The 72,089-nt window shown below is 46.6% G+C and overlaps 1 protein-coding gene and 1 non-coding gene across 2 annotated transcripts; one reads left to right on the top strand and one right to left on the bottom strand.

Annotated features, from left to right (window-relative positions):
* The first annotated feature begins 37,934 nt into the window (after nucleotides 1–37,934).
* On the top strand, nucleotides 37,935–41,797 carry RBL14 (RHOMBOID-like protein 14). The gene is made up of 2 exons (XM_048682246.2): nucleotides 37,935–38,333; nucleotides 40,447–41,797. Exons 1-2 carry the CDS (start codon nucleotides 38,082–38,084, stop codon nucleotides 41,221–41,223), a joined length of 1,029 nt encoding a protein of 342 aa, XP_048538203.2. The 5' UTR covers nucleotides 37,935–38,081; the 3' UTR covers nucleotides 41,224–41,797.
* Nucleotides 41,798–42,243: 446 nt separating this feature from the next.
* TRNAM-CAU (transfer RNA methionine (anticodon CAU)) lies at nucleotides 42,244–42,331 on the bottom strand. Its single transcript is given in 2 exon segments — nucleotides 42,244–42,279; nucleotides 42,294–42,331. It is a non-coding gene; the product is annotated as a tRNA-Met (tRNA).
* Between the last annotated feature and the right edge of the window lie 29,758 nt (nucleotides 42,332–72,089).

Genomic DNA, 72,089 nt, shown 5'->3' with positions numbered 1-72,089 from the left:
GTTGCATCTTGTATTTCCATGTCATCCATAATATCTGAGCTTGTGCAGTTCCTTAGCAATTTTTTTGTGATCTTCCTTGATGGAATATTCATACATAATGATCACATTGCCTACCATCAACTGCATGACAACATACACATATTAAGCATCCATTGCCATATTCATGCTCTTGATAAACCATCACACTATGACATCATTTTGCACCATGGTTGCATTGATCATATTCACAATACATTTGTGTGCACAATGAATGCTTTGCATATCATTCTATATCATCTTGTTAAGATTCATGCGCTTTGTCACGAAGAATCTTGCCGAACGGACTCATTCTTACATGATGGACACTTTGTGTGCGCTAACCATTGTATTTCCAAGTGTACTTTGTGTTTGCTCATTTTGCATGTGCCACATACCGGAGACACCTTGGAGTACTTGCATTGCGCCATCCCTTCAGCTACGTCCAACTACAAGTCCGTCCACGACAATCGTTTCCATGGTGATGAGGATCACGATCCGAGGTCGGATCTATCCCAAGGGGGAAGATGATGCGGAGCATCCTACGTTCGTCCCCATGTACACTCCAACTACTCTCCAAGCCCCAAGGATACATAAGATGAGACCTCGACTATACACCATTGGACACAAGGTGAACTCGCTCCTCTTCAAACCATCACTTTCCATATATAAGACATGGCTACTACCTCAAATATATGTGCTATGCATGACCAGGAACAAAGAGGAGGACCATGGACAAGACGGCGAGGACACCAAGTACAAGGAGCTGCCAAAGAAGCTCCAGCGAGCGGACGTCCGGCCTCCACCGGACGACCGGCCAGGGAGCGGACATTTGGCCTCCACCGGACGGCCGGCGCCTGAAGCGCAGCCAACGCCAGCTACGGCACCTCATAGCGAGCGAACGTTCAGCCCCCACTAGACGGTCGGTAATATTAACGAAAGTCCGAAGACATCGGACATGTGGTGCCTCTTCACAAAACGTCTTCAGCGGACGTCCGGCGACTAGCGGATGACCGGTCCCTCCTGAGCCACCGTACGACCAGTACCCACCGGACGACCGGTACCTGCCTGTGTGCAGCCGGGCCTTTGGCCTTGTATCCCTCTCCCACTTACCCCTTCGTGGCTCTAGACTATATATACTCGTCCACCCCCACCATTTGAGGGTTAGCGTTGTGATAGCTCATATTAGAGATAGAGCCTCGCTCATCCACATCGGATCTACTCCATGAGAGAGACCGTGGCCCCTCTATGGAGAAGATCCCCTTGGATTCAAGACCCCCTTTTGGGTGGCCCCATCAAGACCTCCTTTGGAGAAGAACCGGTTACCGTGTATCGTCCCTTGTTGATCGTGGATCATGTATCTCCTTTTGTGTTCATGGATCTACCACATGTGTGATCATACTTGTTGGTTTGAGTGTTTCTCTTGTGTTCCCCTTCGTGATTTCCCCTCGTGTTTCCCCTCGTGTTCTTCGTGTTCATCGCGGGATCCGCTCCTTTCGTGAAAGATCGTCCATCTAGGGTTCCACCCTACATCAACACGTCAATGCATTATGTTTAAAGTAAATAACCAATGGCACTAAATTATCTATTTACACGAGAAATACATAGCCTGAACGTTTGATCCCTTTTTTGTGAACGCGCCTCTATACCCGTACGATTAGCCGCGCCCATGTGAACGTCCAAGTTATCGGCGCATCATCCCGAGTTATTGTCTTTTTTCCTGGGGTGGACTTCACACCAGTTATTAACTGCTGACGCGTGCCCCGTGTACACAGTCTCGCATGACCTTCCCGCTAGCATGGTCCAAAATTAGTTGAAACTAGATACGAACGATCCCGCGGGCGGCAAAATCTCCTGCCTCCTTCTAAAATTTCCGCCAGCTAATCTTTAGCATGCAAAATTCCCCTTTTGTCCTTGGTGCACGGAGAACAACATTAACAATACCTCCCTCATCTACATAATAGGTCGGGGCTTCTTTGGTAACTTCCGGTTCCCCCACCACACGGCACCCCCATTTCCTCTCCCCCTCCCGCAAAAACGACTAACTCCACAGCACCAGAGCATCTTACATCACACCGTTCGTACTTCATCGGCCTTTCTAACCCTCCCCTCTCGAAACCCTAGACTTCTCATCCACCGTCATACCAGAGCCCATTCACTGTCAATGACGTCCACCTCGCCGGATATGCTTCTACGGCCGCATCAACCCCTCCCACCTCCACTAGAAACAAGTAGACTACTCATCCACCACTGTACCACAACCCATTCAGTGTCGGCCTTGTCCACGACGCCGGATCTGCTTCGCCGGTACTCTCGTCAACCGCAGCGCATCTGCAGCAGCTCATTCGTACTCCCCCTCGGAGACGCTTCGTCCACAGCCCCCACTCCCCCGGAGCCGCCCCACCGACGGCCTATGATCCTCTTCGCTGACACCTTCCTCAACCCTACCGGAGCCACTTCGCTGACATCATCGTCAACCCTACCGGAGTAGCTTCGCCTATACCATTCTCAACCCTACCGGGGCCACTTCGCCAACTCACAAGTCCACGGCCACAGATCCGCTTCGTCGCATCCTCATCCAACCTACCGAAGCAGCTTCTGACGCCCCGTCCACGGCCGCAGATCCGCATCGTCGACACCATCCTTAACCCAACCACCGGAGCAGCTTCACCGACGCCCGCTGTCAGTGTCAAAATCGGCGGATCTCGGGTACGGGGTCCCGAACTGTGCGTCTAGGCAGATGGTAACAGGAGGCAGGGGACACGAAGTTTTACCCAGGTTCGGGCCCTCTTGATGGAGGTAAAACCCTACGTCCTGCTTGATTAATATTGATGATATGGGTAGTACAAGAGTAGATCTACCACGAGATCAGAGAGGCTAAACCCTAGAAGCTAGCCTATGGTATGATTGTATGTTTTTTTGTTGTGGCCTACGGACTAAAACGCTCCGGTTTATATAGACACCGGAGAGGGTTAGGGTTACACAAGGTCGGTTACAAAGGAAGAGATATCCATATCCGTACTGCCTAGCTTGCCTTCCACGCCAAGTAGAGTCCCATCCGGACACGAGACGAAGTCTTCAATCTTGTATCTTCATAGTCCAACAGTCCGGCCAAAGGATATAGTCCGGCTATCCGAAGATCCCCTAATCCAGGACTCCCTCAGTAGCCCCTGAACCAGGCCTCAATGACGATGAGTCCGGCGTGCAGTATTGTCTTCGGCATTGCAAGGCGGGTTCCTCCTCCGAATACATCACGGAAGAATTTGAATACAAGGATAGTGTCCGACCCTGCAAAATAAGTTCCACATACCACCGTAGAGAGAATAATACTTCCACAAATCTAATCTGTTGACACGTCTCGGCAACACGACATTATGTCATGGCCCGGTGATTATTTGAACCATTTCCTTTAACTAGCCCCGCACATAACGCGAGGCAGTTTTTTGACACATCTTGTCAATGCAGAGACCGTGCTCCCCTTATTACGGGATTCTCATCAATACGGGCATGGGTAACCCAACCGCGCCATCGATTACGGCGCTTTGGGGACAAGCGAGTTTTACCAGGCTAATGGGGGCGCATAGTTTCGTCCGCCCATATAAAGGGATAAGGATTCACCTTTCATCCACGCCTTCTTCCTCCTTTGCTCATCCATTTTCGCACACTCGAGCTCCAGCGCCCAAGTCCGCATTTCCCACCTCGACCTTCTCCAATCATGTCCGGAGCGGGAGGCAGGTGGATGGTCTCCTCTGTCACGGAGGGACACATCAAGAAGCTAAGGAGAGCTGGATACCTGCCCGACGACATCGCGCACCGGCTCCCAGATGAGGGGCAGCTCATCCCCACCCCCAGGCCCCATGAGAGGGTAGTGTTCCTTACCCATTTCCTCCGCGGACTGGGATTCCCTCTTCAGCCATTCGTCCGGGGGCTCATGTTCTACTACGGCCTGGATTTCCACGACCTGGCCCCAAACTTCATCCTCAACATCTTAGCGTTTATCGTCGTGTGCAAGGCCTTCCTCCGCATCAATCCCCACTTTGGCTTATGGTTGAAGACCTTCAATGTCAAGCCGAAGGTAGTGGGCGGCCGCCAGGCGGAGTGTGGAGGCGCCATGGTGGGCAAGATGTCCAACGTTACATGGCTCGAGGGCTCCTTCGTGGAGACCATAAAGGGGTGGCAATCGGGGTGGTTCTACATCACCGAGCCGCGTGACCCTGCATGGGTAGCGGCCCCCGAGTTCCGATCTGGCGTCCCCACGCGGCTCACCTCCTGGAAAGAGAAGGGCCTATCCTGGGGTAGTTCGGGAGAGCTGACTGGACTCCAAACATGTATTCAAAACATGGTGAACAAGAAGCTCAAACTTGTCATCGTAGTCCAGGTCATGCTCATCCGCCGGATCCTCCCGTGTCAACAACGGGCCTTCAACTTGTGGGAGTTCGACCCGGCCCAGCACCAAACTCTGAATAGGCTCTTCGATACAACACACGAGGATGCCTGGAAGGTGCTATTCAAGGGCGCCGAGGTTCCTCCTCCTACTACCGAGGATCGCGGATTCTGCGCGAAGCGCCAAGCTAGCGCGGTAAGCTGTTTTACCTCTTACAGGATACTTGTTTTTCATAGTTTGACTCTATGCGGGATCTAAGCTCCCGTTCCTTTGACAGGACTGGCAGGAAACGGTCGGATATATCGACTATCCGGCTCCCTTGCCCGAAGGCCCAGCAAACGCTCTCCTGACGGAGATGCTGACTCCGGCTCCTTACAAGGTGCCGGAGAAGACCAAGAAGGCCAAGGGAACCCGAAAGAGTTCCCGACGCCAGGCGTCATCGGACTCACCGTCTGATGACTCTACGGCACACTCCTCCCCTGAAGACGAGGAGGAGGAAGAAGACGCTCCCCCTCTAGGCGGGGGAGACAAGAAAAGGAAGGCCGCCCCAACTGGGGGCGAAGGGTCCAAGAAGGGAAGGACTCTCCTTCTGGACAGTTCCACTGCCGCCGACGAAGGTGGAGATGAGTGGTTGCCCAGGGCCAAGCCCCTGGGGAGATCGTAAGTATTCGGATACTAGAGTAACTCATAGCATTCCTTTGTTGCACTGCTTTCCCTAACGCCGAACATGATTATGCAGGCCGCCATGAGCCAGTATCGATGTATCGTCGGACGGCTCCCTAGGCTCGTCGGATATGGATAGCGATCCACTTCCGACCGCCACCTCCCCTTGCCCCACGGACGACGCCGAGGTATTGTATCAAGAGGCACCGGGTCGAGGGGAGACAGTCCCGGAGGCGCCTCAAGGCGAACTTCCGGACTCCGGGAGCAGAGGGGACAAGGCCCCTGAAGGCTCCAAGTTCGGCCCTCAGCCGAACACCCCGCCAGATCCTCCAGTGGTTCCGGACTCAGGCAGGCGGCCTCCTTCCAAGAGGGGCAAGACGCCTGTGCCGATGACCTCTGTCCATCCAGAGGCGCCGAACAATCTGCTGGAAGCGCTTCGCAGCGCTTCCATCGACGAGGAGCACCGTACTATTATGAGTGCGGTGGTCCAGAAGGTTCAGTCCGCCAAGAGCAGACTGACTGAAGCCTGTGCCAGCCTTCTAACAGGCTTTGAGGTAAGTTTTTAAAATATAGGAAAAATATTACCGCATAGACAGTAGCCCCTGATGTTGTGTTCGGTGTTCACAAAGAAAAGCAGAACAGAGGATCAAATAATATCGCAGGAGTCTAATATAAGTATGTCAATATGCGTATGCAGGCTTCACTGCTGGCCTCAGCCGCACTGACTGTGGAGGTCGCCACACTGAAGCAGGACCTCGAGGGGTCCAAGAAAGAGCTCGGCCTTGCCAAGAGGCAGCTCGAGGAGAACAAGGGTAAGTAATACCCTGTCTATAGATATGTATATATAAAATAAGACGCGATTGCAAAATGACAGGATCATCGTATATTTGCCAGGGGCCACGACCGAGGTGGCAACCCTGAAGCAAGCGCTATCCAAGGCCAAAGACAAAGCGGCCAAGGAGCGCACCGAGCGGGAAAGGCAAGAGGCTCAGGTGGGCGAGGTGCAGCAAGAGCTCCAGGCTCTCGTGACGAAGCACGAGGCGTTGGAGCATGACTCGAAGACGTGAGAGTCTGAGCTTGTCGCGGGCCTCGAGAGCGCAAAGAGTGCCTAGGCCGAAGCCCAAAAGGCCCTTCAAGAGATTGACGCGATGAAGAAAATAGCGGCGGGTAAGGCATTCTATATGCAAAGCAAGCATGTGAAAGTAAATTACCTATTACTTACCCGAATCCGGAGCTCTCCAGGAGCATTCGCAGATTTGCCCCGCAGCGTGTCGGATGCCGCACAGTTTTACCAGGCCGAGGAGGGAAGCTGAACAGAGAAGCTGTTCTGGTCTCAGTATACTGGGACCGAACACCCGGTGCCTATCAGCGACCAGCTGAAGCAGCTGGTCGAGCTACACAAGGCGGCCGAACAGGCCATGAAGGGCTTTATAGTCTGGCTTTGGCCTGGTGACGCCCTTCCGAACAGCTACTTCAGCCTAGTGAGGCGGCTTGTAGATGCCTGCCCACGGCTAGAAGTCGTCAAGCGGTCCGTCTGCATCGAAGGTGCACGCCGGGCTTTCGCCCGTGAGAAGGTGCAGTGGGCCAAGCTAGACGCCGTGAAGCTGATCAGGGAAGGACCGCCGCAGGGCAAGGAGCATCGCACCCCCGAAATATATTATGAGGGTGTCCTGAAGGGTGTCCGTCTTGTAGCGGATGAATGTTCAAAGGATGTAATATTTGAGTAAACATGCTCGTGTGATCCTGTATGATGAAAACTTGTTTCATATGCGCTATGCAACGCTTGTTTGAGTTTAAAATATTACCTTCTGTTTGGCTGTTTATTCAATCTGAGAGATGGCTAGTCCTCGGCTTTTGCCCCCATGCCGCGAGTGCTGGGGTGTTCGGGATAAACCTGAGCACTCTTGTTCCCATTGTTGGGTCCTTCGAGGGAGGTGCTCAGCACAGTGAACAAGGCAACCGGACTAATAATGCTTTATCACTCTCACTTAGCCATAGAATTCTATAATTTTAAATTTCGGCGAAGCCCGTGGTATTCAGAAGGCCGAATTCAGGGCGCGATACACGCCTTTAAGCTGGACAGGATCGGCTCCTCGCTCTAAGCGGCATAAGTATTTAGGGACTCGAAACCTCGCCGAACAGCGACCAGTCTCTCACCTTATCATGACAGTCAGTTTTCGCTTTCTCTACTGAGGTTCTTAGCCCAGCAGAACCCGGGCACAATCGCAGTAGTTCTCCTAGTGCTACCTTAGCCGATAGAGCGGAACGTAAGGTACCAAAACATAGGAGCCGGGCAAACCCAACATTTGACCAAAGACATGATTCAGAGCTGATGCATATAATGCTATAAGTTCGGGGTGCCACACTTGTGAAAGTGTTCGGACTTCTCACACCGTATTGTGGGGTACTTAAGCCCCTGGTGTATTGGCCGTACCAAAGTGTATGGTTGCAAGGCGTCATTAATGAACACGTATATATAAAAAGGGAAGAATGCAATAATAGTCTTAATGCTATGCATTGTTTATTCAAAAAGGTGCGTTAAAGCAGAATGATACAGATAGCGCGATAAGCAAAAAGTGGGACTATGTCCCTTCCAAGGGCAAGCTGAGGAATAGTATTAAAGCAAATATTTCACTCGTTATCGTAATCCACCTGGGAGTTTCGTGGTGTGACGTAGATTTCTGCCTCCTTGGTTGCTACATAATGTGTTCGGCAATCATGCTGCCGGACAGGGTTTCCAGAGATTAAAGTCCTGAAAGAGAAACATAATAAAGAGGGAAGCCCCTAGTGCGGTTTAAGCCGTGTATTAGGGCGTGCCGTAGTTGTGCCCCCCTCCCCGCCTGTGCCCATGGTATTTTTAATACGTAGTTATGTACGTGTGGCACGAGTTTCGCCGTTTGGCTTGGGCCGGGGTGGGGGCCGCATTGCTACGCGAGCTCTGACCGTGCCAGGCGGTCTAGTTGCCGATTACTCTAAGCGCGTTTGAAGGAGTCCGGGTCTTGAAACGCCGAACTGGTGGATTGCCTTGAGAGGCTTCTTTGCGCTTCTGCTGCGAGGGCCGCAGTGTGCTCCTCCGTGCGGAGAGAGCGCTCTGTGTTTCCGTTAACTGTGATGACCCCCCGGGGTCCTGACATCTTGAGCTTGAGGTATGCATAATGTGGTACCGCATTGAATCTCGCAAATGCGGTTCGCCCGAGCAGTGCATGATAGCCACTGCGGAACGGGACTATATCGAAGATTAATTCTTCGCTTCGGAAGTTATCCGGGGATCCGAATACCACTTCCAGTGTAATTGAGCCTGTGCAATGGGCCTCTACACCTTGAATGATGCCTTTAAAGGTCGTTTTTGTGGGTTTGATCCTTGAGGGGTCTATACCCATCTTGCGCACTGTGTCCTGGTAAAGCAGGTTCGGGCTGCTGCCGCCATCCATAAGGACTCGAGTGAGGTGAAATCCGTTAATGATTGGGTCTAAGGCCAATGCGGCGAACCCACCGTGACGGATACTAGTGGGGTGGTCCCTGCGATCGAAGGTGATCGGGCAGGAGGACCATGGGTTGAACTTTGGGGCGACTGGCTCCAACGCATATACGTCCCTGAGCGCACGCTTCTGCTCCCTCTTGGGGATGTGGGTTGCGTATATCATGTTCACCGTCCGCGCTTGTGGGAGGAACCTCTTCTGTCCTCCGGTGTTCGGCTGCCGGGGCTCCTCTTCGTCATCGCTGTGTGACCCTTTATCTTTATCTTTGGCAATTAACTCGCCGGCCTGCTTGAACACCCAGCATTCCCTGTTGGTGTGGTTGGCTGGCTTGTCAGGGGTACCGTGTATTTGACACGAGCGATCGAGTATGCGGTCCAAACTGGACGGTCCCGGAGTGCTTCTTTTAAATGGCTTTTTCCACTGACCGGGTTTAGAGCCTTTGAATCCGGCATTGACTGCCGTATCCTCAGTATTATCGTTGTTAATGCGGCGCTTATGTTTGTTGCGATGTGACCTGCTATTGCCGTCCTTGGTATCCGAAGTACCATGGTTTTTTGATATGTTGTTACTGCGACCAGCCAGTTGTCTTCTCCCGCACAAAAGCGGGTCATGAGTGTCGTGAGGGCTGCCATAGATTTCGGCTTTTCCTGTCCAAGGTGTCGGGCAAGCCACTCGTCGCGGATGTTATGCTTGAAGGCTGCTAGGGCCTCTGCATCCGGACAGTCGACGATTTGATTTTTCTTTGTTAGGAACTGTGTCCAGAATTGCCTGGCCGATTCTTCTGGCTGCTGAATTATGTGGCTCAAGTCATCGGCGTCTGGTGGTCGCACATAAGTGCCCTGAAAGTTGTCGAGGAATGCGGCCTCCAGATCTTCCCAACAGCTAATGGACTCTGTTGGCAAGCTGTTAAGACAATGCCGCACTGGTCCTTTGAGCTTTAGTGGAAGGTATTTGATGGCATGTAAGTCATCGCCGCGGGCCATGTGGATGTGGAGGAGGAAATCCTCGATCCATACCGCAGGATCTGTTGTGTCGTCGTATGATTCAATATTTACGGGTTTGAAACCCTCTGGGATTTGATGATCCATTACTTCGTCTTTGAAGCATAGGGGGTGTGCGGTGCCCCCGTATTGGGCTATATCGCGACGCAGCTTGAATGGGTGTTGCCCGCTGTGTTCGGCCTGGCCGGATAGACTTTTACTGTATCCGGCGTGACGTTTATCGTCTCGCATAGTGGCACGCCCTCGTGATCTGTAGATCGATCTTGCATGTTTTGCTTTGTCCTCCAATACGACTCGCAGGTCTGGCGTATTTCCCCATGCCTTTTCATTTGAATGGCGTCGGGGTGCAGGCTGAGTATTTGGCTGGAGTGCCTCTCTATCGCGGCCACGAGGTGGCCGATCAGCTGCGTCATACGCTTCTTCCTCCAGTTGGGGTAGCAACATGCATTTTTGGTAACTCTTGGAGGGGCGCTCGGGTTTATATTCCTCGGCTGCGAGGACTTCAGCCCATCTGTCAGCTAGCAGATCTTGATCAGCTTGGAGCTGTTGCTGCTTTTTCTTAAGGCTATTTGTCGTGGCTATAAGCCGGCACTTGAAGCGCTCTTGGTCGACGGGATCCTCTGGCACGACAAATTCGTCATCGTAGAGGCTTGCCTCGTCTTCGGAGGGGGGCATGTAATTATCATCCTCCGCCTCTCCATCTGCCGCTCTCTCTGGAGGGCTGGCTCCTCCATCCTCCTGCTCTAAATCTTGCTGGAGGGGATTGTTGCCATCTTCGGCACTATCCGGAGTGTTACTATCTCCTATGCCGGTATCAATACTTTTGCTTTGGCGGGACTTAGAGCGGCGCTGCTGACGTCGGCGCTTGGGTTGCTTCTTGGAGGGGTCATCCTCTGCTGTCTCATCGCCATTACCTTCTTTGGGTGTATCCACCATGTATATATCGTATGATGAGGTGGCTGTCCAGTGCCCTGTGGGCAGTGGTTCATCTTCGTCTCCCGCATCGTCGTCCATACCGTCGATGTCTTCGGAGTCAAAGTCGAGCATGTCGGTTAAGTCATCGACATTGACTACTAAGTGGGTGGTGGGCAGGCCGCGAATTTCTTCGTCGTCCACATCCCAATCCCACCGGACGTAGTTCGGCCAGGATCCTCCTGACAAGGAGAGAGACCTTAACGAGTTCAGTATGTCGCCAAAGGGAGAGTGCTGAAAAATATCCGCGGAGGTAAACTCCATGATCGGAGCCCAATCGGATTCGCTAGGAATGGGCGCCGGCGATTCAGAGTCTGTGGCCGGAGAGAGATCCGGCAGTTTGTCAACACGGCTCTCGTGTAGAGTAAGGTCGATGTTCGGCTCAATCGCCGATGAGGGTAAGGCCCCCGTGGCGGGGTCCATCCACCCATCCATGGACGGCGCAACTGGCCCCGAATTGAGGGTCGGAGCGGCTGCCGATGCGATCTCCTGAACACTGTCGGATGGTAGAGCTAAATCGTACTCATCATGACCGCGCGACGCACAAGGCAGAGGCTCGAATCCGTCGAAGATCAAGTCTCCGCGGATATCGGCCGTGTAGTTTAAGCTTCCAAACCTGACCTGATGGCCAAGGGCGTAGCTTTCAATCTGCTCCAGATGGCCAAGCGAATTGGCCCGCAGTGCAAAGCCGCCGAATACAAAAATCTGTTCGAGGAGAAAAGTCTCACCCTGGACTGCATTGCTAACGATGACAGAAGGAGCCATCAAGCCTAACGGCGACGACACAGAGGAACTCTCAATGAAAGCACCAATGTCGGTGTCAAAATCGGCGGATCTCGGGTAGGGGGTCCCGAACTATGCGTCTAGGTGGATGGTAACAGGAGGCAGGGACACGAAGGTTTACCCAGGTTCGGGCCCTCTTGATGGAGGTAAGACCCTACGTCCTGCTTGATTAATATTGATGATATGGATAGTACAGGAGTAGATCTACCACGAGATCAGAGAGGCTAAACCCTAGAAGCTAGCCTATGGTATGATTGTATGTTTTTTGTTGTGGCCTACGGACTAAAACGCTCCGGTTTATATAGACACCGGAGAGGGTTAGGGTTACACAAGGTCGGTTACAAAGGAAGAGATATCCATATCCGTACTGCCTAGCTTGCCTTCCACGCCAAGTAGAGTCCCATCCGGACACGAGACGAAGTCTTCAATCTTGTATCTTCATAGTCCAACAGTCCGGCCAAAGGATATAGTCCGGATGTCCGGAGACCCCCTAATCCAGGATTCCCTCACCTGCCTCCACGGCCACAGATCCGCTTCGCCCACACCGTAGTCCACCCTACCGGAGCCGCTCCACAAACACCCTACTCGATGGTTCTAGATCTCCTTAGCGGACCCCGACAGCTAGCGCAGCGTCATCACCCTTGACGTTTCTAACCTGATTCCCACCGTCTAGCAAGATGCCAACCAGGCGCCACGGCCTAGGTACTTGTCACCTTTAAACCCGTCCAGCATCACCTGCCCGATGTACTTCAAATATACTAATAGGTCGTTGTTACCTTTATGCAGCTGGCAAAAACTACAAGGATGATGTTTCTTCTGGATCTAACATCTTGACCAACCAAGATCCTGGACTGAGGTATTGCTATGATCTTGTAAGTGCGTCTCTCTCTCTCTTGTATTGTTGTGTGCCTGCCAGCATGCTTTGCTAGGATTTTCGACCAGTAATCCCTTTGTGCAGACAATGATTTCTACTACTGGCTGCTAAATTAGATATGTAGATGTCATACATGATACTACCTCGTACCTCTGTTCCTAAATATAAATCTTTCTAGAGATTCCACTATAGGCTACATACGGAGCAAAATGAGTGAATCTACACTCGAAAATGCATCTATATACATCTGTATGTGGTCCATACTGGAATCTCTACAAAGACATATATTTAGGAACAGAGGCAGTACATTACACAAAATCGTAGGTGGTGTTGGGGATATTACTACTGGGCGTAAACCGTCCAGGAAAGGCCGGGTTAACTTCATCCGTAGTTGATTATGCTTGAAGCCCATGTAGACAGAAGAGGAAAGGTCCAGGGCCCAGAACCAGTTTAAGGCCCGTAGCCGTGAACCGGCATTTGTATGAAACTTGTATTGTAAGATAGAAAGAGTGGAGACCGAACCGGACACGTTTATGAGCCGGTCTCGGGACTGTATAAACCGACGGGCGCCGCCCATGTATATAAGGGGACGACCCGGCAGCGGTTCAGGACAACAAACAACAACTCGAGAGCCAGACAAAGCGGTTTCGCTCCCTGGCCTTCGAAACCCTAGCAATATCAATCACAACTAGACGTAGGCTTTTACCTTCCTCGAAGGGGCCGAACTAGTATAAAATTCCCTGTGTCCCTTTGTCCGGTTTAACCCCTTAAAGCTAACCCGTAGCGATGGCTCCACGACTAAGTCCTTTCACAAGGACATCTGCCGTGACAAACCCACGACAGTTGGCGCCCACCGTAGGGCTATCGCACGATGGTTTTGAGTTCTTGAAAGGAAGCTTTGATGGACTTAAGGGATACGCTATGGGCCGGATGACGAAGAGTTGTCACGACAAGCTCTACATCGACAACGCAGGATGGGGTCCCGGGGCCGATTCAATCGAGTACGGGTACCGGGTCCCCTTTGGTGGGATTCACGTCTTCATCGGCAAGATCGGCGAACCGGCCCCTGAGTCGGACATCTACACCGACATCATCGAAACGGCTCGGTGTGCAAGTTCTTTGCCGGTTCAGCCCGAGGCAAGGCATGTTTTCGTGGGTGTCATCCATGGATCAAGGTACGAGGACGGACCGGTATCCGATAGAGAGACCGTGGTCTGTTCTGATGACGAGTCTTCTGGAGAGACCGAATCACTTTACCAGTTGCAGGACGGCCGGATTGATGGAGGATCCAAGGGCAACAGTATTCTGGATTCCCCCGATCTACCAAACCGGGCCGCCATCTTCATGGCCGGCACACAATCGGTGCCTCATTCATCTACCACCGCAGCAATGCTCTCTGGTTCAACAATGGCCACACCAGCATGGGCAGGAAGCTCGGCGCCGCCTCCGGCCCAAGTCTCGTTTGATTTGTTCAACGCTTTGGCAACGTTGATGGCCGCGGAGGTGGATGCAGCAGCCAGGGATCAGCACAGTGCAGATATTGCAAAGGTAAAAGATCAAATAGCCCAGGCTAAAGTGGACCTGGCAACAGAGAATGCTAGGATGGCTACAGAGCGGGCTGAATTGGAAGCACAGGCCTACCGGATTAGGCTAGATCAGAACGCTTCAGAGGAAGTCATGAGAAGAAGGTATCGATCACGTCTCCCGTCGGTTTATGAGCCGCAGAATCTCTTCAACACACCAGGAGAAAGGAGCTGGTGGACAACCCACACTAAACCGGGCGGGGGCGCCGGGAACAGGAGCGATGGTTCAACCGCACACGACGGACCCGCCTCGCCAGAACAACGTTGTGCCACAGTATGTACCAACACCGCCCGGGCATTATTCCAACCCGTTGGACAACATTGTGGTCGCCGCTTCAAGCCTGGCGGCCCTCCCAACCGACGGCGAGATACCAGTCGCTGTGGAAGCACGTCGGGCCAGGGATCTCCTTCAAACAACACTAAATCAACAGCAGGTGTATTCACACAGTCGTGAGAGGATTCATTCCACTCCCCGTCCAAGCCGGAGCTATAGCAGACATGTGGAGGACGAACCGGCCGTGTCCAGTAGTGCACGTCGCCGAAATTCACCACGAGGGAACAACCCGGCCGGGGGAGGCGCTAATGCGCAAGATGTTGTGGACCATGGCCGCGCAGATCGGGAGGCCGAGTTGGCGGCTCGGCACGAAGCACGACAGCATACTCCGGTTCACCCCACGGCCTCCGTGGAGCCAGGAGTGATGTTCAGTTCCTTAGGGTGCCGTGTCTAACCCCCGCTTTGCGTAATGTGAGACTGCCCAAGGATTTCAAGGGACCTCGTAAGGTACCAAATTACACCGCCGATTTGCAACCAGAAGCGTGGGTGGAGAGCTATGAGATGGCAATGGAGATGTTAGATGTGGATGAGGCAGTGTGTGCTAAATATTTCACCATGATGTTGGAAGGAACAGCTCGCACTTGGTTGAAGAGCTTGCCGACCAACTCTGTTGGATCACGGGCCGAATTGAAACATCGGTTTATCCAGAACTTTAAGGATGCGTGTAAGCAGCCGATGTCAATCGTGGATCTGGCCGCTTGTGTCCAAGAGGAAGGGGAGTCCACGACCCATTGGGTCAAACGGGTCTCAGCAATTTTGCATTCATCAGATCGTATCAATGCAGACACTACAGTGTTAACATTAGAGGGCAATTGTCGTTTCAAACCGCTAAAACAGAAATTGGGAAGGCTCAAACGTCACTGCAATGATATGTCAACACTCATGGCCGCTTTGGTTAAATACGCCGATTCAGATAATACCAAGGATTCGGATTCAGAGGAGGACAAACCGGAGAAAGGTAAGAAGAACGGCAATGCCAAAGGTCAACAGCATAATCCGGCAGGGCATGGAAATGGTGGTAAGCGCAAGGCCGACAGTAGCTTGGACTTTGTTGCAAATACCAATGCGCAGGAGAATGGCCAGCGCCGTAAGGGCAAGCAGCCCCAGAGGGGTGGAGGTTCAGGGCCCAATTTGGAGCGCTTGTTAAATCAGCCCTGTCCAAAGCATGGATCGAAGGAGAAGCCGGCATCACATCTTTGGAAGGACTGTTATATCATGCGGGATTTCAAGAATTCCAATATGTTCCAATATGACAACGGCCCGCCCGGCGGTTCAGGATGAGGTTTCCACGGGCTGGGTTACGGAGGTGGTGGTTCCGGTTTAGGGTTTCAAGGCAACCAAACCGGACACATCAATCAAGGGCACCAATGTAACCAGGGAGGTTACAACCATCAGGGGAATCAGCAGCAGCAACAGCAGCAGTCGGGTTATCAGAGTAATCCCAAACAGCTGAACAGCGGGCAATATCATGTCTTCACTACTAGTTTGTGCAAGCGTGATCAGAAACTTCACAAAAGGCAGTAAACTCTGTTGAGCCGGCAGTACCTCAGTATTTACGCTAGTCTAAGCAACCTATTTTGTGGAGTAGAGATGATCACCCACCCCGGGTTGATAATCCAGGTCACTTGGCCCTGGTGGTAGCCCCTCAAGTTGGGGGATACAAGTTCACTAAAGTGCTCATGGATGGGGGAAGTAGTATCAATATTTTATATTATGATACATTCCGCCGTATGGGGTTGACAGATAAGGACCTTAAACCATCAAATACGGTCTTTCATGGGGTGGTACCTGGTAAGTCTGCATATCCTATTGACAAGATAGCTTTGGAGGTAGCTTTTGGAGATGACTATGATTCAAGGTCAGAAACATTGACATTTGAGGTGGTAAAGATCAAAAGTCCGTACCATGCCTTGTTTGGGCGAACGGCTTATGCTAAGTTTATGGCAAGGCCATGTTATGTTTATCTACAGCTTAAAATGCCAGGTCATAAAGGGACTATCACAGTACATGAAAGTAGAAAGATTGCTTTGGAGTGTGAAGAAGGTGATGCGGCTTATGCTGAGTCGGTTTGTTCCACGGAGGAGTTGAAATTCTATAAGGAGCAAGTTGATCTGGCAGACATGACCTTATGAAAAAGCCAACTACAGAACATGATCCAGCGTTGAAGTTCAAATCGGCTACAGACACTAAGATGGTTGACTTTGTTCCTGGCGATTCATCCAAACAGTTCAGCATCAGCGCTAACCTGGATCCCAAATAGGAAAGCGCGCTCATCGAGTTCATCCGTGAGAATCGGGACATCTTTGCATGGAAACCTTCTGACATGCCATGTGTACCGAGGGAACTCAGTGAGCACACACTCAACATTGATCCTAAGTTTAAACCAGTCTGACAGTTCCTCCGCTGTTTCAATGAAGAGAGACGTAAGGCTATAGGTGAAGAGGTAGCCCGTCTGTTGGCCGCAGTGTTTATTGTCGAAGTTTTTCATCTAGAGTGGTTAGCTAATCCGGTGCTGGTTCTTAAGAAAAACGGCACCTGGCGCATGTGTGTGGACTACACAGATTTAAACAAGGCTTGCCCTGCAGACCCCTTTGCTCTCCCTCGCATTGATTAGATAATTGATGCTACGGCGGGTTGTGACCGTTTGTGTTTTCTGGATGCCTACTCGGGTTATCATCAGATCAAAATGGCGGTTAAGGACCAGGAGAAGACAGCTTTCATAACTCCCTTTGGAGCCTTCTGCTATGTTTCCATGCCTTTTGGACTCAAGAGTGCCCAGGCAACTTACCAGCGATGTGTTCAGAATTGCCTTCATAAACAAATTGGGCGCAATGTTCATGCATATGTGGATGATATTGTGATCAAGTCTAGAAAGGAGGAGACATTGATAGATGATCTACGAGAAACCTTTGACAATCCCCGGGTTTACAAGATGATGCTCAATCTGGAGAAGTGTGTCTTCGGTGTCCCGGCAGGCAAGCTCTTAGGCTTTCTGGTATCAAATAGAGGCATTGAGGCTAATCCGGAAAAGATTGCAGCAATTACATCCTTGGCTAAACCGGCGTGTATTAACGATGTTCAATGTCTGGCCGGCCGGATTACAGCCTTGAGCCGGTTTATCAGTCGCCTTGGAGAGAAGGCCATCCCTTTATATCAGATGCTCAAGAAAACAGATAACTTTATCTGGAGCAAGACAGCTGATAAGGCGTTCGAGGATCTGAAGAGGCAGCTAGCTGAACAGCCCGTGCTTGCAGCGCCGATCGATAAAGAGATGTTATTATTATATGTGGCTGCTAATGCCCGGGCTGTTAGCGTAGCCATTGTGGTAGAGTGCAAGGAGCTTGGCAAGGAATATCCGGTTCAACGGCCGGTTTATTATATCAGCGAGGTGCTCATTGAGTCAAAGTAGAGATATCCGCATTGGCAGAAGCTGGTGTATGGGGTGTTTATGGCGAGCCGGAAGCTTAAACATTATTTTCAGGGCCATCCTATCACAGTGGTCAGTTCAGCTCCTCTGGGCGACATCATTCAAAATAGAGAAGCAACTGGCCAGATTGCCAAGTGGGCTATTGAGCTTGGTCCTCATGGGCTCAAATATATACCCTGCACAGCGATCAAATCCCAGGCACTCGTGGATTTCATTAATGATTGGACGGAGTTACAGGCACCTGAAGAGAAACCAGATAATACATATTGGACTATTCATTTTGATGGATCCAGACAGTTGGAGGGCTCGGGGGCTGGAGTCATACTAACTTCCCCATGAGGTGACAAGTTTTGTTATGTCCTCCGTTTAATGTTCCCTTGCACTAACAATGCAGCTGAATATGAGGCTTTGCTCCACGGTCTTCGGATGGCTAAGGAGATGAATTTGAGCCGGGTTAAGTGCTTCGGCGATTCAGATCTAGTGGCTCAGCAGGTGTCTGGCACTTGGGATTCGAAGGACCCACTCATGGCTGCATATCGGTGAGAGGTGGACGCAGTGGCTGGTCACTTTAAAGGTTATCAGGTGGACCATATAGACCGGCGGAAGAATGAAGCGGCAGACGCTTTAAGTCGTCTTGGTTCCCAACGTAAACCGGTCCCGCCCAATGTCTTTCTTGATGTGTTGCATAATCCGTCAGTTAAAGTACCAACTGAAGAAGATTTGGCTATTCCTGATCCGGAGGCTCAGTTGGTGGCAGCTCTACATGTCATACCGGATTGGACGATCCCATATCTGGCTTACATGAACCCGGGCGAGTTACCAGACGGTGAAACGTTGGCTCAACAGATAATCCGGCGTTCCAAGTCCATGACCATACTCAACGGGGAGTTACATCGTTACAGTGTTTCAGGAGCAATTCAGCGCTGTGTTTCTCCTCAAGAAGGTTGTGAGATTTTGCGAGAAATCCATGAAGGGGATTGCGGTCACCACGCCGGTTCAAAGTCGTTGGTTGCCAAAGCTTTTCGCCACGGTTTTTACTAGTTGACGACACATGCTGATGCGGAGGATTTAGTCAAGAGATGTGATGGATGTCAAAATTTTTGCCCGTCGTGCGCACGTTCCAGCTCAAGAGTTGCAGATGATTCCAGTTACGTGGCTGTTTGCAACTTGGCGGCTTGATATGGTTGGACCCTTCAAGCGTTCTAAGGACAAAAAGACCCACCTGTTAGTAGCAGTTGATAAATTCACTAAATGGGTGGAGGCAGAGCCAGTCAGCAAGTGTGATGCAGCCACGGCGGTTCAATTCATCAAGAAGGTGATATTCCGGTTTGGTTTTCCACACAGCATTATAACAGATAATGGTACTAATCTGTCAAAAGGGGAGATGGAAGAATTCTGTCAACGTGAGCACATTCGGTTTGATCTAGCGTCGGTGGCTCACCCCCAATCTAATGGTCAAGCAGAAAGGGCAAATCAAGAAATTCTACGGGGTATCAAACCAAGGCTTATGGTTCCCTTAAAGCGGACGCCGGGTTGTCGGGTTGAGGAGCTACCTTCTGTGTTATGGAGCATCAACACCACACCCAATAGGTCTACGGGTTACACACCTTTCTTCATGGTTTATGGAGCGGAGGCGGTTCTTCCTAGTGACATCCGTCACGATTCACCCCGTGTGGCAGCTTATGTTGAAGCTGATAATGATAAAGCACGTCAGAATTCACTGGACCTATTGGATGAAGATCGTGATCTTGCAGCAGCTCGATCGGCAATTTATCAACAAGATCTCCGACGTTATCACAGCTGCCGGGTTAAAACCAGAACCTTTCAAGAAGGTGATTTGGTGCTCCGGCTCATCCAGGATCAGACTGATATGCACAAGTTATCCCCACCTTGGGAAGGACCCTTTGTGGTCAGCAAAAATCTGCACAACAGATCTTACTACCTCATTGATGTTCGAGAGCATGAAGACTCACGTCAATTGGAGGAGGAGACCAAGCGGCCATGGAACATAGCTCTCCTTCGGCCTTACTATACTTGAAGCCATAGGCTCTTCATCTGTACATATTTATGACAGTGTATATATCATATAATAAACCGGAGCCTCCGTTATAAGCGGGGTTTCTGTTCTTTTTATATCATGTGTGTGCTTTTACAAGTTAACTGACAAAGCGGAGTCTTTTAATCTGGCTTTAGCAGCTGCATAGATATAAAAAAATCACTAGGGGGCTTGTTCATATTTGAACTATAGCTACACCTCTTGATCGGTTTTTAAACCATGAAGGGATATCACTAGGGGGCTTGGTTGTCCTCACACCATAGCTACACCTCTTGATAGGCATTTAAGCCACAAAGGGAAAATTTTGTGGAGCCAAAAAGAGTGTTGTACACAGTACAGACTCAAACATGGGCACACACTGAGCATCGCTCACAAAGTTACTTGGGGGCTCTTTTTGCAAAGCAACAAAGAGTTTGAAAGGACCCTTGTAATTGGCTATCAAGCCACGGCTTGGAAGCCTGGTGTATTCACCTAAAAACCCGGGTTAACCTGCCTTCATCAAGTAAGCCACTCCTGTCCAGGTAATCCTGGTATGACCCATCGAACGTTTGACAAGTAAATCTTTTACAGACCCTGAACTTGTCACAGTTAAAATGATAATTGGTTAATTGGAGGCCCATCTTAAAAGGCTTTGTTAAATGGTTTATGTAACACCCTCGATGCGACTATAGCTCCCACGTGTCGAGGCACGACTTAGAGACATAATCGCATTGAAGGCATATGTCGCAAGTCAGGCAATCATCACAAACATCCCATGTAATATAGATAATAAAAGGGATAACATAGTTGGCTTACACTCGCCACGTCAATCAAGTACATAAATAACATTACATCACCCAAACACTCATGGCCCGACTACGGCGCCAAAATAAAAGATAGCCCAACATGCGACACGGTCCCGATCGCCCCCAACAGGGCACCACTACTGATCATCGGGAAAGGAAACATAGTAACGTTGAGAGTCCTCGTCGAACTCCCACTTGAGCTCGAGCGCGTCACCTGGAGCGGAATCATCAGGACCTGCATCTGGTGTAATAGTAATCTGTGAGCCACGGGGACTCAGCAATCTTGCACCCTCGCGATCAAGACTATTTAAGCTTAATAGGTAAGGTAAGGTAAAAATAAGTGGAGCTGCAGCAAGCGACTAGCATATATGGTGGCTAACTTATTCGCAAAAGAGCGCGAGAAGAGGGGGCAAAGCGCGAGCGAGAAACTAGAGGACAACCTGCGCAAACATTACTCCAACACCGTGTCCACTTCCCGGACTCCGCCGAGAAGAGGCCATCACGGTAACTCACACGGTTGATTCATTTTAATTAAGTTAAGGTTCAAGTTATCTACAACCGGACATTAACAAATTCCCATCTGCCCATAACCGCGGGCACGGCTTTCGAAAGTTCAAATCCCTGCAGGGGAGTCCCAACTTAGCCCATGACAAGCTCTCACGGTCAACGAAGGAATAGACCTCCTCCCAAGACGTTCCGATTAGACTCGGTATCTCGGTTACTCAAGACACTTCGACAGGTTAAAACAAGACCAGCAACACCGCCCGAATGTGCCGACAAATCCCGATAGGAGCTGCACATATCTCGTTCTCAGGGCACACTCAAATGAGACTAGCTACGAGTAAAACCAACCCTCAAGTTGCCCCGAGGTGGCCCCGTAGGCAGCTCAGTTCGGACCAACACTCAGAGGAGCACTGGCCCGGGGGGGTTTAAATAAGATGACCCTTGAGTCCGTGAAACCCAAGGGAAAAGGCTAGGTGGCAAATGGTAAAACCAAGGTTGGGCATTGCTGGAAAAGCTTTAATCAAGGTGAACTATCAAGGGGTTCCCATTATAACCCAACCGCGTAAGGAACGCAAAATCCGGGAACATAACACCGATATGACGGAAACTAGGGCGGCAAGAGTGGAACAAAACACTAGGCGAGAGGCCGATCCTTCCACCCTTTACCAAGTATATAGATGCATTAAGATAACATGGCAATATAATGGTATCCCAACAAGTAAATAAATGTTCCAACAAGGAACGGTCTCCAATCTTCACCTGCAACTAGCAACGCTATAAGAGGGGCTGAGCAAAGCGGTAACATGGCCAATCAATGGTTCGCTAGGACAAGGTGGGTTAGAGGTTTGACATGGCAATTTTGGAGGCTTGAAAGCAAGTGGTAGGCATCGTAGCATTGGCATAGCAAAAGAGCGAGCAATCTAGCATAGCAAAGATAGTAGTGATTTCGAGGGTATGATCATCTTGCCTACAAAGTTGTCAGAGTTGACTGGATCCTCAAAAGCAAACTCAACGGGCTCCTCGTTAGCGAACTCGTCTCCCGGCTCTACCCAAACAAGACAAACAAGCAACAAGGACACAATCAACCACATGCAAGGATCAAACAATATGATGCTATGAAGATATGCTATGCGGGATGCGATGCGGGATGCATATGCAAGATGTGACAGGAAATGCATGGACCTAGCCTCAACTTGGAAAACCAAGTGTGCCACTGGAAAGATGAGATGAAATCGCTTGAAAACGATATAAAGAACGCCGGAATCGGAGTTACCGTTTGGAAATGGCAAGCGATTCAAATATGACACCGGTCTGCGATTTACAGCAAGTAGCCATCTAAATGCAATGAGATGATCATGCTACAGAACTCAAACATGACAACAAAATACATAGCAGGGATGCATTCAAGATGCTTAACAAAAGTCTAGCACTGAGCTACGGCCGATTCATCCATTAACAGGTTCAAACAAGCATGGCAAAATGCATATGGTAAACAGATCTCAGACTTAGTGAAATTAACACTTGTCTGGAATTTCAGACCAGGTAGCCCTCTTCGGAGCAACAAAACTACATGCTACAGGACCTGAACATGGCAAAGTAAAGCATGCCATGGAGCTACTCAAATAACTTAACAAAAGTCCCTTAGTGACCTTGAGCCAAACGGGATCAGAAAATGTACTAACAAGCATGCGAACATAGCAAAAGCATAATCAGTTTTCAGACTTAGTGAAAACTGGCACATGCTGGAACATAACTCAAGTAGGCATGTTTACGAGATCGATGCACTCACTACGGAGCAAGTCATGACAAACTAAGCATACATCTATCAAGAACACACAAAAAGCAAGCTAGACATGGCAAGAACAATAACATAGCATGCACGGATCAACTACAACATCATCGGCAAAATTGCAAACAAGTTGACAATCTGCCTAGATTCACAAAGTAGCAAAAGTAGAGCTCGATTGACTCAAGCTAGGGTGCTCCATAAATGCAAAAAAAGACATGGATGGATAGAGCACTACAAGATTAACAAAACATCCTTACTGATCATCCTCAAAAGAGGCACGGATCACTAGGAAACAACATGAACATATGGCATCATGAACAAAATAGCTCAAGGACTTGGTGGAAATGCTAAGTCCCTGAAAACAGAATTAGCAAGTGCACCACTTGGCAAGCTTGCACTAGGCACCACACACATCACAAAAATACATGGGTTGCACCTCTGGAAAGATGACAAAACCCTTAACAAAACATATGTAGAGCATCATGGCATATCATGCACACAATAATCATGGCAAAAATGACAAAAGTCTAAATGGAGCAGCAGATCTGACAAATAACTCAAGTAGCCCTCTTCTAACAGCATTTCGGGCATCAAGATGAACTCAAATGAAAATGATGCAATAGAATGAAATGATGTACTCTCTGAGATGAACATTTTGATATGCTATATGCATGAATCGGAGCTACAGATGCAAAGTTACGAGGCCATGAATAGGAGCATATGGATCTGAGAATTCGGGGACTTAGACGAATTTTTACCTCCGGATCTAGGGTTTGACCCGGGCACGCAAAACGAGGTTCGTCGCCGGGGCTTCGCCGGAGTTCGTCGCCGGAGTAGGAGGGAGAGGCCGAGAGGGGCCGGGGAGGCGCGGGACCCGAGGGGCGGCGAGGGGCGTGGCGGGCGAGGCGGCGCGGCGGCCGGCGAGGCAGCGCGACGGGCGAGGCGACACGGTGATGGTGCGGCGGCGGAGCGGCGGAGGCGGCGGCGCGATGGTGCTGGGCGGCTTGGGGGCGGCGTTGGAGGAGAGGGGCGGCGCGGGCGGCGGCGCCTAGGAGTCGGGCAGGGAGGGCCGATGACAGGCCGCGCGGGCCGCGGCGGGTGCGGGCGGCGATGTGGGCGCGCGGTGCCACGTGGCTTCACGGGATTGGCCCGGGCAGATCGGGCGGACAATGTCCATCGGCGGGGGAGTTTGTCCGGCGCGCGCGAGGTGGCGGATCTAGGGTTTCGGGGGGAAGAAGAAGAAGAAAATGGAGGGGTTCTTTAAATAGACATAGGAGGAGCTAGGAGAGTCCAAATGAGGAGCGGTTTTCGGCCACGTGATCGTGATTGAACGCTCTAGATGATGGAAAGGGTTTAGGTGGGTTTGGGGCCAAATTGGAGGGGTGTTGGGCGGCAACACGAACGAGGCCTTTTCGGTTCCTCGGTTAACCGTTGGAGTATCAAACGAAGTCCAAATGATACGAAACTTGACAGGCGGTCTACCGGTAGTAAACCAAGGCCGCTTGGCAAGTCTCGGTCCAATCCGGAAATGTTTAATCCCCACACACGAAAGAAATCTAGAAATGACCACCAGAGGAGAACGAAGCGCCGGAATGCAAAACGGACAACGGGGAAAATGCTCAAATGCATGAGACGAACACGTATGCAAATGCAATGCACATGATGACATGATATGAGATGCATGACAACGACAACAACACATGGAGACAAAGACCCAAACCCGAGAAAATAAAATAACTTAACGCCGGAAACGGCAAGAGTTGGAGTACAAATTGGGCAAGTTACATCCGGGGTGTTACAGTTTAACTCAGAGGCCTGGCAGCCCATGAGAAGCCTCGATTTGGATCCTGGCAGCTCGTAAAAAGCCTTGCATATTTTCCTGTTTGAATTTTGTTTGTTGAAAATCATAAGTATTTTTTGATAAACCGGCATCCTTGACCCGGCTTGCTTTTCAACTTCAAGTTGTGGGCACATGATCAATTATAAACCGATGTTCATTGACCCGGTCTGGTTTGACTAAATCACCAGTGTTATAAAGAAAATCTGGTGGTTATCCCGGTCCGGTTTAATATATAGACCGGCATTATGAAGATGGAGTTATCAACGTTCCGGATTGGTATTAACACCTTTGCCGTATACACGTTTGGTCAACCAATGAGGTATGTTCTGTACATTACTTTTTGTACAAACACTTGATTATTCATCTAGGTACTATATACTTCTTAGACATCATGACACGTCTAGCGGTAAACCGCTAGATACTTTTAAGTTGTTGTACCCAGGAACGCAATTCATCATGGGTTATGCATAAATATATCCCAAAGGGCGGCACAGATTGTCACAAAGTATTACGAAACATGCTCGATGGCATGGCAGATAAACGGAGTTTCAGCTATCCTATTACATGAAGCTTCAAAGCGGCTCAAACAGTATCATTATTTTTCATAGTAGCCATATAAACCGGCGACCGGATCAGGACTCTTCATCGCGACGGTTTGACGGTTGAGGGTCAGTTGGTGTAGGCACTTCTTCATCCCTCCCCAGACGCTGGAAATCAGCCGTTGACCAATCGATTCCAGTTAACGCTTGGAACACTGCTTCCTCATGGATAAGATTGGAAGGGTTAATATCAGGGGCATAAGTGTGCTTATGAATCGGAGGCACGAGTTCTTCGACTTCATGGATGTCGGCCGGCTGTCTTTTCCCTTCTGCATCAAAAAACAGTTGAAAATGGGACAAATCGGTATCATCCGCCAACTTGCTGGCCGCTGGCCGCATCTGTTTGGTCAGCCGCCAAAGATCATCATTGTCGAAGTTTGAACCGTCTTCTTTAACGCCTGGGTATCCTTTGATGATATCCTCCGCTTCAAGGTCTGGAATCCAGGCTTTGGCTCGAATAAGGGCGGTTAAAGCTCCTGCTCTGGCAGCAGCTCTCTTCAACTCGGCAATACGGGCTGGTAACATGCCCAGCTTCTCAAGGGTTTCCTTAATCAAAGTTGGAGCCGGTTTGTTATAAGCTGCCGTGCTAATAACCTGTTGAGACCCAGAGTATAGCTGTTCAACCAATGTATATGCCGCTTTGAGCTTCATCCGCATATCTGTACCAAGATGAGCGATCCGAGTGCCTGCCAAAGATTTTATCAACATTTTGGTCAGTTATAAGATTCATCGACTGGTGCAACATACATAAGCAGACACTTACCAAAGATAGCAGAGGTCATAGCATTGATTTGGCGTTTCAAACCGGCTAGTTCTTCAACCACTGGCTTCAGGGCTGCCTCGGCGTCTATAGCTCTTTTGGTTAAACCGGATTTCTCGGTTTCCCATTCAGCACGTTCTTGGTTGAAGGATTCTTTCAGCTTTTCCATTCCGGCCAGGGCCTGGGTCAGCTCCTCTTTGGCTTTTGCAGCCTCGTCTTGTTGTGACTTCACATTTTCTTGCAAGTCAGAATTTTGGGCATCTTTGTTTCTTAGTTCAGCCTGCAACATTGAAGGTATGTTAAACAAACAACATATATCTGTGCTAAAGTACAAAGCGTATAACAAAGTTATGCACTTCATACTTGGGGGATAATGCCTATTTGCTCTCAAGTACTATACTTTATACAAGTCTCTAGAACAATGCAAGCATTATCCTTGACACTTGGGGGCTAATGTGCGTATGTTCTAAAACGGATGTGTGGATTAAAAACCGGATTTACTTGCCAAGTTAAACCGGCCTTTGGGGGCTATGCTGCAGAAAGTTATCTAATTTTTTCAAGATGAGTCTTATCTATTATTAGCGACCTGCCATTGCAAGGATCAATGATGAGATGCTTAAAGTGTTACAAAGACCTGGTTTCTGATTAACAATCATAAAACGGCCCTTGGGGGATACTTGGGATAGTGTTTCAGCTATAAATCAATATACAAAGGGAGAGGAATTTACCTCATATCGCTCTTTCATCAAGTTCACCAAACCGGCTTCATAATCCCGGTTAGAGTGCAGACGGTTCAAGAAGCCAGAATGAAGCTCGTCAGCGTTAAGACGAGCATAGTTTGATAAGTCGCTGCTCCATTTACCTTTATCCCGGGCAGCTTGCTCTTCTTTGGCACTATGTTGAGCTAAAATGACGGGATGGCTAGGAGAGCTATGGCCTATTCCAGTAATAATAACATCATCACCTTGGCCTTCAGGATTTTTTATGGATGATGCTGGAATTTCAGTGTCTTTCACCGGACTAGCTCGGATTGGCTCTGCCGGTTCAGTATCGGGTGCGGCAGGCTCAGCATCTGTTGGTTCATCGGTATGTTGGCCTTCAAGGGGTGGATCATCAAAAGTAGCTTCAGGATGGGGGCCTTTCGGTTCACCAGTCTGTTCCGGTTCACCTCTTGGTTCTTCTTCTTCGACGACAGGGTCTTCTGGCGGATTGGTGACTCGAGCTTTCTTGCTGGGTCTGGCTTTGGCCCTGCAAACAGAATAAAAAAAGGATTAACATCCTATTCAAAGGATTTATGGCGTATTGAAAGTAAAGGTTTTTACAACTCACCCGGCCACAGTTTTCAAAGGGGGAGTTGAGTTGCTGTCGATTCACCAGAAGATGAAGGAGAGGTCACCTGATAATTTGAATCGGACGGATTAAGAGGCTGTCTGAAATAACCTGCCTTGGGGTAAGAATGGTCAGAAGTAGGAGAGACCTCAGACCGGCGCTTCCGAACCGGAGTGTCAGGTAAACCGGCTGAAGTGACCTGTTGGCCACTGTGCCGAGTTGTCCGGCGAGCTTCATGCTGTTGAGTCTTCAAAATAAATGTTTGATCCAAGTGAGCAAGAGGATGAGAAAAGCTTACTTTCCGGACTGCTTGGCGAGTTTTTTGTGTTGGCATAGAGTCTGAACCGGAGGAAAGGGTAATTACCTCTACGTCATCAGCTTGACTAGCTTCTGCGTCCTCCTGAGGAAGATCATTGTTAATGAGATGCATGAAAAGAGAGCCAAGTGAGTCAAGTTCTACCTCAACTTCTGGATCATCAGTATCATCATCAAGCTCCATATTAATCCGGTCAGCCATTTTCCGTTTTGACGTCCGTTTTACAACTTTGGTCTTTGGGCGGGATGGCTTGACCGCTTTATCTCCAGTCGGCTTTGCCGTTTTCTCTACGGTTTTCCTTTTTCCAGAAGGGGTCATCACCCTACATATAAAGAAGAAGGGTTACAGGTTGCATAAGTTAAAGATATTAGAGATGAAGAGGAAGTATAATGCTTACAACAGGCGGTTTGTTCTTGGCATAGAAGGGACTCAGACCGGTTTGACTACAGATCAGTTCTGACTCATTCAGAATCTTCTTTACACCTTCAGTGACTTCTTCCTCAGATAATTGGATGTTGCAATGGCGTTGAGGGTCGTCAACCTCACTGGTATATTCACACATTAAACCGGGATGCCAGCTTAGCGGCAAGATACTCCAGGATATCCAACAGCGCACAAAGTCCACGCCTGTTAAACCATTTGCCATAAAGGCCCGGAGTTTGGCGAGTTGAGGAGCGTATTTCGCCCTTTCTGAAGAGCTCAGGCGTTGAGGCATGGGGTGAGTATTGGATAGTCTGTGTTCACGAAAGCCGGGGAGGGGATTTTCATCTTCAGGGGAAGTGTCTCTGCAATAAAACCAAGTTTGATTCCATTCCTTTGGGTCGCTATGATGTTTGGCATGAGAAAATTCAACTTCTTTCCGCTTTTGAATCGAGACACCACCAAGTTATGTGTTCGGGCCATTTACAAACTCTGTGCACCAGTTTAAGTGAAAGAAATCCTGGAACAGTTTTGCAGTTGGTTCTTCTTGTAAATATACTTCACAGAAGACCTGGAAGTTGCATAAATTGGAAACCGAGTTGGGACCAATATCTTGCGGATGAAGTTGGAAGCTGGCAAGCACATCTCGATAAAACTTTGACCCTGACGGTTTGAAGCCACGGCCTATATGGTCAACAAAGACCACCACCTCGCCCTGCCTTGGGGTTGGAGGATTTTCTGTTCCTGGAACTCGCCATTTGATTTCAGTTTTCTTAGGCAGGGAGCCGATGCTAACCATCTCATTCAACTGAGTCTCAGTAACCCGGGAGCGAGCCTAGTTGCAGGCAGTGAATTGTTTGGCCATTGCGAAACAAAACAAGCTGAAAATGAAAGGCCGGTTTATAAATTACGCATGATTATATGCAAGAGACAAGGGAGTAAGAAACATGCTGATATGCGAAATGGTGTAAACCGGAGATTAATGCAATAAGGGAAAAAGGTAATACTAGCAAAAGATTACTTAGACACTGTTAAACCGGAGCATAATTATGAAGGTAAAATGCTCCTCCGGTTTATCAGAGGGCTAATGGCGTAGACTGCTTATACAAGGTTAAAACCGCCTATGTTGGTGCAAGGAGAAACAGATCTCACAAGGACATAGAAACAGATCTCATAGTGACATATAAAATTTTCGGATCTAAGATAAGACAGAAAAGCAAAAATAATTGGATCTAGAAGGGGTGCAGAACCGAAGCAATTTATGAAGGACTAGATCAGTTCTTTGCGCATAAGGGTTTGTGATGAAAATGGAAGGTTAGCTACGGCAAGGGATACGTCAAGCACGAAGTGTCCATCTATAGACTAAAGGAAGAACAGGGAAGAACAACACTGAAGCACTAATGAACTTCAGAAGAACTACGAAGAATGTCGAAACCCTAGAACAGATCTGTGGCAAAAAAAAAACAGAGAACTTACCAGAGCTGGTGAGGAAGCGGAAAGGCGCCACAGTATTCTGGTGCGTTCAGGGTGATGCAGCGGCCAGGGTCGGAGCGGAGGCGACGGTCGACGGTGGCAGCGGAGCTCCAGAGGCTGGGCAGTGCAAGGAAGATGACGCGAAGAGGCACGAGGGGGAAAAGGTGAAAATGACCCCTCGGTCCTATTTATAAAGGCAAGGGATAAGTGTCAGGCGCGAAGATCGAGGGGCCAGAAATTTGGAAGTGAGGCAGAGCTGTCGCCTCGATTGTCGGAGACCCATTAATGAAGATGTGTCATACACAGTTTTTAAACAGATGACGTCACGACGGTTTACCACGATCCGAGAAGATGATGTCGCAGCGGTTTACCAAATTATGAGAAGATGTTGAAGACGAAGTTTTTACTAAGGATTGACATGAACCTGTTCAAATCAATCTGGGGCCTAATGTTGGGGATATTACTACTGGGCGTAAACCGGCCAGGAAAGGCCGGGTTAACTTCATCCGTAGTTGATTATGCTTGAAGCCCATGTAGACAGAAGAGGAAAGGTCTAGGGCCCAGAACCAGTTTAAGGCCCGTAGCCGTGAACCGGCAATTGTATGAAACTTGTATTGTAAGATAGAAAGAGTGGAGACCGAACCGGACACGTTTATGAGCCGGTCTCGGGACTCTGTAAACCGACGGGCGTCGCCCATGTATACAAGGGGACGACCCAGCCGCGGTTCAGGACAACAGACAACAACTCGAGAGCCAGACAAAGCGGATTCACTCCCTGGCCTTCGAAACCCTAGCAATACCAATCACAACTAGACGTAGGCTTTTACCTTCCTTGAAGGGGCCGAACTAGTATAAAATTCCCCGTGTCCCTTTGTCCGGTTTAACCCCTTAAAGCTAACCCGTAGAGATGGCTCCACGACTAAGTCCTTTCACAAGGACATCTGCCGTGACAAACCCACGACAGGTGGCATGTAGGAATTCCAGTGCACTACATTAGGCTTCCTTAGAGTGCCTGCTAGTCCAGCGCACACAGTCATGGCTAGTTTATGCTACGCACACAATCATTAATAGGTGGTTTAAATATGCGCAAGGGATATGCAATGTATTATCATGTAGAGATGTCTGAAATTAGCCGTGTCAACTTGCAGATAGGATTACACAATGAAAAAGTACAAGATGTATGTTGCAATTTCATGGAACATCGCAAAAAAGGAGAGGTAGCGGTGAGCCTATACAATGTGCTATGGTAGGTCACTCCTCCATTGCAATCATCGTGACATGTTATTTGTATGTCAGTTCTATTGGCCAAGTTTCTTAGGGATAGTTATTACGAGTTATCCTAAGAAAACAAGCACCTGTGAATATAAGCTCCAGGTAACAAGCCAACCAGTTCTTTTCATTGCCTTCCTTTTCAGCTTATCTTTGGTATGATCAATGAAAAATCTAGATTGCATTATATTTTTTCATTTTGCTTCCCATATGAAAAATAATTTGACTTGCAAACATCACAAATTGAACCCAGTGCAGTAATTAATATGATAGGAAAACAGACCATCACTATTTGTTCAAAATGCAAATACAAAGATACCATCTACTTGGCACAATCTACTTTGGTCAATTTCTTCCATAGAGATCCCATTGCCTAATTTAAACGAAGAACGCATGGCTCACATTTAAATGAAGAACAATTATTTATTAAAATTCGATGGTCCAAGTGGTTGGTTATTATCATATAGCAGCACCAGCTGAAAGCATCATATAGCAGCAGCAGCTCATAGCAACTCATCATACAGCAGCAGCAGTGTGCAATTCATCATATACCAGCAGCAGCTCATAGCAATTCATCATATAGCAGCAGCAGGAGCAGCTCATAGCAATTCATCATATAGCAGCAGAAGCAGCTCATAGCAATTCATCATACAGCAGCGGCAGGAGCAGCTTATAGCAACTCATCATATGGCAGCAGCAGCTCATAGAAATTCATCATATAGCAGCAGCAGCTCATAGCAATTCATCATATAGCAGCAGTAGGAGCAGCTCATAATAATGCATCATATAGTAGCAGCATAAGCAACTCATAACAATTCATCGTATAGTGGATCAGAATGATTTGGAAAAAAAATCAGAGGAGATCCTCACCATGTTGGATGAGCTCATCCTTCAACAGCACCTCAAGGCCACGGCCTTGGAGGAGGGGAGTGTAAAGAAGGTGCCTTCTGCTGCAGTGTGGCATCAACCGTAGTTGTGCGGCGCCCACCGGAGTAGTGCGTTGGACGGACCATAGTGGAGCAGCTGCTGGAGACCATGAGAATGAGGGGCGGCGTCAGAGGGAGGAGCAGTCAGGGAGATTTGCCCCTACCTGCCGGCCATGTAGCCTAGCTGGACAGAGCATCGTCGAGGACCATGCCAGATGAGACCAGAGGCGATGACTCGCTGGAGGAATGATAACCCACAAGTATAGGGGATCGCAACAGTTTTCGAGGGTAGAGTATTCAACCCAAATTTATTGATTCGACACAAGGGGAGCCAAAGAATATTCTCAAGTATTAGCAACTGAGTTGTCAATTCAACCACACCTGGAAACTTAATATCTGCAGCAAAGTATTTAATAGCAAAGTAATATGATAGTAGTGGTAACGGTAGCAAAAGGTAACAGTAGTAAAAGTAGTGTTTTTGGTATTTTGTAGTGATGATAGCAATAGCAACGAAAAAGTAAATAAGCGAAGAACAATATATGCAAAGCTCGTAGGCAATGGATCGGTGATTGAGAATTATGCCGGATGCGGTTCATCATGTAACAGTCATAACCTAGGGTGACACAGAACTAGCTCCAATTCATCAATGTAATGTAGGCATGTATTCCGAATATAGTCATACGTGCTTATGGAAAAGAACTTGCATGACATCTTTTGTCCTACCCTCCCGTGGCAGCGGGGTCCTAATGGAAACTAAGGGATATTAAGGCCTCCTTTTAATAGAGTACCGGAACAAAGCATTAGCACATAGTGAATACATGAACTCCTCAAACTACGGTCATCACCGATAAGTATCTCGATTATTGTCACTTCGGGGTTAACGGATCATAACACATAATAGGTGAGTATAGACTTGCAAGATAGGATCAAGAACTCTCATATATTGATGAAAACATAATAGGTTCACATCTGAAATCATGGCACTCGGGCCCTAGTGACAAGCATTAAGCATCGCAAAGTCATAGCAACATCAATCTCAGAACATAGTGGATACTAGGGATCAAACCCTAACAAAACTAACTCGATTACATGATAAATCTCATCCAACCCATAACCGTCTAGCAAGCCTACGATGGAATTACTCACGCACGGCGGTGAGCATCATGAAATTGATGATGGAGGATGGTTGATGATGACGATGGCGACGTGTTCCCCTCTCCGGAGCCCCGAACGGAGTCCAGATCAGCCCTCCCGAGAGGTTTTAGGGCTTGGCGGCCGCTCCATATCGTAAAACGCGATGAATCCTTCTCCCTGACTTTTTCTCCCCGAAACCAAATATATAGAGTTGGAGTTGAGGTCGGAGGAGCTCCAGGGGCCCATGAGGTAGGGGGCGCGCCCTAGGGGGGCAGGCGCGCCCCCCACCCTCGTGGACAGGTGGTGGCCCCCTGGCCTTCATCTTTTGCAAGGATTTTTTATTATTTCCAAAAAGTTGTTCCGTGAAGTTTCAGGTCATTCCGAGAACGTTTGTTTCTACACATAAATAACACCATAGCAATTCTGTTGAAAACATCGTCAGTCCGGGTTAGTTCCATTCAAATCATGCAAGTTAGAGTCCAAAACAAGGGCAAAAGTGTTTGGAAAAGTAGATACGACGGAGACGTATCAAGGAACCCTAGGGCTACAGGCAGGGGATCGAGGTAGAGGGAAAGGGGAGAGGAGATGCAAGAGGGCAGGGTAATGAACACTTGCGTATTTGTTTTTACTTGAGGGTCAGGTGTGACGCGGGCGTGAGCAGTTGCATTTTGAGTGTAATATAGGCAGACAACAGAGTCATTTCACTATTCCCCTTCCCTTCAATTTTTAGTGAGCTTCTACCCGAAACACCCCCTCCAAAGCGAAATAAGTTAAGCCCAAGCCCATAACTCAAAAATGACTTCTTTACATCTTTTATGGCTTATTTTGACAATAAGCCCTGAAAAGGCGAATTGAACTAGCCCTTAACCTACAATTCAATTGTGCGTGCAATGATGAATCACTCCTGCCTGCTATAGTGTGCATTTAGGCATCATCATACATGGCATAACCTAATACATGTGCATTCCATTGTAGAATCTGGAATATGCAATGTTTATGTTAGTTCATACGTTACACATGATGTTTAAATGCCCCTCAAATCTGGTCAGTCAAGTGATGGTCTTTAAGCCTCCTTGTTTGCTTCTTTTCTTGATATGTAAGATTTGCTCACACATCTGTTCAACTGTTGTTTGCATCAGCCAGCCATACTAGGACGGTTTGCTTTGATTACTTGCTGTCCTTGACCTAACACTCTAACAGAGCTTGTCAACGATTTAAACACTAAAGGTTGCTGTAGTGGGGCCTTGTCTAACTCATAGGTGACATAAAGGTTTGGTTGTATACTAAAGTAGGCTCTCCAAGAGTACCTGGAGATTCAGTTCGAAGGTATGCCTAGTTTTTACATAGTGCAGACATAGTAAATGCTCATTTCATTGTGTGGAAGTGCAAGAGATGTGGCATGTTTCATTATGTGGTATTGTTTTGTTATAATCTCATCATTTTGTGTTGTTCACATACTGGAAAGTATGCATATTTATCTTTCAAGGAGACGAGTAACTAGTTTGTGTCACCTTGCAGAGGGGGTGCAATGAAGATAAGATTGAGTATTTCCAAGTACAAGATGTTAGGAAGGAGCCTTGCAAGGGAAGTAGGAGCTGCGCTTAGCCTGTTCAACCAGTTAAGGTAAGTCACTGTATCCAACTCAACAGTTCAATTCCTTGTTTGTTTCAGGCATAGTTAATTTTCTCTTTTCAATTGCTTTATTTGTCCTTAGTTAATGAGATGCCCAAACAATGATGCCTGATGTTGGGTACTTGTATAATTATTAGTTGACATAATTAAAGGCCTTACCATTTAATTACTCTGGCGAAGTGTGCATGAAGCTTTGAAGTCTATTGACCAACTATTATTGCATGAGGCTCACAATCTAGTTTATACTAGGCTAATAATTGCATAGTTTTGCCTGCTGTAGTAGGTTTGTATGAATCCCTCTGCTGTTCATTAAGCTCCCTAAGACTTTAATTGAGCTACAGAATGGCTAACTGCTTGCTTACTTATACGCAACGTGCTATCTAAATTTGTAACTTGTCTGTGTTTTGGATTGGGCCCCAACATCATGCTCCTCTGGTGAGCTAAGAGAGATTTCTGTATGCAGGCTCACAAACTACCTTTTTAAAAAATTTAAAATATCACCTGCTTATGCTTCATGACGTGTAACATTATTGTTAGTCCTGTTTTGCCATGTACAAAATAGTCTGTCTTGCTCGCTTCACTATTGTAACTATATTTTTGCCTTAGTCATGTATACTTACAGAAACATTTCAGGATGAAGTGACATCAACACAAAGATCTACGAGCGATGCGGCATGGCCGTTACCGAATGATTATGGATTGGAATTGGAACATGTCGATGTTCTCGAGCATCAACTAGAGGTGGCAAGACAATGTGTACATGATTCTCAACGTACAATCAACAAGTTGAGACTGGACATGCAGGTATTAGATGCAGGAGTCAAAAAAAGGAAACAAGACACTGAGGTAACCACGAAGGAATTGGAGATTTTGCAGACTGAAATTTGTGCTATCTGAATCTGGCCAATCATTTTTTTCTGAAAAGATTATAGTTCAAATGGTAAGTTCTGTTGATGCGTGTCCATGATGTATGAGCTTTATTTGCCCAGTGTATGTAATGTGATGTTCGTGTACGCTTTATAATCACTAGTGCCGAACTATAATGCCCAGTGGGTATATTCGGCTGTAATTTCTTTATTGTATAGTGTAGGATTATTCTATGTTTTTATGCTTTTTATTGTATAGTGTATGTTTTTAGAGGCGATAATATAGAGTAGGATATTTCTTGAATATGCTATATCGTTGAAACGGGGGCCAACACGCCCAAACATTTCCTGGACGCCATACAAACGAACAAATATGTGCAGTCAAAGCGGGCCTTAATTGGGCTGGTCAAAATAATAGTAAGTGGATCCCAAATGGACCCATCGTAACAAGGGCTCTTAGCAGGCCGTCAACAGACCAAAAGCTCGATAGGGTCGAATATATGGAAATGGCATACGAGCCTTTAGCAGGCCGAAATAAAATGTCAATTGTCTCGGCCCTTTTACTTTACGGGCCAGTAAGAGGGCAAAAGTGTTATGGGCCAGAGGAGACCCAATTTGCAAACTAGACTTTTGACAGGCCGAAAGTCGCGTTGGGCTAAAATGATGCCCTGCGGAACGTGGGCCCCTAATGGACCTAAAGTCAAAGGCCCAACTGTTGTGCGGGCTCTTAACAGGCCGAGAGACAAAATGGGCTAAGAGTTGGCCCATTTACCGAATGGGTTGAGGACACGCCTAAAGTCACAGCGGGCTAGAATTGGCCCAACTGCAGAATGGGCCGAGAACAGGCCGAAAGACGTTTCGGGCCGTTAACGGGCTGGAACTGACGATGGGCTGCTAACAGGCCGAAAAAAGCTCGGGCCACAATTGGGCCCAAAAACACAGCGGGCCATTAACGGGCTTAAACAGACGATGGGCTGGAAATTGTCGAATCTAGAATGGGCCTTCGATGGGTCGATTCTGTGTAACTTGTATGGGCTGTACTTGTAAATGGGCCTAACTCAAGTAGGCCGCCAATGGGCCGGCCCGCTTATTTTGACAGGCCCGACCTTTTCACCGGAATGGGCCTCTGTTGGGCTATGCCACATGTCGACATATCATAGGCGCTTACAGTCCAATGAGTGGATGCCATCTGTCCGAACGTTGAGCAGACACGTGTTTCCTTCAGCCAATGAGAATTTTACACGTGGAAAATTCCCATTGGTCCGGGCTGTTAACGGGTTATCGGATCCAAAACCGGACCCGATAGCTTAACGGCGTCCCTTTACGGTGGATGCCACGTGTCGATCACCCTTGACGAAAGCACTTCTATGACGCGTGATTTATCGTTATGTAAGTGGACACTTCCGTGATGATAATTTTGGTAATGTCATGGAACACTTCTACGACAGCACATGTATGACTATTTTAATTCTGTCATAAATTTGTCATGAATGTACATGCATGACAGAAAACATGACCTACTGTGACAAACACGTATCATCATGGAAATGTCTTTTTTTAGTGGAAGGTTAGGTCACGTGGGCATGCGAAATTTTGACAAGCTTATTAGAGGTGATCATATCCTTGGTGTTAAAGATGTTATATTTGATAAGGATAGACTTTGCAGTGCTTGTCAAGCAGGAAAACAAGTTGGAGGAAGTCATCCCGTGAAAAATATTATGACCACGAGAAGACCGCTCGAGCTACTTTGGTCCCAATGCCTACAAAAGTCTCGGTGGTAACTCGTTCGGTTTAGTCATTGTCGATGACTTTTCGAGATTTACGTGGGTGTTCTTTCTTGATGATAAATTGCAGGTCCAAAATATCTTCAAGAACTTCGCTAGAAAGGCCTAAAATCAATTTAAAGTGAAGATCAAGAAGGTTCGCAGTGACAACGAAACGGAGTTCAAGAACGCCAATGTGAATACCTTTCTCGGCGAAGAAGGGATTTCACATGAGTTCTCGACTACGTGCATACCTCAATAAAATAGAGTTGTTGAGAGAAAGAACCGGACACTTATTGAGATGGCGAGAACGATGCTTGATGACGCCTTGTTTGTCATGGCATGACAGTGGAGGGCAGCAGAAGCACACTTGACATGAGAAGTGCATCGGACAAGCCTTGTTTGTCCTCCTCTCGAGATCGGAGAGACACATGTTCGCCTCTCTTCAGATATGCCTTCTCTCTCTGGTGTCGACTAGGTTTAAGAATATGATTGTGGCGGACATGCTGATGCGGGTGCTCCTGTGTGGTTGCAGCGAAGCCGAAGCCGTTGGGTCGCGAGTGCCATGGATGACGTACAATGACACCGCAATGGGCTGTGATGTGCTCTGCTCAGTCATGTTTAGTTTCTCCAGTATTTTTGTACGTCTTATGATGTTGGTGACCTACTTTAGCTAGGCGTAGTTGCTTTGTCCAGATTTTCGTCCGGTTTCTCTCTTTAGCAAGCAGTTCTCGCCGGTATACTACTTCCTCCATTCCCAAATAAGTGTCTCAACCTTAGTATTACTTTGTACTAAATTTAGTACAAAGTTATCAATCGAAACTTTACTAGTTTAAATGAACTTATTATTATTAAACAGAACAAAACTATTAGCAAAATGATTGTCATGACGAGGCGAAACATTGCTCCGGAGTCATCTGGAAGTTTCGCGGCATACTTGCGACCGAAGAAAGAAACACATCCATCCAGAAACAAAAGAAAACTAGAGATTTCGAGCGCCAGAGAGAAGAAAAGAATAGGGAAGGAATTGGGGGCAGCGAGTTGCGTGCGTCCTGCCTCCTCGGTGCCAGTCAGTATTCGGTTGGCGGTCCCCCAGTTTCAGGGGATGGGGGCGGGCATGAGCGGTGGCCGGCGGCGGGGCGCCGGCGTCGGCTGGGGCAGCGGCCCGTCGAGCGGGATGCTGCCGCTTCTGGCCCTGCAGGTGATTCTCGAGTACGGCCGCGCCGGCGCCAGCCGCCCGCCCGTGACGGCGGCGCTCATCGCCGCCAACGCGCTGGTGTACCTCCGCCCGGGCGCCCTCGACGCGTTCCTCCCGCCGCTCTCCCGCGTCGCCTTCAACCCGCACCTCATCATCCAGGTACGCACACTGTGGATTATGGCTGAGTCATGTTGCGCTGGTAGAAGAAATCGTATCGCACATGGAAAACCAACATTTGTTTTCTGTTATAATCTAGGGATTGAGAAGTTTAGGAACGCGATATGTTCCGAGTACTGATTATCCTTTGTCGAACAGGATGCGGATCTATTGGCGGTGGTTTCCGGTAGTATTTTGCTTAGGGTTTGTAGTGTAAAAGGTGGGGTGGAGTGGCGGAAGTGGGTAGGCTAGTGTGTAGGTGGGGGACTGGGTGCTAGATGAGATGAAGAAGAGCTGCAGTCCCAAGCATTGAAAGGACTAAATTGCATTTTTAGACATAATTTACAAAATCACTGGTAGAAAGACCGTTCCAAATGTAATAACTAGTTAAAAGGACAGAATCTCCTATGCAGCAACCTTAAGAACATGAATTTATAGAAAATAACACCCTTCCTGACACGGTGGAGTTTGTGACCTCGATGTCTTCCTTGCAGCTGATTAGTGATGGCAACTTAACAGGGATTGGACCTCTAATGGACCCCTTTAAAATGCCTAGGGTTAATTCTGCTGTTCTCCAGTAGCCGAGTGTAACTGGAAGATGCTGACAAGATGAAGAACCCTGGCTGCATTTTATTCTATGCCACCCTTAAGACTATTTGAACCTTAACTTGTGTTTACAAATGCACTAAACACTAGTTGGGTGTCACCAGTTCCTAATCTCCGACCACGCTAGCTGAGACAGGATAATTTTGCATCAAGGCAGAGGGGAAAGAGTATCACCTGGCTCACTGTCTTGAACTATGATATCCTATGATATATCCAGATCAAATATTCCTAAAATGCAACTGTGCTGATGTCTCACCTTTGGTCCCTAAGTTATAAGTCTGCGTTCTAGGCCTCCTGATCTGTAGTCTGCTCTGCTTGGCTCTGTTTTCTATTTTTGGGTTGTTTTGCTTTCTTTCTTCTATTATGTAGCGCAGCGTAGTTTTGTTTTTGTTCAGTTTGCTTGGTTGGTTTTGTTTTGGTACTTGGCCTACTTGTGGTTTTGCTCTGCGAGTTCTTGTACCTTACCGCATACTTCTTCTAATAGTCATTAGCCCCTAAAATGTAGAAATGGTTATGAGGAACATTTTAAATCAGTAGAAAAGTACTACTATCTTCTTGTATTTCAAGAAAATATTCACAGCCGTTGGACATTTAGTGCCACATTCGACCATATTCCATGAGCTGGAGCAGACTTATAACTTGGGTCCATATAATTATAGATTAGCATATGTACTATCTCTGATGTGTGAGTGATTATGATCACAATATTAGTTAACTAAGAAATTTTATATGATTTCGTAGGCGAAGATTTTTTTTTACATGTCATTGGACATTTTTCACTATCATTTGATAGATGTAGTTAGCAATCCTATGAGTCAAATTTGGTCCATGTGCCACATGGTCATATTTAGTGGCTGTGGGTTACAATGCGCTGCATCCTAGTGTTTTTTTGGCGCGACAAAATTTTCATGTCCTACCCAAGCCCTTGCGTGCATGCCGCCGCCACTGGTGAGCCAAGGGGAATTTTGAGGAAGACAATGTGGAGTGAGTGACGGTGGAGGGGAGGAAAGAAAGGAGAAAAGGTCAGCCCTGCTGAAAAATGGGCCCAAGAAATGTAAAGGCTGTGTTTTACGGTTTCTGAATCTGCAAACTTGCTCTTGAGCCTTTAAAAACTTTTACAGTGCACTCTAAAATCATTTTGAAGGCCCTGCTAGAGTTGCTCTTATTGTGCCCTTTTCAACTCTATTTATCCAGTAAATGCAGGCTCTGCTGGTTTCACAATGATTTGTCGCTCTTTCCGTAGGGTATTATTCGTGGACCTAGGTGACATGTATGTGTGAGTTTTATGGCCTGATGGTGCCCCTTACACCCCTATATCTAGTAAAATGCAAGCTTTGGCTGATTCAGAATGATTTGTTGGCCTTTCCATAAGGATTATTGCTTTCAGAAATATCTAGCAGAGTGCACATCATGTGCTCTAAAATGTTGTAGTGCAGAGTAATCAGTGTACATTAGATTGATTTTTTCAGTATCTCTCATCTTGAGTTTAACAGTTGTGAACATGTTGCAGTACGGCGACCTGACGCGCTTCTTCCTGTCAGCTTTCTACCACCTGAGTGAAACCCACTTCTTCTACAACATGACGTCTCTCTTGTGGAAGGGCATACAGCTTGAAACATCAATGGGCAGTGTTGAGTTTGCTTCTATGGTCACTGCCTTGCTTGGCCTGTCTCAGGGCTTCACACTGCTCTTGTCCAAAGGTCTACTCCTTCTCGGCAATGAGACTGCGTATTATGATCAATATGCCGTTGGATTCTCCGGGGTGCTGTTTGGTATGAAGATTGTGCTGAATGCCTGGTCAGATGATTATGTCTTCCTGCATGGGATGGTCATTCCAGCAAAGTATGCTGCGTGGGCTGAACTGCTCCTCATACAGGCCTTCATTCCCGGGACGTCCTTCATTGGCCATCTTAGCGGGATTCTTGCTGGTCTAGCCTATCTTTGGATAAAGCGATCATACTCCGGGCCGGACCCGCTTTCTCTTCTGATCTCGGGCATTGCAAATGTTGTAAGTTGGCCGGTGAAATTCGCTCAGAGGCTCCTGAGGCCTGGTCGTCGTCAGGGGGGCAGAGTTGGGCGCCGCGCAGCAAGAGAGAGCGGCAGAGGCATGTGGAGATGCGCGGCCTGCACTTTTGACAACTCGCCTTCGGTAGATATCTGTGAGATGTGCAACAGCATGCGTGAGGATCGTGTTTTTCCCAACAGACAGCATCTCCAGGATGGGGGAAGCAGTGACCTCTCGGTTGATGAGATACGCCGTAGGAGGCTGCAGAGGTTTGACAGATGAGGCCATAATGTAGATCACCATTACCAGTATAAATTCCAAATAGTGCTAAAGATACTTCTTCCTTGAATATAAACTGTCATTTGCCCAGGATTCTATGCTCAATCCACACATTGCGAGGATTGCTTTACATTTTTGAATATTTCGTCACCATTTGAAGGCCCGGGTACTTTGATGTCCAACACATTTATTTATTTTTCGAGAGTACGCCAATGGTGATGGCAGCAAAAGGTGTAAAGACCTCTCACAACATCACCAGAACGGGTATAGAGTTGAAACACCGCGGCCTGCACTTTTGACAACTCGCCTTCGGTAGATATCTGTGAGATGTGCAACAGCATGCGTGAGGATCGTGTTTTTCCCAACAGACAGCATCTCCAGGATGGGGGAAGCAGTGACCTCTCGGTTGATGAGATACGCCGTAGGAGGCTGCAGAGGTTTGACAGATGAGGCCATAATGTAGATCACCATTACCAGTATAAATTCCAAATAGTGCTAAAGATACTTCTTCCTTGAATATAAACTGTCATTTGCCCAGGATTCTATGCTCAATCCACTCATTGCGAGGATTGCTTTACATTTTTGAATATTTCGTCACCATTTGAAGGCCCGGGTACTTTGATGTCCAACACATTTATTTATTTTTCGAGAGTACGCCAATGGTGATGGCAGCAAAAGGTGTAAAGACCTCTCACAACATCACCAGAACGGGTATAGAGTTGAAACACCGCACCATACACACTATCTACCCTCGTGCCTCCTGCTTCCTTCCAAAGATGAATACTGAAATGAAATGCGGGTGAATTACATATTTTTTCCAGGGCTGTAAACATTGCTAAAAAAAACAGATACACCTTTTTAGTTTCAGGAGGGCGCAGCAGTGGCTGAAACCGTGAGTGCGTAACCGGAAAGGCAAAAAAAATTAGACACAAGTTCAGAGTTGCTCTTTTCACCTGTTGCTACAGGTGCACAAGTGACGACCCAAGTTGTCACCGAGCGTTTCATCACTACAAGTGCCAACTGTGGGGTGAGAGAGGCTCGAACTCTCGACCTCAGGATTACTCACGTCTAGCTATGAGACCTACGCGCTAGCCAACTGCGCCACCACCCCGTTGTGATACTGGAGCGATGTAACAGCTTTTATTTGCCTCGTCCAGCGTGGTTACGTGAGATCTGTACCGTAGAGCTGAGCTGCAGATGAAAGGAGAACACAGGATATATCTCTTTTGGTTTGTACAAATCGCAGTCCTTCATAAAACTCCAAGAATTATCATTGGGCCATCTCGTTTCTTGGATTAATCAAGTGAACACCGGCGAGCTCCAAAGACAGTAAAAGGGGCTGTTAGGTTGACACCCCCTTTTACTGCCTTGGGGGCGCGGTGGATGTTCGTTGCATGCATGCGGTTCAAAGAAAGAACTACTCCTTCCGTTCTTAAATATAAGTCTTTTAAAGATTTCAACAAGGGACTACATATGGAGCAAAATGAATAAATCTACACTCTAAAATATGTCTATATACATCCGTATGTTATAGTCCATTTGAAACCTCTAAAAAGACTTATATTTAGGAATAGAGGGAGTATCACGGTTCTGTAAGGTTTGTGGTTTAGTTGGTCATGAGTATAAAGAGTGTGGCTCAGGTGTGCATGAAGAAAAGAATATGAAATTCGGTGATTGGCTCTATGCTGACCCTCCGAATCAATGGAGTAACAGTGGTGCCAACGTGCCTAGTCGATCACAAAAGGCTGGAGCTCATGATGAAGCTGATGGTAAAGGAACAAAGGCTCATGTGGTGGATCCAGAGACAGGAGTTAGTGCTACCAGCCCATGTAAACCCACTTCTATGGCTATGGATGTTGATAGGAACGGAAAAAAGCGTTTGAATATGGTGGAGGGGGAAGCCGGAGTGAATCCAAGCAAGCCGGCAGTAACGTCTGACCATGATGTTCTAGCTATCACCGAAGGAAAAGGTGAGGACCTCGAGAAGGATACTCCTCCTACGTTCAGCACAAGCAGTAAGCGTGCAAAAGTAGGCAATGATGATATTACTAGTGATGTTAGATCGGCGGCCTCCTGCGAGGAGGACCGCCGGAAGCAATGAGTCTTTTATTTTGGAACTGCCGGGGGGCGGGGAACCGCCGGACAGTTCGTGAGGACTTGGCCCTCTCAAAAGCCAATTCCCCGAAGATTGTCTTCCTCTGTGAAACTAGGCAATCTTCAGTGAAAATGGAAAAGCTTAAATGGAGATTGGGTATGAAGGGATTTAAAGGAATTTGCAATGACGGTCGCAGCATAGGGCTAGCTCTATATTGGGATGAAAGCCTCCAAGAAGCGATCATGGATGCTTGTGCACGGTATATTGACGTGCAAGTGATAGATGCTAGTTGTGATCTGTGTTGGCGAGCAACTTTTGTCTATGGTGAACCACGTGTGGAGCATCGTCATCGCATGTGGGATCACCTTACGAATCTACGGGCCAACTCACAGGTACCATGGTTTGTTTGTGGTGATTTTAATGAGACCTTATGGCAACATGAACACTTTTCAAGGTCGATGCGTGCAGAAAGTCAGATGGATGCATTTCGTGATTGTCTCATGGTGTGTGAACTTGAGGACTTGGGTTTTTCTGGTGTACCTTACACCTATGATAACGGTCGGCTGGGCAACAACAACATTCGAGTTAGGCTCGACAGGGCGTGTGCCGACGAGCAATGGCGTGATCTCTTCCCTGTTGTTCGTGTGATCCACCTCGCTACATCCTACTCGGATCATTGTCCTGTTCTAGTGGAGCTAGTTAACGACGTGAGCAAACAGCGGCGATGTTTCTCCCCACGATACGAGATTATGTGGGAAAGGCATGTGGCGCTGCCAGAAATAGTTGTTGGAAATATGCCCTAGAGGCAATAATAAATTAGTTATTATTATATTTACTTGTTCATGATAATCGTTTATTATCCATGCTAGAATTGTATTGATAGGAAACTCAGATACATGTGTGGATACATAGACAACACCATGTCCCTAGTAAGCCTCTAGTTGACTAGCTCGTTGATCAATAGATGGTTACGGTTTCCTGACCATGGACATTGGATGTCGTTGATAACGGGATCACATCATTGGGAGAATGATGTGATGGACAAGACCCAATCCTAAGCCTAGCACAGAGATCGCGTAGTTCGTATGCTAAAGCTTTTCTAATGTCAAGTATCATTTCCTTAGACCATGAGATTGTGCAACTCCCGGATACCCTAGGAATGCTTTGGGTGTGCCAAACGTCACAACGTAACTGGGTGGCTATAAAGATACACTACAGGTATTTCCGAAAGTGTCTGTTGGGTTGGCACGAATCGAGACTGGGATTTGTCACTTCGTGTAAACGGAGAGGTATCTCTGGGCCCACTCGGTAGGACATCATCATAATGTGCACAATGTGATCAAGGAGTTGATCACGGGATGATGTGTTACGAAACGAGTAAAGAGACTTGCCGGTAACGAGATTGAACAAGGTATCGGGATACCGACGATCGAATCTCGGGCAAGTATCGTACCGCTAGACAAAGGGAATTGTATACGGGATTGATCGAATCCTTGACATCGTGGTTCATCCGATGAGATCATCGTGGAACATGTGGGAACCAACATGGGTATCCAGATCCCGCTGTTGGTTATTGACCGGAGAAACGTCTCGGTCATGTCTGCATGGTTCCCGAACCCATAGGGTCTACACACTTAAGGTTCGGTGACGCTAGGGTTGTAGGGATATGTATATGCAGTAACCCGAAAGTTGTTCGGAGTCCCGGATGAGATCCCGGACGTCACGAGGAGTTCCGGAATGGTCCGGAGGTAAAGAATTATATATAGAAAGTGCTATTTCGGCCATCGGGACAAGTTTCGGGGTCACCGGTATTGTACCGGGACCACCGGAAGGGTCCCGGGGGTCCACCGGGTGGGGCCACCTGTCCCGGGGGGCCACATGGGCTGTAGGGGTGTGCACCTTGGCCTACATGGGCCAAGGGCACCAGCCCCAAGAGGCCCATGCGCCTAGAGATAAGGAAGGAAGAGTCCTAAGAGGGGAAGGCACCTCCTAGGTGCCTTGGGGGGAGGGACTCCTCCCTTGGCCGCCGCCCCCCTAGGAGATTGGATCTCCTAGGGCCGGCGCCCCCCCTAGGCTCCCTATATATAGTGGGGAAAGGAGGGCCTCTCAACCCAAGCCTTTGGTGCCTCCCTCTCCCTCTCCAACACATCCTCCTCCTCCATAGTGCTTGGCGAAGCCCTGCCGGAGTACTGCAGCTCCACCACCACCACGCCGTCGTGCTGCTGTTGGAGCCATCTTCCTCAACCTCTCCTTCCCCCTTGCTAGATCGACAAGGAGGAGACGTCGCTGCTCCTTACGTGTGTTGAACGCGGAGGTGCCGTCCGTTCGGCGCTAGGATCATCGGTGATTTGGATCACGACGAGTACGACTCCATCAACCCCGTTCTCTTGAACGCTTCCGCGCGTGATCTACAAGGGTATGTAGATCCACTCCTCCCTCGTTGCTAGATGACTCCATAGATAGATCTTGGTGACACGTAGGAAAATTTTGAATTTATGCTACGTTCCCCAACAGTGGCATCATGAGCTAGGTCTATGCGTAGTTTCTATGCACGAGTAGAACACAAAGTAGTTGTGGGCGTTGATTTTGTTCAATATGCTTACCGTTACTAGTCCAATCTTGATTCGGTGGCATTGTGGGATGAAGCGGCCCGGACCGACCTTACACGTACTCTTACGTGAGACTGGTTCCACCGACTGACATGCACTAGTTGCATAAGGTGGCTAGCGGGTGTCTGTCTCTCCCACTTTAGTCGGATCGGATTCGATGAAAAGGGTCCTTATGAAGGGTAAATAGCAATTGGCATATCACATTGTGGTTTTGCGTAGGTAAGAAACGTTCTTGCTAGAGACCCATAGCAGCCACGTAAAACATGCAAACAACAATTAGAGGACGTCTAACTTGTTTTTGCAGGGTATGCTATGTGATGTGATATGGCCAAGAAGAATGTGATGAATGATATGTGATGTATGAGATTGATCATGTTCTTGTAATAGGAATCACGACTTGCATGTCGATGAGTATGACAACCGGCAGGAGCCATAGGAGTTGTCTTAATTTATTTATGACCTGCGTGTCAACATAAACGTCATGTAATTACTTTACTTTATTGCTAACCGTTAGCTGTAGAAGTAGAAGTAATAGTTGGCGAGACAACTTCATGAAGACACGATGATGCAGATCATGATGATGGAGATCATGGTGTCATGCCGGTGAAGATGATGATCATGGAGCCCCGAAGATGGAGATCAAGAGGAGAAAAGTGATGATGGCCATATCATGTCACTATTTGATTGCATGTGATGTTTATCATGTTTATGCATCTTGTTTACTTAGAACGACGGTAGTAAATAAGATGATCCCTCATAATAATTTCAAGAAAGTGTTCCCCCTAACTGTGCACCGTTGCGACAGTTCATTGTTTCGAAGCACCACGTGATGATCGGGTGTTAGATTCTAACGTTCACATACAACGGGTGTAAGACAGATTTACACACGCGAAACACTTAGGTTGACTTGACGAGCCTAGCATGTACAGACATGGCCTCGGAACACAAGAGACCGAAAGGTCGAGCATGAGTCGTATGGTAGATACGATCAACATGAAGATGTTCACCGATGATGACTAGTCCGTCTCACGTGATGATCGGACACGGCCTAGTTGACTCGGATCATGTAATCACTTAGATGACTAGAGGGATGTCTATCTGAGTGGGAGTTCACAAGATGAACTTAATTATCCTGAACATAGTCAAAAGGTCTTCGCAAATTATGTCGTAGCTCGCGCTTCAGTTCTACTGTTTAGATATGTTCCTAGAGAAAATTTAGTTGAAAGTTGATAGTAGTAATTATGCGGACTAGGTCCGTAAACTGAGGTTTGTCCTCATTGCTTCATAGAAGGCTTATGTCCTTAATGCACCGCTCAGTGTGCTGAACCTCGAACGGCGTCTGTAGATGTTGGGAACATCTGACATACAAATTTTGATAACTACGTGATAGTTCAGTTAAACGGTTTAGAGTTGAGGCACCGAAGACGTTTTGAAACGTCGCGAAACATATGAGATGTTTCGAGGGCTGAAATTGGGATTTCAGACTCGTGCCCACGTCAAGAGGTATAAGACCTCCGACGATTTTCTTAGCCTGCAAACTAAGGGAGAAAAGCTTAATTGTTGAGCTTGTGCTCAGATTGTCCGAGTACAACAATCATTTGAATCGAGTGGGAGTTGATCTTCCAGATGAGATAGTGATGTCATTACCACCAAGCTGCTAGAGCTTCGTGATGAACTATAATATATCAGGGACATATATGATGATCCTTGAGATATTCGCGATGTTTGACACCACAAAAGTAGAAATCAAGAAGGAGCATCAATTGTTGATGGTTAGTGAAAGCACTAGTTTCAAGAAGGGCAAGGGCAAGAAGGGATACTTCATAAAACGGCAATTTAGCTGCTGCTCTAGTGAAGAAACCCAAGGTTGAACCCAAACCCGAGACTAAGTGCTTCTGTAATAAGAGGAACAGCCACTGGAGCAGAATTACCCTAGATGCTTGGTAGATGAGAAGGCTGGCAAGGTCGATAGAAGTATATTGGATATACATTGTGTTAATGTGTACTTTGCTAGTACTCCTAGTAGCACCAGGGTATTAGATACCGGTTCGGTTGCTAAGTGTTAGTAACTCGAAATAACAGCTCCGGAATAAACGGAGACTAGCTAAAGGTGAGCTGACGATATGTGTTGGAAGTGTTTCCAAGGTTGATATGATCAAGCATCGCACGCTCCCTCTACCATCGAGATTGGTATTAAAACCTAAATAATTGTTATTTGGTGTTTGCGTTGAGCATAGACATGATTGGATTATGTCTATCGCGATACAGTTATTCATTTAAGGAGAATAATGGTTACTCTGTTTATTTGAATAATACCTTCAATGGTCTTACACCTAAAATGAATGGTTTATTGAATCTCGATCGTAGTGATACACATGTTCATGCCAAAAGATAGTAATGATGGTACCACCTACTTGTGGCACTGCCACGTAAGTCATATCGGTATAAAACGCATGAAGAAGCTCCATGTAGATGGATCTTTGGGCTCACTCGTTTTTGAAAAGTTTGAGGCATGCGAACCATGTCTATTGGCATATATGCATGAAGAAACTCCATGAAGATGGATTGTTTGAACTCACTTGATTTTGAATCACTTGAGACATGCAAATCATACCACATGGGCAAGATGACTGAAAGCCTCGTTTTCAGTAAAATGGAACTAGAAAGCAACTTGTTGGAAGTAATACATTTTGATGTGTGCAATCCAATGAGTGCTGAGGCATGTAGTGGATATCGTTATGTTCTTACTTCACAGATGATTTGAGTAGATGTTGAGTATATTTACTTGATGAATCATGAGTCTGAATTATTGAAAGGTTTAAGTAATTTCAGGGTGAAGTTGAAAGATCGTCGTGACAAGAGGATAAAATATCTATGATATGATCATAGAGATGAATATCTGAATTACGAGTTTGGCATAGAATTAAGACATTGTGGAAATTGTTTCACAACTAATACAGCCTGGAACACCATAGTGTGATGGTGTGTCCGAACATCATAACTGCACCCTATTGGATATGATGCATACCATGATGTCTCTTATCGAATTACCACGATAGTTTATGGGTTAGGCATTAAAGACAACCACATTCACTTTAAATAGGGCACCACGTAATTCCGATGAGATGGCACCATATGAACTATGGTTTAGAGAAACCTAAGCTGTCATTTCTTAGAAGTTTGGGGCTGCGACGCTTATGTGAAAAAGTTTCAGGCTGATAAGCTCGAACCCAAAGCGGATAAATGCATCTTCATAGGACACCCAAAACAGTTGGGTATACCTCCTGTCTCAGATATGAAAGCAATAAGGGATTGTTTCTAGAATCGGGTCCTTTCTCGAGGAAAAGTTTCTCTCGAAAGAATTGAGTGGGAGGATGGTGGAGACTTGATGAGGTTATTGAACCGTCTCTTCAACTAGTGTGTGGCAGAGCACAGGGATTTGTTCCTGTGGCACCTACACCAACTGAAGTGGAAGCTTATGATAGTGATCATGAAACTTCAGATCAAGTCACCACCAAACCTCGTGGGATGACAAGGATGCATACTACTTCAGAGTGGTACGTAATCCTGTCTTGGAAGTCATGTTGCTACACAACAATGAACCTACGAGCTATGGAGAAGTGATGGTGAGCCCGGATTCCGAAAAATGGCTCGAGGCCATATAATTCGAGAGAGGATCCATATATGAAAACAAAGTGTAGACTTTGGGAGAACTACTTGATGGTCGTAAGGCTGTTAGGTACATATGGATTTTAAAAGGAAGACGGACAATGATGGTAGGTGTCACCATTAAGAAAGCTCGACTTGTCGTTAAGATGTTTTCCGACAAGTTCAAGGAGTTGACTGCGATGAGACTTTCTCACTCGTAGTGATGCTAAGAGTTTGTTGGAATTATATTAGCAATTACTGCATTATTTATGAAATCTTGCAGATAGGATGTCAAAACATTGTTTCCTCGACGATTTTTTCTTGAGGAAAGGTTGTATGTGATACAACCGGAAGGTTTTGTCAATCCTGAAAGATGCTAATAAGTATGCAAAGCTCCAGCAATCCTTCTAAGGACTGGAGTAAGCATCTCGGAGTTGGAATGTATGCTTTGATGAGATGATCAAAGATTTTGGATGTATACAAAGTTTATGAGAAACTTGTATTTCCAAATAAGTGAGTGGGAGCACTATAGAATTTCTGATAAGTATATGTTGTTGACATATTGTGGATCAGAAATGATGTAGGATTTCTGGAAAGCATATAGGGTCATTTGAAAGGTGTTTTTCAATGGAAAACCTGGATTAGGCTACTTGAGCATTAAGCATCAAGATCTATAAGGATAGATCAAAAACGCTTAATGGTACTTTCAAATGAGCACATACCTTGACATGATCTTGAAGGTGTTCAAGATGGACCAGTCAAAGAAGGAGTTCTTGCCTGAGTTGTAAGGTATGAAGTTAAGACTTAAAGCTCGACCACGGCAGAAGAAAGAGGAAGGACAAAGGTCGTCCCCTATGCTTTTGTCATAGGCTCTATACGGTATGCCATGCTATGTACCGCACCTGAAATGTGCCTTGCCATGAGTCAGTCAAGGGGTACAAGAGTGATCCAAGAATAGATCACAAGACAGCGGTCAAAGTTATCATTAGTAACTAGTGGACTAAGGAATTTTCTCGATTATGGAGGTGGTAAAAGAGTTCGTCGTAAAGGGTTACGCCGATGCAAACTTTGACACTAATCCAGATTATTCCGAGTAGTAAACTGGATTCGTATAGTAGAACAGTTATTTGGAATAGCTCCAAATGTAGCGTAGTAGTTGCATCTACAAGATGACATAGAAATTTGCGAAGTACATACGGATCTGAAAGATTCAGACCCTTGACTATAACATCTCTCACAAGCAAAACATGATCAAAACCCAGAACTCATTGAGTCTTAATCACATGATGATGTGAACTAGTTTAGTGACACTAGTAAACTCTTTGGATGTTGGTCACATGGCGATGTGACCTGTGAGTGTTAATCACATGGCGATGTGAACTAGATTATTGACTCTAGTGCAAGTGGGAGACTGTTGGAAATATGCCCTAGAGGCAATAATAAATTGGTTATTATTATGTTTACTTGTTCATGATAATCGTTTATTATCCATGCTAGAATTGTATTGATAGGAAACTCAGATACATGTGTGGATACATAGACAACACCATGTCCCTAGTAAGCCTCTAGTTGACTAGCTCGTTGATCAATAGATGGTTACGGTTTCCTGACCATGGACATTGGATGTCGTTGATAACGGGATCACATCATTGGGAGAATGATGTGATGGACAAGACCCAATCCTAAGCCTAGCACAGAGATCGCGTAGTTCGTATGCTAAAGCTTTTCTAATGTCAAATATCATTTCCTTGACCATGAGATTGTGCAACTCCCGGATACCATAGGAATGCTTTGGTTGTGCCAAACGTCACAACGTAACTGGGTGGCTATAAAGGTACACTACAGCTATCTCCGAAAGTGTCTGTTGGGTTGGCACGAATCGAGACTGGGATTTGTCACTCCGTGTAAACGGAGAGGTATCTCTGGGCCCACTCGGTAGGACATCATCATAATGTGCACAATGTGATCAAGGAGTTGATCACGGGATGATGTGTTACGAAACGAGTAAAGAGACTTGCCGGTAACGAGATTGAACAAGGTATCGGGATACCGACGATCGAATCTCGGGCAAGTATCGTACCGCTAGACAAAGGGAATTGTATACGGGATTGATCAAATCCTTGACATCGTGGTTCATCCGATGAGATCATCGTGGAACATGTGGGAACCAACATGGGTATCCAGATCCCGCTGTTGGTTATTGACCGGAGAAACGTCTCGGTCATGTCTGCATGGTTCCCGAACCCGTAGGGTCTACACACTTAAGGTTCGGTGACGCTAGGGTTGTAGGGATATGTATATGCAGTAACCCGGAAGTTTTTCGGAGTCCCGGATGAGATCCCGGATGTCACGAGGAGTTCCGGAATGGTCCGGAGGTAAAGAATTATATATAGAAAGTGCTATTTCGGCCATCACGACAAGTTTCGGGGTCACCGGTATTGTACCGGGACCACTGGAAGGGTCCCGGGGTCCACCGGGTGGGGCCACCTGTCCCGGGGGGCCACATGGGCTGTAGGGGTGTGCACCTTGGCCTACATGGGCCAAGGGCACCAGCCCCAAGAGGCCCATGCGCCTAGAGATAAGGAAGGAAGAGTCCTAAGAGGGGAAGGCACCTCCTAGGTGCCTTGGGGGGGAGGGACTCCTCCCTTGGCCGCCGCCCCCCCCCCCCCTAGGAGATTGGATCTCCTAGGGCCGGCGCCCCCCCCCTAGGCTCCCTATATATAGTGGGGAAAGGAGGGCCTCTCAACCCAAGCCTTTGGTGCCTCCCTCTCCCTCTCCAACACATCCTCCTCCATAGTGCTTGGCGAAGCCCTGCCGGAGTACTGCAGCTCCACCACCACCACGCCGTCGTGCTGCTGTTGGAGCCATCTTCCTCAACCTCTCCTTCCCCCTTGCTGGATCAAGAAGGAGGATACGTCGCTGCTCCGTACGTGTGTTGAACGCGGAGGTGCCGTCCGTTCGGCGCTAGGATCATCGGTGATTTGGATCACGACGAGTACGACTCCATCAACCCCGTTCTCTTGAACGCTTCCGCGCGCGATCTACAAGGGTATGTAGATCCATTCCTCCCTCGTTGCTAGATGACTCCGTAGATAGATCTTGGTGACACGTAGGAAAATTTTGAATTTATGCTACGTTCCCCAACAATAGTTGCAAAGTCTTGGGAGAAAAATAGGCCGGCAGGTAATTTGGGTTCAGTTTGTTTGTCGCTTCAAGAGGTGATGCGTTGCCTAAAAACATGGAGTAAACAAAATTTTGGCCACGTCTTGAAGGACATAGAGAAGCTACGGAATGAGCTAGCTGAGTTACAGATAGGGAATGCTGATCGTATGGCCCTTAGGCAAAAAATGAATGAGTTGGATGAACTTTTATACAGAGAAGAAATGCTTTGGTTACAATGGTCTCGAATTACGTGGCTTAAAGAGGGGAAGCGAAACACCAAATATCTTCACCGTCGAGCTGTTTGGAGGGCTAGACGGAATTATATACAGCGGCTCCGTAAATAGAATGGCTCATGGTGTAATACTCCCTCGAAGATGGAACTTATGGCTACCTCCTATTTTAAGGAGTTATACACTAAGGATCCTACCATCTCTCCTGATGGGGTCCTGGACTGTATTTTGCCCAAGGTAACAATTATGATGAATGATAGACTTTGTGAGCCGTTTTCAGAGGAAGAAGTGTCTAATGTGTTGGATAACGTAGCAGAAATTCAAAATTTTCCTACGTATCACCAAGATCTATCTATGGAGAGACTAGCAACGAGGGAAGGAGAGTGCATCTACATACCCTTGTAGATCGCTAAGCGGAAGCGTTCAAGTGAACGGGGTTGATGGAGTCGTACTCGTCGTGATTCAAATCACCGATGATCCTAGTGCCGAACGGACAGCACCTCCGCGTTCAACACACGTACGGAAGGGAGACGTCTCCCATGCCTTGATCCAGCAAGGAGGAGGGAGAGGTTGATGGAGATCCAGCAGCACGACGGCATGGTGGAAGTAGCGGGATTCCAACAGGGCTTCGCTAAGCGCTGCGGGAGGAGGTAGATGTGTCACGGGAGGGAGAGGGAGGCGCCAGGCCTTGGATTGGTTTGCTCCTCCTTTTTCCCCACTATATATAGGGCCAAGGGAGAGGGGGAGGCGCAGCCCTTGCCCCTTCCTCCAAGGAAGGGTGCGGCCAAGGGTGGGGAGGAGTCCATCCTCCCCAAGGCACCTCGGAGGTGCCTTCCCCCTTTAGGACTCTCCCCTTTTTCCCATCTCTTGGCGCATGGGCCTCTTGGGGCTGGTGCCCTTGGCCCATATAGGCCAAGGCACACCCCCTACAGCCCATGTGGCCCCCCGGGGCAGGTGGCCCCACCCGGTGGACCCCCGGGACCCTTCCGGTGGTCCCGGTACAATACCGATGACCCGAAACTTGTCCCGATGGCCGAAATAGCACTTCCTATATATAATTCTTTACCTCCGGACCATTCCGGAACTCCTCGTGACGTCCGGGATCTCATCCGGGACTCCGAACAACATTCGGGTTACCGCATACTAATATCTTCATAACCCTAGCGTCACCGAACCTTAAGTGTGTAGACCCTACGGGTTCGGGAGACATGCAGACATGGCCGAGACGTTCTCCGGTCAATAACCAACAGCGGGATCTGGATACCCATGATGGCTCCCACATGTTCCACGATGATCTCATCGGATGAACCACGATGTCAAGGACTTAATCAATCCCGTATACAATTCCCTTTGTCTATCGGTATGTTACTTGCCCGAGATTCGATCGTCGGTATCCATATACCTTGTTCAATCTCGTTACCGGCAAGTCTCTTTACTCGTTCCGTAACACATCATCCCGTGATCAACTCCTTGGTCACATTGCGCATATGATGATGTCCTACCGAGTGGGCCCAGAGATACCTCTCCGCTTACACGGAGTGACAAATCCCAGTCTCGATTCGTGCCAACCCAACAGACACTTTCGGAGATACCTGTAATGCACCTTTATAGTCACCCAGTTACGTTGTGACGTTTGATACACCCAAAGCATTCCTACGGTATCCGGGAGTTGCACAATCTCATGGTCTAAGGAAATGATACTTGACATTAGAAAAGCTTTAGCATACGAACTACACGATCTTTGTGCTAGGCTTAGGATTGGGTCTTGTCCATCACATCATTCTCCTAATGATGTGATCCCATTATCAACGACATCCAATGTCCATGGTTAGGAAACCGTAACCATCTATTGATCAACGAGCTAGTCAACTAGAGGCTTACTAGGGACATGGTGTTGTCTATGTATCCACACATGTATCTGAGTTTCCTATCAATAGAATTATAGCATGGATAATAAACGATTATCATGAACAAGGAAATATAATAATAACTAATTTATTATTGCCTCTAGGGCATATTTCCAACAGTCTCCCACTTGCACTAGAGTCAATAATCTAGTTCACATCGCCATGTGATTAACACTCACAGGTCACATCGCCATGTGACCAACATCCAAAGAGTTTACTAGAGTTAGTAGTCTAGTTCACATCACTATGTGATTAACACTCAATGAGTTTTAGGTTTGATCATGTTGCTTGTGAGAGAGGTTTTAGTCAATGGGTCCGAACCTTTCAGATCCGTGTGTGCTTTACAAATCTCTATGTCATCTCCTAGATGTAGCTACCACGTTCCATTTGGAGCTAATCCAAATAACTGTTCTGCTTGGAGCTATTCTAAATTGTTGCTCCATTATATGCATCCGGTATCTCTACTCAGAGCTATCCGGATAGGTGTTAAGCTTGCATCGACGTAACCCTTTACGACGAACTCTTTTTCCACCTCCATAATCGAGAAAAATTCCTTAGTCCACTAGTTACTAAGGATAACTTTGACCTCTGTATTGTGATCCATTCTTGGATCACTCTTGTACCCCTTGACTGACTCATGGCAAGGCACACTTCAGGTGCGGTACACAGCATAGCATACTGTAGAGCCTATGTCTTAAGCATAGGGGACGACCTTCGTCCTTTCTCTCTATTCTGCCGTGGTCGAGCTTTAAGTCTTAACTTCATACCTTACAACTCAGGCAAGAACTCCTTCTTTGACTGATCCATCTTGAACACCTTCAAGATCATGTCAAGGTATGTGCTCATTTGAAAGTACCATTAATCGTTTTGATCCATCCTTATAGATCTTGATGCTCAATGTTCAAGTAGTTTAATCCAGGTTTTCCATTGAAAACACTTTCCAAATAACCCTACATGTTTTCTAGAAATTCTACGTCATTTCTGATCAACAATATGTCAACATATACTTTATCAGAAATTCTATAGTGCTCCCACTCACTTCTTTGGAAATACAAGTTTCTCATAAACTTCGTATACACCCAAAATCTTTGATCATCTCATCAAAGCATACATTCCAACTCCGAGATTCTCACTCCAGTCCTTAGAAGGATTGCTGGAGCTTTGCATACTTATTAGCATTTTTCAGGATTGACAAAATCATCTGGTTGTATCACATACAACCTTTCCTCAAGAAAAACGTCGAGGAAACAATGTTTTGACATCCTATCTGCAAGATTTCATAAATAATGCAGTGACTGCTAATATAATTCCAATAGACTCTTAGCATCGCTACGAGTGAGAAAATCTCACCGTAGTCAACTCCTTGAACTTGTCGGGAAACTTCTTAACGACAAGTCGACCTTTCTTAATGGTGACATTTACCATCATTGTCCGTCTTCCTTTTAAATCCATCTGTACTCAACAGCCTTACGACCATCAAGTAGTTCTTCCAAAGTCTACACTTTGTTTTCATACATGGATCCTCTCTCGGATTATATGGCCTCAAGCCATTTATCGGAATCCGGTCCCACCATCGCTTCTCCATAGCTCGTAGGTTCATTGTTGTCTAGCAACATGACTTCCAAGACAGGGTCACGTACCACTCTGAAGTAGTACGCATCCTTGTCATCCTACGATGTTTGGTAGTGACTTGATCCGAAGTCTCATGATCAATATCATAAGCTTCCACTTCAATTGGTGCAGGTGCCACAGGAACAACTCTTTGTGCCCTGCTATACACTAGTTGAAGTGACGGTTCAATAACCTCATCAAGTCTCCACCATCCTCCCACTCAATTCTTTCGAGAGAAACTTTTCCTCGAGAAAGGACCCGATTCAAGAAACAATCCCTTATTGCTTTCGGATCTGAGACAGGAGGTATACCCAACTGTTTTGGGTGTCGTATGAAGATGCATTTATCCGCTTTGGGTTTGAGCTTATCAGCCTGAAACTTTTCACATAAGCGTCGCAGCCCCAAACTTTTAAGAAATGACAGCTTAGGTTTCTCTAAACCATAGTTCATACGATGTCATCTCATCGGAATTATGTGGTGCCCTATTTAAAGTGAATGTGGTTGTCTCTAATGCCTAACCCATAAACTATTGTGGTAATTTGATAAGAGACATCATGGTATGCATCATATCCAATAGGGTGCAGTTATGATGTTCGGACACACCATCACACTATGGTGTTCCAGGCTGTATCAGTTGTGAAACAATTTCCACAATGTCTTAATTCTGTGCCAAACTCGTAATTCAGATATTCATCTCTATGATCATATCATAGATATTTTATCCTCTTGTCACGACGATCTTTCAACTTCACCCTGAAATTACTTGAACCTTTCAATAATTCAGACTCGTGATTCATCAACTAAATATACTCAACATCTACTCAAATCATCTGTGAAGTAAGAACATAACGATATCCACTACATGCCTCAGCACTCATTGGACTGCACACATCAAAATGTATTACTTCCAACAGGTTGCTTTCTAGTTCCATTTTACTGAAACCGAGGCTTTCAGTCATCTTGCCCATGTGGTATGATTTGCATGTCTCAAGTGATTCAAAATCAAGTGAGTCCAAACAGTCCATTTGCATGGAGTTTCTTCATGCATATACACCAATAGACATGGTTCGCATGCCTCAAACTTTTCAAAACGAGTGAGCCCAAAGATCCATCAACATGGAGCTTCTTCATGCGTTTTATACCGATATGACTTACGTGGCAGTGCCACAAGTAGGTGGTACTATCATTACTATCTTTTGGCATGAACATGTGTATCACTACGATCGAGATTCAATAAACCATTCATTTCAGGTGTAAGACCATTTGAAGGTATTATTCAAATAAACAGAGTAACCATTATTCTCTTTAAATGAATAACCGTATTGCGATAGACATAATCCAATCATGTCTATGCTCAACGCAAACACCAATCTCGATGGTAGAGGGAGCGTGCGATGCTTGATCATATCAACATTGAGAACACTTCCAACACATATCGTCAGCTCACCTTTAGCTAGTCTCCATTTATTCCGTAGCTTTTATTTCGAGTTACTAACACTTAGCAACCGAACCGGTATCTAATACCCTGGTGCTACTAGGAGTACTAGTAAAGTACACATTAACACAATGTATATCCAATATACTTCTATCGACCTTGCCAGCCTTCTTATCTACCAAGTATCTAGGGTAATTATGCTCCAGTGGCTGTTCCCCTTATTACAGAAGCACTTAGTCTCGGGTTTGGGTTCAACCTTGGGTTTCTTCACTAGAGCAGCAGCTGAATTGCCGTTTCATGAAGTATCCCTTCGTGCCCTTGCCCTCCTTGAAACTAGTGGTTTCACCAACCATCAACAATTGATGCTCCTTCTTGATTTCTACTTTTGCGGTGTCAAACATTGCGAATATCTCAAGGATCATCATATATGTCCCTGATATATTATAGTTCATCACGAAGCTCTAGCATCTTGGTGGTAATGACTTCGGAGAACCATCACTATCTCATCTGGAAGATCAACTCCCACTTGATTCAAATGATTGTTGTACTCAGACAATCTGAGCACAAGCTCAACAATTGAGCTTTTCTCCTTAGTTTGCAGGTTAAGAAAATCGTCGGAGGTCTTATACCTCTTGACGTGGGCACGAGCCTGAAATTCCAATTTCAGCCCTCAAAACATCTCATATGTTTCGTGACGTTTCAAAACGTCTTTGGTGCCTCAACTCTAAACCGTTTAACTGAACTATCATGTAGTTATCAAAACGTGTATGTCAGATGTTCGCAACATCCACAGACAACGTTCGAGGTTCAGCACACTGAGCGGTGCATTAAGGACATCAGCCTTCTATGAAGCAATGAGGACAATCCTCAGTTTACGGACCTAGTCCGCATAATTGCTACTATCAACTTTCAACTAAATTTTCTCTAGGAACATAATTAAACAGTAGAACTAAAGCGTGAGATATGACATAATTTGCAAAATCCTTTTGACTATGTTCAGGATAATTAAGTTCATCTTATGAACTCCCACTCAGATAGACATCCCTCTAGTCATCTAAGTGATTACATGATCCGAGTGAGCTAGGCCGTGTCCGATTAACACGTGAGACGGACTAGTCAACGTCGGTGAACATCTTCATGTTGATCGTATCTTCTATACGACTCATGCTCGACCTTTCGGTCTCTGTGTTCCGAGGCCATGTCTTCACATGCTTAGGCTCGTCAAGTTAACCCTAAGTGTTTTTGCATGTGTAAAACTTCTTACACCCGTTGTATGTGAACGAAAGGATCTATCACACCCGATTAACACGTGGTGCTTCGAAGCGACGAACTGTAGCAACGGTGCACAGTTAGGGGAGAACACTTCTTGAAATTTTAATGAGGGATCATCTTATTTACTACCGTCGTACTAAGTAAACAAGATGCATAACATGATAAACATCATATGCAATCAAATAGTGACATGATATGGCCAATATCATGTAGCTCCTTTGATCTCCATCTTGGGGCTCCATGATCATCTATTACAAGAACATGATCAATCTCATACATTACATATATCATTCATCACATCCTTTTGGCCATATCACATCACATAGCATACCCTGCAAAAACAAGTTAGACGTCCTCTAATTGTTGTTTGCATGTTTTACGTGGCTGCTATGGGTTTCTAGCAAGAACGTCTCTTACCTACGCAAAACCACAACGTGATATGCCAATTGCTATTTACCCTTCATAAGGACCCTTTTCATCGAATCCGATCCGACTAAAGTAGGAGAGACAGACACCTGCCAGCCACCTTATGCATCTAGTGCATGTTTGTCGGTGGAACCGGTCTCACGTAAGAGTACGTGTAAGGTTGGTCCAGGCCGCTTCATCCCACGATGCCGCCGAATCAAGATAAGACTAGTAACGGCAAGCATATTGAACAAAATCAACGCCCACAACTACTTTGTGTTCTACTCGTGCATAGAATCTACGCAATAGACCTAGCTCATGATGCCACTGTTGGATAACGTAGCAGAAATTCAAAATTTTCCTACGTATCACCAAGATCTATCTATGGAGAGACTAGCAATGAGGGAAGGAGAGTGCATCTACATACCCTTGTAGATCGCTAAGCGGAAGCGTTCAAGTGAACGGGGTTGATGGAGTCGTACTCGTCGTGATTCAAATCACCGATGATCCTAGTGCCGAACGGACAGCACCTCCGCGTTCAACACACGTACGGAAGGGAGACGTCTCCCATGCCTTGATCCAGCAAGGAGGAGGGAGAGGTTGATGGAGATCCAGCAGCACGACGGCGTGGTGGAAGTAGCGGGATTCCAACAGGGCTTCGCTAAGCGCTGCGGGAGGAGGTAGATGTGTCACGGGAGGGAGAGGGAGGCGCCAGGCCTTGGATTGGTTTGCTCCTCCTTTTTCCCCACTATATATAGGGCCAAGGGAGAGGGGGAGGCGCAGCCCTTGCCCCTTCCTCCAAGGAAGGGTGCGGCCAAGGGTGGGGAGGAGTCCATCCTCCCCAAGGCACCTCGAAGGTGCCTTCCCCCTTTAGGACTCTCCCCTTTTTCCCATCTCTTGGCGCATGGGCCTCTTGGGGCTGGTGCCCTTGGCCCATATAGGCCAAGGCACACCCCCTACAGCCCATGTGCCCCCCCGGGGCAGGTGGCCCCACCCGGTGGACCCCCGGGACCCTTCCGGTGGTCCCGGTACAATACCGATGACCCGAAACTTGTCCCGATGGCCGAAATAGCACTTCCTATATATAATTCTTTACCTCCGGAACTCCTCGTGACGTCCGGGATCTCATCCGGGACTCCGAACAACATTCGGGTTACCGCATACTAATATCTTCATAACCCTAGCGTCACCGAACCTTAAGTGTGTAGACCCTACGGGTTCGGGAGACATGCAGACATGGCCGAGACGTTCTCCGGTCAATAACCAACAGCGGGATCTGGATACCCATGATGGCTCCCACATGTTCCATGATGATCTCATCGGATGAACCACGATGTCAAGGACTTAATCAATCCCGTATACAATTCCCTTTGTCTATCGGTATGTTACTTGCCCGAGATTCGATCGTCGGTATCCATATACCTTGTTCAATCTCGTTACCGGCAAGTCTCTTTACTCGTTCCGTAACACATCATCCCGTGATCAACTCCTTGGTCACATTGCGCATATGATGATGTCCTACCGAGTGGGCCCAGAGATACCTCTCCGCTTACACGGAGTGACAAATCCCAGTCTCGATTCGTGCCAACCCAACAGACACTTTCGGAGATACCTGTAATGCACCTTTATAGTCACCCAGTTACGTTGTGACGTTTGATACACCCAAAGCATTCCTACGATATCCGGGAGTTGCACAATCTCATGGTCTAAGGAAATGATACTTGACATTAGAAAAGCTTTAGCATACGAACTACACGATCTTTGTGCTAGGCTTAGGATTGGGTCTTGTCCATCACATCATTCTCCTAATGATGTGATCCCGTTATCAACGACATCCAATGTCCATGGTTAGGAAACCGTAACCATCTATTGATCAACGAGCTAGTCAACTAGAGGCTTACTAGGGACATGGTGTTGTCTATGTATCCACACATGTATCTGAGTTTCCTATCAATACAATTATAGCATGGATAATAAACGATTATCATGAACAAGGAAATATAATAATAACTAATTTATTATTGCCTCTAGGGCATATTTCCAACATAATGCTCTCTTCCAAATAGGGCCGCTTAAAGCACCTGGTCCAGATGGTCTTCCTGCCAGGTTTTTTCAGCGCAATTGGGATGTTCTCAAGTCTGAAATTATAGCGGCAGTTTTAGAGTTCTTTCGCTCAGGAGTGATGCCCGAGAATGTTAATGATACAGTAATTGTCTTGATCCCCAAAGTCCCCATCCCACAGGACTTGCAGGATTTTAGACCCATCAGTTTGTGTAATGTGATTTATAAGATCGTTTCTAAGTGCTTGGTTAATTGATTTCGACCTATTCTCACGGAGCTTATTTCGGATAACCAAAGTGCATTTATTCCAGGACGGCTTATCTCTGATAATTCGATTATTGCCTTCGAGTGTATCCACTATATTCAGTCCTTGATGCCTAATTCTCCGGCATGTTGTGCTTACAAATTGGACCTCTCGAAGGCATACGATCGTGTGGATTGGGATTTTTTGGAGAAGGCTTTAATTAAATGGGGCTTCTCCCGGCAGAGAATTTCCTGGATTATGGCTTGTGTGAAATCGGTGAAATATTCTGTCAAGTTTAACGGGAAGTTATTAAAATCCTTTACCCCATCCAGGGGCCTCCGACAAGGTGATCCTCTATCCTCTTTTTTATTTCTCTTTGTTGCTGATGCGCTTTCTGCCCTCATCAACAAGTCAATTGTGGAGGATGGATTGGTAGGGCTCCAGATTTGTCGTGGAGCACCAGTTATATCTCATCTCTTGTTTGCGGATGATACCATGCTCTTTTTTCGAGCAACTAACAGCAGGCTTCCATTGTTAAAGGTTTGTTGAACACATATGCATCGGCGACGGGTCAACTTATCAACCCGGCAAAGTGTTCCATCCTTTTCTCGGATAACTGTCTGGCTAATGTTGGGGAGGAAGTGAAGAGCATCCTGGAAATCACTCAAGAGGTTTTTGATCCCAAATATTTGGGTTTACCTGTACCTGAAGGTAGAATGAATAAAGGAAGGTTTGAAACACTCCAACACAGTATGAGTAAAAGATTGGTGGACTGGAGTAAACAATACTTATCGTCTGGTGATAAAGAGGTTTTAATCAAATCTGTGGCTCAAGCTATACCCACCTATGTGGCGTTTTCCGCCTACCGGCCTCAGTTTGTGACGATTTGACCAGGTTGATGCGCCAATACTGATGGGGTGTAGAGAAGGGTAAAAAGAAGATGGCTTGGTTGAGCTGGGATAAAATGAGGCTTCCTAAGTCGAAGGGTGGCATGGGATTCAGAGATATGAGGGCATTCAACCAGGCCTTGCTTGCTAAGCAGGCGTGGAGATTAATTGACAGCCCAGACAGTTTATGTGCGCGTTTACTGAAGGCTAGATACTATCCCCAAGGTAACCTGCTTGACACGGTTTTCTCTGGTAATGCGTCAGCAGTGTGGAAGGGAATTGAGCATGGCCTTGATCTTGTCAAAAAAAGGATTAATATGGCGAGTGGGTGATGGGTCTCTGATCCGTACTTGGAGAGACCCATGGATTCCTCGTGGCAAAGGCTGTCGTCCTATTACTCCTAAGCGAAATTGTCGATTTAATTGGGTTGCGGATTTCCTAGACGAACATGGTGCCTGGAACATGCAACGGCTCCAAGAACATTTTTGGCATATGGAGATACTGGAAATTGTAAAAATCAGGACCTCCCCTAGAAACCGGCAGGATTTCTTGGCTTGGTTTCCTGAGAGGAACGGTTGTTTCACTGTTAAGAGTGCGTACAAACTAGCATCTGCTGAACATGATGATCTATTTGTTGGGGGCGCATCGAGCAATTTTCCAGAGGGAGACCGCTCTTTATGGCGCCGCATTTGGAGTTCATCAGTACCACAAAAAATGAAAATAATGGCGTGGAAAACTGTTTCAGGGGCGCTGGCAACAAATCAATGCAAATCCTACCGGCACTTGCCCGTGCGTAGTTCATGTCCGATGTGTGCCCTGGAGGTGGAGACATCATTCCACGCACTTGTTACATGCAATCACGCTGCAGTACTATGGGACTTAATGCGTAGGATCTGGCCGCTGCACGGCCGTGACTTGTTGATTAATACGGGAAGAGATTGGCTTCTGAGTTTGCTTTCTTCATGCAACGGCACCGTTCGGGATATGATAATGATGTTGATTTGGAGGATCTGGAACTTACATACAGACATGGTTCATGGTAAAGAAGCTCCTCCACCTCAAACATCTGTTGATTTTCTGCAGAGTTACTTTAATTCGTTGCGGCTGTCAAGGATATATACTACAGAGGAAATCATTAAGGGGAAAATGACATGTGAAGATTTACTTCCATCTCCTGTGATCAAGGTCTCACCGCCGCCCCCGCCATGGCCACAACCCCCTGTAGATCATGTGGCCCTCTCGGTGGACGGAGCATTTTCAGAGGCTGACGGGTCGGCGGCCGCCGGTATGGTCCTATGAAGACATGATGGGAGTGTTATTTTCGCGGCATACAGGTTCTTATTTATCTGTAATGATGCGTTGGAGGCCGAGATTCACGCTTTGATGCAAGGTATGGCACTAGAGAAACAACACTCTGAAGGCCCGATCATTGTGCAGTCTGATTCCTCGACAGCATTGGCTTCTCTCAAAGGCGATAATCTGGATCGCTCTGCGTATGGTCATCTAATTGCTGAGATAAAGTTTTTGATGATTGATAGGGAGTTTATTCCCCAGAAAATTTGCCGTGAACAAAATAGGGTAGCAGATCGTTTGGCTAGTTATAGTCGATATGAATGTACTACTGCTGTATGGCTACACCGTGGTCCTCCGTGTATTGAGGCACTACTGCCACTGGACTGTAACCCTATCATTATGGAATAAAACTCCTATTTGCCCCGCAAAAAAAAGAGGGAGTATTTTGCATGCATGAGAGTAGCCTGATTTTGTTGAAGAAATTGTCTGATCAAGCACACCGCATATTTAGGCTAACCAACCCCTAAGAAAACGTGAGCGGACGCAGCCGCCTCCTTCCCTAAGAAATTAGGGTTCCTCCGTCTCCCGCCGGTCTGCCTCATCTCCGGTGGCCTTAGGGGTATGGGGGCGTGGTGGATCGCAGTCTTTGCCGGTGGGAGGGCTCCTTTTAAGATGTGCTTTTGAGGTTTGTTAGGGTTTGTATCCTTCTCAGAAAAGCGATACGACGACAGCTCACTGAAGATGGAATAAGGTTCTTCCCGCCCAGCCCCCATTCCGGTGATGCATCTAGCATCGTCGGCAGGCATGTGGAGTTGTGTCTCCGGTGGCTCTGCCTTTGGTGGATTTGTTCGGATCTATTCGTCACTCGTCTACATTTGTGTGTCTTCGGTTGGATCTTTTTAATCTACGCTACACTTCATCGGCGGCGGGTGTTGTTCTGGTGCGCTGGTCCTATGGAATCTTAGCACGATGACTTTTCGATTGACTAACACAACAAGTTTTGCCAGGCTCCGGTGAGGGAGGGGTGATGACGGGGGCGCGCCAGCTCGCTTCAGTGCTTGTAGTCGTTGTTGGGTGGTCTATGAATCTGGATATAATTTTATTGTGATGTTTGTTGTACTGTCATGATCGAAGATAAATAGATTGGATCTACTCCCGCAAAAAAAAGCACACCTCATATTTGATCATGTTTGGTTGCCGCCCTGATTATACTTAGGAGGGGATGCGTTTGCATGTAGGCCACCAATTTTCTAGGCCTGAGTCAGCCAGGAAAGATTCTCGTGACACCAAACACGGGTTTAGCAGATCACAGGTTTTTTTTCCCCACAGGTAGAGGCGTCAGGTGTTTGAGCTCAGGTACTCAGGGTAGCGATCAAGCAGCCCCAAAGTCACAGCACGAGCCGCCCCCGCCCGCGCTGAAGAAGGGTGCTCCTAATTGACGTCTTATGTGCCAGTTAGGGATACTAGTTGACTATCCGTGCGTTGCCACGATCCCTTCAAGTTTTTCATCATCTCATAAGTATAGACATAATGGATGTTGAAAATCACAAGTGTCGAAAACATAGACATGTAATATTCTGAAAAGAATAAAATTCAAAAAACTAAAGGAGGCACCATTCCTGAAGCGATAAAGCACAAGTGAATTTGAATATTGCACTTACATTTGTTTGCGAAAGCATTTTGGCTACAGTTTAGCAGAAAATGTTGCTTCTGAAATAGAGATAAAAGGTGTATGCATTTCTATATGATGAATGGAAAAGATTGCACAAATGTGTGTCTCCAGCCATCTATGCAACACTAGTTGACTGCCCGTGCGTTGCCACGGTCCCTTCAAGTTTTTCATCATCTCATAAGTATAGACATAATGGATGTTGAAAATCACAAGTGTCGAAAACATAGGCATGTAATATTCTGAAAAGAATAAAATTCAAAAAAAACTAAAGGAGGCACCATTCCTGAAGCAATAAAGCACAAGTGGATTTGAATATTGCACTTACATTTGTTTGCGAAAGCATTTTGGCTACAGTTTAGCAGAAAATGTTGCTTCTGAAATAGAGATAAAAGGTGTATGCATTTCTATATGATGAATGGGAAAGATTGCACAAATGTGTGTCTCCAGCCATCTATGCAACATAGAAGTAAGACCTGAATGAACAAACTTTGGCTACAGCACTGTAACCGCAAGGACACATAATAATGATAATTTTCAGAAAAGAATGTATCATATGAATGTCTTCTTTCATTTATTTGTGACAACTTTAAATTTGTACTTTCACTTCTTATCCTAGTCTTAGCTTCTCCGGACAATAGCTTGGACCCATTATGTCATTTGCAGAACAAAAGAAGAAGAAAACAAGGAGAGCCTTACCAGATTCAATGCACAAAATAGAGTGGTACACAGTCAAGTCATAACTATGCAGTTAATTAGCAATACAGATAGCACATGAATGCTTTATTTTTATTAGAACCAATTGTTTGATAAAACATATGGGCCTTCACACAAGAAATGTGTCATCAAGAAGTTACGTCACAGAAAATTAACAACGAGTGTAATAAATTGTTATTAAGCTTAGATATACAAGAATAGGACAGAAGTAACACGATATCTCCCTCTGGCGCCACAAAGCAGAGCATCAAAGAGTATCTCCCCTCAGTGTAAAACAACAAGGTCTATAAGTTTGCTACAAAGCAGCTCATGCCTGAACGAAATTTCAGCATCTATACTTCGCCCTCTAAGTGCACCACATACCTCAACTCCACTCACCTCTATCAATGGGGCATGTGCTCTTTGGTTTGTCATCTCCAGCATTGTTTAATAACAAAATAATCACTGATCATGTTTTACAGTTTGAGACCACATATATACTGGTACATAAAAAGTGTACACACGATTTCCCCTTCATCAGATATATAGCTTGGATTATGTTACAAACAAATGCTCAACATACATCAAGCAACGGGAGGCAATCCTGGTGGCAGGCAACCTGTGCAGCTGTGCTGTATATATAGTTGAACAAACTGTGACCCTCTTCTTACATTAGACAAACCAAGATTTGCCTATAACATGATTAAAACCGAAGTCACCTACTGCCTGCTACTTGAGTAGAACATTAAAAATGATATATAAGCCAGGAACACTGTGTTTAGTAAGATCAGGATCTTCTGACTATATTTCAGCATATTTGGGTCATCTAAAAAAATATCTCGTGCTAACCTTGATGCTTATTATAATTACCTTGCTTGGTGAGAAATGTCTTTTTAATAGCAGCTAGCTTAGAAGATCAAGCATAATCCCTTTAGGGTAGTTCTATATGATACAAGGTGCAGGAATGTTTACATGTAGATCTTAATCTGACAAAATATGACTACTGATAAAGAAAAATTATATCATTCTCACCTATGCTATAAATTACTTAATGTGCAAACAGTTGTCGGCATAGTCGTCCCTGCGGGGGTAACGGCGATGTCCACCCTTCCATGTGCATGCATTCCCCGCAGTCGCCCATCTTCATGATCATGCACCTCGGCCTTGCTGCTGCCACCCCAAAACTCAGAAGTAGTTGTTCCCTACAACGCAAAATTCTTTAAGAAAATTTAGAAGTACAACAACCCTACATACATCAAAAACTGATGGGACAGTCTTATGCAGTAGTTCGAAATGACCAAATGAGACGCATCAAGAATGCTCCTAATCAGCTGAACAACTCCCAACACCAGCGGCCATTTTCTCCAACCTGACAATTAAGCACACACCAAGATTGTTTCGCTATCCCCATAACAAATTCCAACAAACTTTAGCCCAAATGTCTATCCATTTTTACGTAGATCTCAAGCTAAATACGTTGAGTACTCAAAGAATGAAGGTGTATGTCGTCTCCCATATTTCTACCTTCTAATAACAATGGAAAATGAGTCACTTCTCATTGAGTGATATAATTAATCGTATTGTGGTCAGCAGCAAGAGGAATGTCTAAATGAACAGCAATTCAAATAAAACTAACATCTCTAGGATTGCCTTCTGGAAATTTAGAAATGGAAGACCAGGTAATATTTCCAACATCCACTACACTTTTTATGACGAGTCGACTGATAATCATAAATTTTTGATGGGGTGCGAGTATCATATTCAGCAACCAAAAATATACAATGCATCATAGGAAAAATGATCGACTAAGTGCGGATTGCCAGAAATAATCTCTATGTGTGAACTGTTTTCCTGCTTGCAAACATGCGGGAAAGCATTTTCATTTTCATTTTGCCGGTGTATTGTTACTAATTGGTATCCAAACAAAGCATTTTAATTTTACAAGTGTACTGTTCTATTATTCACTCGGAAGTGCATTTTAATTTTAGATAACAAAGATTTTTAATTTTGCCAGTGGACTGTTAGATTGAAGCTCCCGTGAGGCGCTGCTACCCTTCTCCTCCAGCGCAGCCATCGCTTACTGGAACGCCGATGTGCTGGGGGTGACGCCGTCTCCCACGGTCCGAACTCCTCCCAGGTTCAATCACATCTATCTGCAGCCAATCAGCGTGTTGTGTTTGAGCTTAGCGTCAGCAGCTGAACTGACGGTCAGATCGCAACAGCTAGCAGAATGGTCAGTTGCCGGGATAGTAGAGGTAACGAAGCCAAAAACATGTGAAGCAAGATAGATAAAATTCAGACCGGCGACCAAAGTATATTCAATTCTTGGCTTTAGGACTTTAATCACAACATCTTTCTGTGAGCTTTTCAACCTAGCCCCATGAACCTAGGAAGGTGGGGATGGGCGCGACCGTCGAAGACGAGGACGCCGTCGACCAGGAAGACGGAAGTGGCGCCCAACCCTAGTTGGACCAGGAAGACGGCGGCGGGTCGCAAGAGGCGGGTGGGACTCGTGGGTGGGGGCTGACTGCATGCGTGGATGGTAGTTTCCTTATCTATTCGCTTGTATTTTCTGTTTTTTTGGCATGATTTTTTCAATCGTGCGGGAGGGAGAAGGCCTGGGATTTTCGTAGCGATTTTTCCGGTGCAAGGGGATCGAACGAGGTGGTTGAACCATCACGACGTTCGATAGATTGGCGCTCACGCCCTCCCGCTCATGTGCCGGCCCATCTCAACCTCTCGAACACTGGCTCAGTTCATGCTCGCTCGCTAAAAAAAGTTCCTAGTTCCTTTGATTTTTATTTTCTGGTTCGGCCGGTTCCTAGTTGACTGGCCGCTGTTCACCAACCAGGGCCCACGTTGATCATTGAGCACTCAGAAATATTTACAAAATTAGAAAAAACATGAGAATTTTTTTTCACAAATTTTGGAAAAAAAAATCAAGGATTTGAAAAAAAAAAGTTCATTGACTTTGGAAAAAGTTCACAAATTTAAGAAAAGTTCCCCGATTTTGAAAAAAGTTCCCCGATTTTGCGAAAAAGTTCATTGACATTGAAAGAAACTTCATGAATTTGAAATAAAATAATTTTAACAAAATCTCACGGATTTGAATATAAAAATCATTGATCTTGAAAAAAAGTTCATCAATTTTCGAAAAAAGCATGAATTTAAAAAAACGATTTTGAAGAAACAGTTCGCAAATTTGAAAATAAGTTCATCAATATTGAATTTTTTTAATGATTTTCAAAAAGTTCATGAATTTGAAAAAAGTTCTTTGATTTTTAAAAATGTTTGCAAAATTAAAAAAATGCAGATTTAGAGAAACAAAACGGAAAAAATGAAAAAAAAAACTATTCCAAAAAACGAGAAAAGGGAACAAAAAAAAGACAAGACTGAACAGGATGTAGGTAATCACATGAAATGAGGGCGGCTGGTTAGTTACTGCGGCGTACTATGAACCACAAAGTCACCAGTTTTAATCCCACCCAGCTCCCAGTTTTTTGTGATTTAAAATCAAAGAAAAAGATCGATGGGTCAGCCCAGCTCATAGAAAGAGGTGTGCGCCCGTTTGCAAAATGACCTATAGTGGACGCCTGAAGGGGAGCTTCTTCTCGGCGCCTTAAGCGCCCGAACAGGTAGCTGGTGCTCATAGCCGTCTGCTCCTGGGTCGGCCCATGTAAGACAAGTGATCGCTTCACCGGTCCACCCCTTGGTCGCTTCGAGCATAGTTTGACCAGTTAAGCTTTGACTTAAAAAATGAATAAAGAAAAAAGGCAAAAAGTTGAAAAAAATGTGAATTCATATGGGCATACTGATTTTTAAAAATTCAAGTAATTTGAGAAAAAGTTTATTGAGTTTTAAAATAGTTCATCAAATTTGAAAAAAAGCTCATCGAATTTGAAAAAGGCTCATTGAATTTGAACAAAAGTTCATCGAATTTGACAAAAGTTCATTGAATTTGGAAAAAGTTCATTGAATTTGGAAAAAGTTAATCAAATTTGAAAAAAAGTTCATCAGTTTTGAAAAAAAACCATCAAATTTTTAAAAGTTTATCGATTTTGAAAAATAGTTCATGAAATTTGAAAAAAGTTCATCGATTTTGAAAAAAGGTCATCGTATTTGGCAAAAATTTCATCTATTTTGAAAAAAGTTCACCCTTTTAAAGAAACTCTAAAAAGGAAAAAAGCATTGATTTTGAAGAAAACATGAATTAAAAAACACACATTTAAAAAATGAAACGAAAAACTTGAGTAAAATTGCACTGAAAAATGACCAGTTAACCGAAAAAGCCAAAACTGGTGAACTTCCTGCGACTGAAGAGGGAAATAAAAATAAAGAAAAGTTATAAAACACTACTCGTTCTATGGTTTAGTGATTGATGAAGCTATGTATCTAGGGTAGGGTCATGGACTTGTCCCAGTTGCCCTACCCAAGGACATCTCAAGAAGAAATCACCTTTCAATCGACTTGGAAGTGTTCCACTCGACAGATTCGAAGACACTCGACCAAGAAGCAATCACTCGACCAAGATCCAACCACTCGACGGCCAGGAGACCTAAAGGCACTCCGCACGCTAACGGTCGGTTATTAAGTAGCTTTTATGGTCATCATAGAACTTTATTAGAGGCGTTACCAGTAACGCCCGACCTTAATGTATTTAAAACCCTGCACAACTGAGGGCCGGAGGGGTCCGGCGAACTCTATATAAGCCACCCCCCTCCTCAGTGTAAAGGGTTCGCACCCCTGTAATTCATACAAGCATAATCCAGTCGACCGCCTCCGGACTCCGAGATGCAGGCCTATTACTTCCTTCGAGAAGGGCCTGAACTCGTAAACCTCGTGTGCTTACAACTTCTCCATAGCTAAGATCTTGCCTCTCCATACCTACCCCCCTACATTACTGTCAGACTTAGAACCACGACAGTTGGCGCCCACTGTGGGGCAGGTGTTTTAGCGATTTGATTGGAGGAGTTGCGATCTTTTCCGATCCAAATCATCATGGTTTCTGGCGGAGTTTTGGTGGAGGGCCGCGAGATCCGTCTTGGCGCGCTCACGTTCATTGCTGACGACTCCGCTTGGCTTCAGGAGGCTCCGCTCGACGTGGACGCACTCCCTGTCCGCGGGGCAACGCACTTTTCGCGCGTGCGACCGCGGCGTCCTCTTGCGGCAACCGTCGACCCACTATTGGTCGGCTCCTGTGTTGTCCTCCCTCCCCGTTTCCCGCCGGCGCAAGCGCTCCGGTCGGTCGAGACTTCAGCGGTGGGTGAGACACGCGGTGGCACGCCAGTCGGCCACCCCTCAAGTCGCGGTGATCGAGCCCGACGAATCCCTCTACGGCATGTTCGACCTGTCGACTGGCTCCGCAGAGACCGCATCCGAGTGCGACAGCAGTGATCCGGCGGCGGAGATTCTGATGGTCGATGGACCGCCCAGTCCTCCCGGTTTTCCCCGCACCGACGGAGGCGCAGGTGGAGGCGACCCGTCGCGTCCCCATGAGGAATATCTCCCCGAGCCTCTCACGTCGCTGCAGAGAGAAGAACTTCGTCGCCGGAACATGGATGCACTGCACACTCCTATCGTTGGAGAAACCCCCGAGGCTCGTGCCTTGGAGGACGCGCGTCTGGCAAACTTGGCCGAGCGCGCTC

This window comes from Triticum urartu, chromosome 1A (assembly GCF_056163025.1).
Source record: "Triticum urartu cultivar PI428250 chromosome 1A, HENAU_Tu73, whole genome shotgun sequence".
Taxonomy (NCBI): domain Eukaryota; kingdom Viridiplantae; phylum Streptophyta; class Magnoliopsida; order Poales; family Poaceae; genus Triticum; species Triticum urartu.
Note: the sequence above shows the minus strand (reverse complement) of the source record. Positions and strands in the feature narration are given on the sequence as shown.

What these genes read in the sequence shown, in the direction of transcription:
- RBL14 (XM_048682246.2), top strand. Translation starts at nt 38,082, where the DNA reads ATGGGGGCGGGCATGAGCGGTGGCCGGCGGCGGGGCGCCGGCGTCGGC. An exon ending in ACCCGCACCTCATCATCCAG is followed by an intron (nt 38,334 to 40,446) that starts GTACGCACACTG and finishes AACATGTTGCAG; the next exon opens with TACGGCGACCTGACGCGCTT.